This window comes from Oryx dammah, unplaced genomic scaffold, assembly GCF_014754425.2.
Source record: "Oryx dammah isolate SB20612 unplaced genomic scaffold, SCBI_Odam_1.1 HiC_scaffold_22, whole genome shotgun sequence".
Classification (NCBI taxonomy): Eukaryota; Metazoa; Chordata; class Mammalia; order Artiodactyla; family Bovidae; genus Oryx; species Oryx dammah.
This window is the reverse complement of record NW_024070206.1, coordinates 46,184,149-46,256,237: the sequence shown is the minus strand read 5'-3', so window position 1 is coordinate 46,256,237 and position 72,089 is coordinate 46,184,149.

Below are 72,089 nucleotides of genomic sequence, written 5' to 3'. Positions count from 1 at the left end.
ATCACCTCCACTAGTTTCTTTCATAGTAATGCTACCTAAGGCCCACTTGATGTCACACTCCAAGATATTTGGCTCTAGGTGAGTGACCACATTACTGTGGTTATCTGAGCAATTAAGATCTTTTTTGTATACTTCTTCTATTGTATTCTTGCCACTTCCTCTTAATCTCTTCTTCTTCTGTTAGGTCCTTGCCATTTTTGTCCTTTATAGAGTCCATCTTTTCATGAGCTGCTCCCCTGGTATCTCCAATTTTCTTAAAGAGATCTTTAGCCTTTCCCATTGTTTTTCTCTATTTTTTTGAATTGTTCACTTAAGAAAACTTTCTTTTTGCTCCTTGTTATTCTCTGGAACTCTGCATTCAGTTGGGTATATCTTTCCCTTTCTCCTTTGCCTTTCACTTTTCTTCTATCAGCTCTATGTAAGGCCTCCTCAGAAAACCATTTTTTTTTTTTTAGGATGGTTTTGTTCACTACCTCTTGTACAATATTATGAACCTCCATCTATAGTTCATCAGGCACTCTAAGAGATCAAATCCCTTGAATCTGTCACCTCTTCTTTATAATCATAATGGATTTAAGCATACTTAAATGCTTCCCTTGTGGTGCAGACAGTAAAGAATCTGCCCGCACTTGGGAAGTCCTGTGTTCAACCCCTGGGTTGGGAAGATCCCCTGGAGTAGGGATGGCAACCCATGCCAGTATTCTTTTTTGGAGAATTCCATGAACAGAAGATCTGGCAGGCTAAAGTCCCTGGGATTGCAGAGTCAGACACAACTGAGTGACTAACACTCCTACTCCTAAGTGGTCTACTGATTTTCCCTACTTTCTCCAATTTAAGCCTGAAATTTGCAATAAGGAGCTTATGATCTGAGCCACAGTCAGCTCCAAGTCTTGTTTTCACTGATTGTATAGAGCTTCTCCATCTTCAGCTGCAAAAAATATAGTCAATCTGATTTCAGTATTGACCATATGGTGATGTCCATGTGTAGAGTCCTCTCTTGTGTTGTTGGAAGACAGTATTTGCTATGACCAGTGTGTTCTCTTGGCAAAACTCTGTTAGTCTTTGTCCTGCTTCATTTTGTATTCTAAGGCCAAAACTTGCCTGTTCATACAGGTATCTCTTGACTTCCTACTTTTGCATTCCATTCCCCTATGATGAAAAGGATATGTTTTTTTGATGTTAGTTCTAGAAGGTCTTGTAGGTTAGTTAGTTCTAGAAGGTCTTGTAGGTCTTCATAGAACTGTTCAACTTTGTTCTCTTCAGCATTTGTGGTTGGAGCATAGACTTGGATTACCATGATTTTGAATAGTTTGCCTTGGAAAAGAATGGAGATCATTCTGTCATTTTTGAGATTGAACCCAAGTACTCCATTTAAGGCTCTTTTGGTGACTCCTCCATTTCTTCTAAGGGATTCCTGCCCACAGTAGTTGATATAATGGTCATCTGTGTTAAATTCACCCATTTCTATCCACTTTAGTTCATTGATTCCTAAAATGCTGATGTTCACTCTTGCATTCTCCTATTTGATCACATCCAAATTTACTTGATTCATGGACCTATCATTATAGGTTATGGCATCAGACTTTTTTTCATCATCACCCATATCCAGAAATGAACATAGTTTTCACTTTGGCCCAGCCTCTTCATTCTTTCAGGCTTCCTGGTGGCTCAGATGGTAAAGAATCTTCCTGCAATGTGGAAGACCTGCGTTTGATACATAGGTCAGGAAGACCCCCTGGAAAAGGGAACAGGAAGGCACTCCAGTAATCTTTTCTGGAGATTCCAAGGAAAGAACAGTCTGGTGGGCTACTTCATTCCTTCTGGAGCTATTTTTATGCTCTTCGCCAGTAGCATATTAGACTCTTACTGATCTGGGTGTTTCGTTTTAAAGTGTTTTATCTTTTTGCCTTTTCAAATTGCTTAAAATGTTCTTGAAGCAAGGAAACCAAGGCAAGAATCAGTTCATTTCACTTCAGTTGCTCAGTCGTGTCTGATTCTTTGTGACCCCATGGACTGCAGCACACCAGGCCTCCCTGTCCAATGCCAGCTCCCAGAATTTACTCAAACTTATGTCCATTGAGTAGGTGATGTCATTCAACCACCACATCCTGTGTTGTCCCCTTGTCCTCCCGCCTTCAATCTTTCACAGCATCAGGATCGTTTCAAATGAGTCACTTCAAAGTTTCATCATCAGTCTTTCCAATGAATATTCAGGACTGATTTCCTTTGGTTGGAACCCTTGCAGTCCAAGGGATTCTCAAGAGTCTTCTCCAACACCACAGTTCAAAAGCATCAATTTTTCGGTGAGGATACATTACACTATATATAATATAAATATAGACTGCATAAATATATTATATCAGATCAGTTCAGTTCAGTTCAGTTGCTCAGTTGTGCCCTACTCTTTGCAACCCCAAGAATAGCAGCACGCCAGGCCTCCCTGTTCACCACCAACTCCCGGAGTTCACTCAGACTCACATCCATCAAGTCAGTGATGCCATCCAGCCACCTCATCCTCTGTTGTCCCCTACTTCTCGTGCCCCCAACCCCTCCCAGCATCAAAGTCTTTTCCAATGAGTCAATTTACTAGAGCTTCAGCTTTAACATCATTCCTTCCAAAGAAATCCCAGGTTTGATCTCCTTCAGAATGGATTGGTTGGATCTCCTTGTAGTCCAAGGGACTCTCAAGAGTCTTCTCTGACACCACAGTTCAAAAGCATCAATTCTTTGGCACTCAGCCTTCTTCACAGTCCAACTCTCACATCCATACGTGACTACTGGAAAAACCATAGCCTTGACTAGACGGACCTTAGTTGGCAAAGTAATGTCTCTGCTTTTGAATATGCTATCTAGGTTGGTCATAACTTTTCTTCCAAGGAGTAAGCGTCTTTTAATTTCATGGCTACAATCACCATCTGCAGTGATGTTGGAGCCCCAAAAAATAAAGTCTGACACTGTTTCCACTGTTTCCCCATCTATTTCCCATGAAGCGATGGGACCAGATGTCATGATCTTCGTTTTCTGAATGTTGAGCTTTAAGCCAACTTTTCACTCTCCTTTTTTACTTTCATCAAGAGGCTTTTTAGTTCCTCTTCACTTTCTGCCATAAGGGTGGTGTCATCTGCATATCTGAGGTTATTGATATTTCTCCCACCAATCTTGATTCCAGCTTGTGTTTCTTCCAATCCAGCATTTCTCAAATATAACTTTGCACTTATTATTTATGTCAAGTAAAATTAAAGTGTATAACCATATAAACACAATTTATCATTTAATAAAAATGATTAATAAAAATTTATCATTTAATAAAAATAAAAAACTGTCAATATTCAAGTTTTCAAACTGAAAAATAAAAACATGTATATTTTATGCCACATTGTCTTAATAAATTATTTTATTACCTTGTCCTTTTAATTGCAAAGAAATATGTCCTGTGTTTTGGGAGTTTGTAATCCTTTATTGAGCATTTCCAGATTTTTATGGTTTTTGACATTAGTTAAAACATAAGTGAGTTTCTCAAATAATGTATTGACTCTTTTTTTTCTTTTCCTAGTCTTCAACCTTTACACATTAAGTGTAGTTAAATAGAATGTAGTGATTCTCCTTATTGGAAAATTTACCTGAACAACTAGCCATCTTCACTGGATGTTTACATATATCCCTTCTGCCCTTGATTTAGATATAAAAACATCTAAATATGATTGCATTTAAATTATTCTTTCTTTGTCAGTGTGCCATGATATATTGTTGCATCAGAAATTATTTAAATTAAAAATGCCTTTTGTCTAATTGTGTCTGGCGCAGATGCTCTTAATGTCCTTAAAACTGAACAAAGCAAAAAAAAAAAAAAAAAGTGAAAGCCAATTAGAGCAAAGAAAAAGAATTTTTAATACATTATAGCTTAACATATATATTAGCAATAAATCTTTTGCCAGGTGAGTGAGAATTGGAAAACTAGATTATTAAGATAGATAAGCAGTTTGAGACATACATTCCTGAAATAACATGTCTATGTCTGTGGGTAAGAAGATATGAAGAAAATCCACATCTCATCAATGTGCTGTCCCTAGTGCAGAAAGACAAGGTTTGTGTCAAACAGAACTAAAAAGTTGTAGCTATTATCTATGGTACTTCTAAGTGTCCATTGTGCTGCTTTATGCTTTCTGTCACAGTTTTCTATCCATTCAGAGGGTAAAATTCCTTGAAAACCAGCACAGGTACCAGTGTAAGAAAGGAGGGTGAAATGTTAATATATCATCCCAGGAAGTACACAGTCCCATAAATAGAGTGTTAAAGAACATGAAGGAATATAAGGTGTCTGATTTTTGTGCATATAGGAGATAGAAGTCTTTAAATAATTATTAAAAAAAAAAAAAATAAAAAATAAAAAAAAAAAAATAAATAAATAATTATTGATTCCATGTCACAAAGTATGGAAGCAAAATTATGATAATATCTATCATCTCAGTAGAACCAAAGTTGGTGAATATTTGTCACCACTTGAAAACTTGGTGAGCAGTTTTACACATCAACAGTTGTACCAGATGTGAATTTAAAAAGGGACTCAGAATCAAATTGCCAATGAGCCATCAGAGGTTGAATTGGCAAAACTGAACTTATGTTTTTACCTATCAGCAGTAAGATGGTGCCCTTATTCCTCTACAAGAGGAGTGTCATAGATACCCACCTAAAACAGGAGGTTTAAATAAGATCCAGAGTCTTAGGATATTATGAAAAAAAAAAAAAAAAGATCATTCACCATACAAGGAAGAAGGAAGGTCTCAAACTGAAGGGGGGAACACAGAAACAATAGATGAATTCCAACATCAACATGACCAAGATGTTACATAAAAAAAAAAAGATTTTACAGTAGTCATAATAGAAATATTTCAATAAGCAATTATGGACATCCTTGAAAAAAGTGAACAAAGTTGAAATCTGCAGCAAAGAAATATATGTAGAGGAATTCAACAAAAATTTGAACTTAAAAATGTAATAGCTGAGGTACAAAGTCAGTAGATAGGCTCAACAGGAGAATGGAAACTAGAGGGAATAATGAATGAACTGAAAGATAGAAAAATAGAAATTACCTTATCTTAATAACAATAAAAATTGATTGATTAAAAACATAGACTAAGTCTCATAGACTTGTTGAATTATTGCAAAAGATATAACACTCTGGTTAGAAGTGTTTCAGAAGATGTGATAAGGTGGAACTTAAAAGGTACATAGGAAAAATAATGGCTGAAAAATTTCCATTTTTGGTAAGAGATATAAAGGTGCAGATTCAAGAAGATAAGCAAACACAAATGAAATAAAATCAAAGAAAGTAGAGACAAAATACATCATAATTAAACTCCTGAAAGCTAAAGACAAAGGAAACAATACTTGAAAGCAGACAGGTAAAAAAATAATACCATACTGATAGTAGAAAAAAATAATTCAACTATTCAGTTCAGTTCAGTCACTCATTCGTGTCTGACTCTTTGTGACCACATGGGCTATCAGGCTTCTCTGTCCATCACCAACTTCCAGAGTTTGCGAGTTAGTGATGCCATCCAACAATCTCATCCTTGGTAATCCCGTTCTTCTCCTGCCTTCACTCTTTCCCAGCATCAGGGTCTTTCCCAGTGAATCAGTTCTTCAAATGAGGTGGCCAGAGTATCAGAGCTTCAACTTCATCATCAGTCCTTCCAGGAAATATTCAGGACTGATTTCCTTTTGTATTGACTGGTTCTAACTCCTTTCAGTCCAAGCGACTCTCAACAGTCTTCTCCAACACTACAGTTCAAAAGCATCAATTCAAATATACTGGATTTTAAAATGAGAAACTATGAAGTCTTGAAGGAAGTGGCACAATATTTTTCCATTTGAGGAAGGGGGAATACTATTAATTCATAAGCTTATAAAAAATGTTTTCCAGAATCAAGGGGCAATCAAGACACACTCAGATATTTACACTTAAAATATGCACTCAGATAAGGAAGAACTTGTAGCCAGATTTGCTGTAGAAAAAAAATGAGCAAAGAAAATTCTCTTCATAGGAAAAGAGTCATAGAAGAAGGATTATTGGTACATGCAAAAGGAAGAAAATACTGTAAGCAAAACTCTAGGTAGTATCATTGATTTTTCCTCTTGAGTATTGCAAATTATGTTGGATTGTTGAAGCAAAACATATAACAATGTCTGATGTGGTTCTAAAAGTATGTAGGGAAACATCAGAAAATTATGTTATAAACAAGGAAAGGTAGAGAGATGTAATAGGATGTAAGATTTCTATATTTCACTTAAACTGGTAAAATTATGATACTAGTAGACTGTAGTAAGCTGCATTTTACAGTAGCTCCTCGAACAACTTGGGTTTGAAATACATGGTTCTACATATATCAGGATTCTTTCACTAAATATGTAGTATAGTAATACATGCTCCATGATTGGTTGAATCCATGGAGGCAGAAGTAAGGATACAGAGGACTGACTGGAAAGTTATATGTGGATTTCAAAGTGCACAGACTGCACTAACTGCAGGTTAAACTGCAGTAACCACAGGTTAGTGTTTAGCACCACTATCCTCCATGTTGTTCAAGTGTCAACCATAAAAGTAACCAAGAAAATTCAGTAAAAAGGTATATAAATATATATAGATATATCAGAAAGAAATTCTAAATTTTTTCAAGTTGTCTACAGGAAGGTAGGAAAAAATGAAACAGAAAAACATAAACTGTAAAAAAAAAAAAAAAAGAAAGAAAGAAAGCAGCAAAATTAAGCCGTGTCAATAATTATATTAAATGTAACTGGTCTAAATATTCCAATTGAAAGGCAGAGATTTGGCACACTGGATCAAACGAAATGATCTGACTGTATATTTTTTATAGTAAAATCACTTAAAATATAAGAATACAGATCTTCCACTTACAATGGAGTTGTACATTCCAACAAACCCATTGTAAATTGAAAATATCATAAATTGAAATAGATTTAACACCTATACCTTATAGCTTAGCTAGCCTACCTTAAATGTGTTCAGAACACTTGCATTAGCCTATCATCAGTTCAATTCAGTTGCTCAGTCGTGTCTGACTCTTTGCAACCCTATGTACTGCAACAAGCCAGGTGTCCCTGTCCATCACCAACTCCTGGAGCTAGCTCATCATTCATCGAGTTGGTGATGCCATCCACTCATCTCATCCTCTGTCATCCCCTTCTCCTCCTGCCTTCAAAAAACCCATCAGGGTCTTTTCCAGTGAGTAAGTTCTTCGCACCAGGTAGCTAAAGTATTGGAGTTTCAGCTTCAGCATCAGTCCTTCCAATGAATATTCAGGGCTGATTTCCTTTAGGATTGACTGGTTTGATCTCCTTGCAGTCCAAGGGACTCTCAAGAGTCTTCTCCAACATCACAGTTAAAAAGCATCAATTCTTCAGTGCTCAGCTTTCCTTACTGTCCAACTCTCACATCCATACATGACTACTGGAAAAATCATAGATTAGACTAGATGGACCTTTGTTGGCATAGTAATATCTCTAGTTTTTAATATGCTATTTAGGTTTGTCATAGCTTTTCTTCCAAGAAGCAAGTGTCTTTTAATTTTGTGGCTTCTGCACCATCTTCAGGAGCCCAAGTAAAGAAAGTCTGTCACTGTTTCCGTGATAGCCTGTGATAGTCAAAAGCATGTAAGTCAAAGCCTATTTTAAACTAAAGTTTTGAATACTTCATGTGATTTATTGAATACTGTACTGAAAAAAAAAAAAAAAGACTGGTGTATGAGTACAGACTGCTTGTAAGTGTGTTGGTTGTTTACCCTCATGATAGTGTGACTACCTGGGAGCTAAGGCTTGATGCCACTGTCTATCTTTTGGAGAGAGTATCATACCACATATCACAAGCCCAGGAAGAAATCAAAGTACAAAATTTGAAATGTGGTTCATAGGGTAAACTTGAAAAATTGCCCAAGTTAAATCATCATAAACTGGGAACCATCTGTATATGAAGACTGAAAGTAAAAGACCTATCATTAAATCATTAACTAAAGGAAAGTTGGAGTGACTATATTATCCTTAGATATATTAGACTTCAAGGAAAGAGAGAAACATTTTATAATGATAAAAATGTCAGCCAATGAAAGAATTAATTTCTAAAATATGCAAGCAGCTCATAAAACTCAATACTAGAAAAACAAATAACCCAATCCAAAAGTGGGAAAAGACCTAAACAGACATGTCTCCAAAGAAGACATACAGATAACTACAAACACATGAAAAGATGCTCATTATCAGAGAAATGAAAATCAAAACTTCAGTGAGTTATCACCTCACACCAGTCAGAATGACCATCAAGAAGTCTACAAACAATAAATGCTGGAGAGGCAGTGAAGAAAAGGAAACCCTCTTGCATTGCTGATGGGGATGTAAATTGATTCAGCCACTATGGAAGATGGTATGGAGATACCTTTAAAAACTTGGAATAAAACCACCATATGACCCAGCAATTCCACTCCTACGCATATACCCTGAGGAAACCAAAATTAAAAAAAAAAAAAAAAAAACATGTAACCTAGTGTTTATTGCAGTACTATTTACAGTAGATAGAACATGGAAGCAAACTAGATGTCTCTTTCCAGGTGAATGTATAAAGAAAGTGTAGCATATAAATACCTGAATGGTCTAGTGGTTTTCCCTACTTTCTTCAATTTTAAGTCTCAATTTGGCAATAAGGAGTTCATGATCTGAGCCACAGTCAGCTCCCGGTCTTGTTTTTGCTGACTGTATAGAGCTTCTCCATCTTTGGCTGCACAGAATACAATCAATCTGATTTTGGTGTTGACCATCTGGTGATGTCCATGTGTAGAGTCTTCTCTTATGTTGTTGGAAGAGGGTGTTTGCTATGACCAGTGAGTTCTCTTGGCAAAACTCTATTAGCCTTTGCCCGCTTCATTCCATATTCCAAGGCCAAATTTGCCTGTTACTCCAGGTGTTTCTTGACTTCCTACTTTTGCATTCCAGTCCCCTATAATGAAAAGGACATCTTTTTTAGGTGTTAATTCTAAAAGGTCTTGTAGGTCTTCATAGAACCATTCAACTTCAGCTTCTTCAGCATTACTGGTTGGGGCATAGACTTGGATTACTGTGATACTGAATGGTTTGCCTTGGAAACGAACAGAGATCATACTGTCGTTTTTGAGATTGCATCCAAGTACTGCATTTCAGACTCTTTTGTTGACCATGACGGTTACTCCATTTCTTCTAAGGGATTCCTGCTCACAGTAGTAGATATAATGGTCATCTGAATTAAATTCATCCATTCCAGTCCATCTTAGTTCGCTGATTCCTAGAATGTCGACGTTCACCCTTGCCATCTCTTGTTTGACCACTTCCAATTTGCCTTGATTCGTGGACTTAACATTCCAGATTCCTATGCAATATTGCTCTCCTTACAGCATCGGGCCTTGCTTCTATCACCAGTCACATCCACAATTGGGTTTTTTTGTTTTTTTTTTTTTTGATTTGGTTCCATTCCTTCATTCTTTCTGGAGTTATTTCTCCACTGATCTCCAGTAGCTTATTAGGTGCCTACTGACCTGGGGAGTTCCTCTTTCAGTATCCTATCATTTTGCCTTTTCATACTGTTCATGGGGTTCTCCAGGCAAGAATACTGAATTGGTTTGCCATTCCCTTCTCCAGTGTACCACATTCTGTCAGAACTCTACACCATGACCCACCCATCTTGGGTGGCCCCACCGGCATGGCTTAGTTTCACTGAGTTAGACAAGACTGTGGTTCTAGTGTGATTAGATTGACTACTTTTCTGTGAGTATGGTTTCAGTGTGTCTGCCTTCTGATGCCCTCTTGCAACACCTACCATCTTACTTGGGTTTCTCTTACCTTGGACGTGAGTATCTCTTCATGGCTGCTCCAGCAAAGCATAGCCACTGCTCCTTACCTTGGATGAGTGGTATCTCCTCACTGCCGCCTCTCCTGACCTTGAACGTGGAGTAGCTCCTCTAGGCCCTCCTGTGCCCATGCAACCACCACTCCTTGGACTTGGGGTTGCTCTTCTCGGCCGCCACCCTTGACTTCGGATGTGGGGTAGCCCCTCACGGCTTTTCTTAAATTGAAGAAAGTAGGGAAAACCACTGGACATTTCAGGTATACTCAGTAGTCATAGTCACTCAGTTCTGTCCAACTCTTGTGACCCCATGGAATGTAGCCGACAAAGTTCCTATGTCCATGGGATTCTCCAGGCAAGAATACTAGAGTGAGTTGCCATTATCTTCTCCAAAGTTGATCAGCTTAACTCAGGTTTAAATTCCTTATGAGTTTACCAATGGCATTTTTTTTTGATGCTGATCACCACAATTCTTTCTCTTATGATTATACAGTGAAAGTGAGAAATGCATTTAAGGGACTAGATCTGATAGATAGAGTGCCTGGTGAACTATGGACTGAGGTTCATGACATTGTACAGGAGACAGGAATCAAGACCATCCTCATGGAAAAGAAATGCAAAAAAGCAAAATGGCTGTCTGAGGATGCCTTACAAATAGCTGTGAAAAGAAGAGAAGCAAAAAGCAAAGGAGAAAAGGAAAGATATAAGCATCTGAAAGCAGAGTTCCAAAGAATAGCAAGAAGAGATAAGAAAACCTTCCTCAGTGACCAACGCAAAGAAATAGAGGAAAATAACAGAATGGGAAAGACTAGAGATCTCTTCAAGAAAATTAGAGATACCAAGGGAACATTTCATGCAAAGATGGGCTCGATAAAGGACAGAAATGGTATGGACCTAACAGAAGCAGAAGATATTAAGAAGACGTGGCAAGAATACACAGAAGAACTGTACTAAAAAGATCTTCATGACCCAGATAATCAGGATGGTGTGATCACTCATCTAGAGCCAGACATCTTGGAATGTGAAGTCAAGTGGGCCTTAGAAAGCGTCACTATGAACAAAGCTAGTGGAGGTAATGGAATTCCAGTTGAGCTGTTTCAAATCCTGAAAGATGATGCTGTGAAAGTGTTGCACTCAATATGCCAGCAAATTTGGAAAACTCAGCAGTGGCCACAGGACTGGAAAAGGTCAGTTTTCATTCCAATTCCAAAGAAAAGCAATGCCAAAGAATGCTCAAACTACCACACAATTGCACTCATCTCACTTGCTAGTAAAGTAATGCTCAAAATTCTTCAAGCTAGGCTTCAGCAGTACATGAACCATGAACTTCCAGATGTTCAAGGTGGTTTTAGAAAAGGCAGAGGAACCAGAGATCAAATTGCCAACCTCTGCTGGATCATGGAAAAAGGAAGAGAGCTCCAGAAAAACATCTATTTCTGTTTTATTGACTATGCCAAAGCCTTTGACTGTGTGGATCACAATACACTGTGGAAAATTGTGAAAGAGATGGGAATACCAGACCATCTGACCTGCCTCTTGAGAAATCTGTATGCAGGTCAGGCAGCAACAGTTAGAACTGGACATGGAAAAACAGACTGGTTCCAAATAGGAAAAGGAGTACATCAAGGCTGTGGATTGTCACCCTGCTTATTTCACTTATGTGTAGAGTAGATAATGAGAAATGCTGGGCTGGAAGAAGCACAAGCTGGAATCAAGATTGCCAGGAGAAATATCAATAACCTCAGATATGAAGATGACACCACCCTTATGGCAGAAAGTGAAGAGGAACTAAAAAGCCTCCTGATGAAAGTGAAAGTGGAGAGTGAAAGAGTTGGCTTAAAGCTCAACATTCAGAAAACGAAGATCATGGCATCTGGTCCCATCACTTCATGGGAAATAGATGGAGAAACAGTGGAAATAGTGTCAGACTTTATTTTGGGGTCTCCAAAATCACTGCAGATGGTGACTGCAGCCATGAAATTAAAAGATGCTTACTCCTTGGAAGGAAAGTTATGACCAACCTAGATAGTATATTCAAAAGCAGAGACATTACTTTGCCAACAAACGTCCTTCTAGTCAAGGCTATGGTTTTTCCTGTGGTCATGTATGGATGTGAGAGTTGGACTGTGAAGAAAGCTGAGGACTGAAGCACTGATGCTTTTGAACTGTGGTGTTGGAGAAGACTCTTGAGAGTCCCTTGGACTGCAAGGAGATCCAACCAGTCCATTCTAAAGGAGCTCAGTCCTGGGTGTTCATTGGAAAGAATGATGCTGAAGCCAAAACTCCAGTACTTTGGCCACCTCATGCGAAGAGTTGACTCACTGGAAAAGACTCTGATGATGGGAGGGATTGAGGGCAGGAGGAGAAGGGGATGACAGAGGATGAGATGGCTGGATGGAATCACCCACTCGATGGACATGAGTCTGAGTGAACTCCGAGAGTTGGTGATGGATTGGGGGACCTGGCATGCTGCAATTCATGGAGTCACAAAGAGTCGGACATGACTCAGTGACTGAACTGGACTGAGCATATAAATACTGTGGAATACTACTCTGCCATAAAAAGGAACACATTTGAGTCAGTTCTAATTAGGTGGATGAACCTAGAGCCTATTATACAGAGTGAAGTAAGTCAGAAAAAGAAATATAAATGTTGTATTCTGATGCATGCATATGGAATCTAGAAAGATGGTACTGATGAATTAGTTTTTGGGGCAGCAATGAAGAAACACACTTAGAGAACAGGTCTCTGGATATGGCGAGAGGGTGAGATGTATGGAAAGAGTAACAAAGAAATTTATAATACCATATGTAAAATAGACAGCCAATAGTAATTTTCTATATGACTCAGGGAACTCAAACAGGGGCTCTGTGACAATCTAGAAGAGTGGGATGAGGAGGGAGATGGGAGGGAGGCTTGGGAGGGATGAGACATGGGTGTGCTGATTCTTGTTTATGTATAGCAGAAAACCACAAAATTTTGTAAAGAATTACCCTTCACTTAAAAAAATAAAGTCCAAAAAAAAAAAAAAAACAAATAAACAAATAAATTTAGATTACATTTGTTTTAAAAAATATCAGTCAATGCATATAACATAGCATTTCTAAATGTTTATTTAAGAATTAACAGATATAAGCATTTAACAATATATGTGAAACTAAAACTGAGAGCTCTGAAAGGGGAAATAGAAATAAAAAATAAAAACATGAAAATACATATACATATGTATAAAAAATGCAATTTCTTTTTCTCAAGAAAAATTGAAAGAACAACTATATGAAAAATCCACAAGAATACAGAAGAAAATAACATTAACTCCTTGTATTAAATTGGCATAAGCAGAGCACTCCACCAAACAAATTCAGAATAATTATTGTGTGGTGCCCAAAAACATATATCAAGATAGATTATATCATAGGGGCATTAAATCAAGTTCAAAAAATTAAAAAAAAATTTTTTAAGTTAATTTTGAAAATATTTAAAGGTAAAATGTTTGAATCAATGGATAAACCTAACATGGTTTTAAGTGGAAGATTAGATATTATGAAGACAAAAATTATTTCCAATTATTTAAAAGTGAATGGAAGTTGTAACCAAAATTTTATCAGCTGTTTGTATATTTTGCTTTGTAAGAACTTGTATGCATGACTCTGAATTTCATCTAAAAAAGAAGTATGATTGTCATTCTTAGTTTTTTTAAATAAAATGGACTTTCAGTCAAAAGAACTGGATTCTAATTCTGATAGTACAATTCATTTCCAGTAATTTTGAGACACTAAACCTTTGCCACCTCATGTGAAGAGTTGACTCATTGGAAAAGACTCTGATGCTGGGAGGGATTGGGGACAGGAGGAGAAAGGGATGAAAGAGGATGAGATGGCTGGATGACATCATTGACTTGATGGACGTGAATCTGAGTGAACTCTGGGAGTTGGTGATGGACAGGGAGGCCTGGCGTGCTGCGATTCATGGGGTCGCAAAGAGTCGGACACGACTGAGCGACTGAAATGAAATGAACTGAACTGAACTGAAACATTTCTAAGTTTATTTTATATAACATATACATATAATTGCCATAACTGCTTATAATTTAGTGCTATTTTGACTATTGAACATCCAAATAAAGCATTTAGTACAATACACAATATCTGACATAGTTAGTACTCAATAAACAGTAGAGTTTATTCATGGATATTTTTAAAGCTGGGTAACAACCACTGAATTTCATCAGAAATCCTTCAACTTTTGGAAATGTGTGTCATGGACTTTTCAGTACTCAAATATAAATCATATAATGAAGTGACCTCACATTTTTGATTCAGAGTATAATGCCCCTGTACTATTTAGATACATATTTTAACAAAAATATCCTTCAGCATATTTTTTAAAATTCCCTACCAAATCTGTATTTAGACAGCCCTGTGCCTGTGAATGTGTATGTATTTTCAAGTGAATGTATTTTACAGAAAATATGAATATAGCTAGAGGGGGCAATACATTTCACATCATGATTTTTTTAAAATTGTCTTGAGTGACACATTTATTGAGTGCAGGCTGAGCTGAACTGTTTCATACAAGAGGTACTTAAAAATCTTAGAACTTATTCTTAGATAACATACTGTTAGGAGGTAATCGGGTAAGATTTTTCCTTGATGATAGGGAATAGGGCTAATACCAGGCCTGGAGATCTGAGTTTAAGGAAACAAAACTTGGACAAGAGAGGAAATAACTTCTCAGTTTAGCAGAACTCAGAAGTGGAGAGACATGGAGAATATTCAATGTTTACCAAGGGAATTCCCTGGTGGTCCAGTAGTTATAGTTAAGCCTTGGTCTTTAAATTTTGTGGACTCGGATTCAATGGGACTAGAGAAAAAGCAGAACAAGGGTGAATCAGGAAATCAACCTGGTGAATGTGTGGCCAGATCTATGTTGTAGCATTTAGTTATTCCCCTCTGTTGGTTCAAATTCTTCTGCAAAGTTTTACTGTTTCAATCAGTTCTCAGTTGAGTCATAGGGAATCAGAAATGGTTATAATATACATCCTCTGTTGGGTCTCAAGTCTATCATCTTCTTTTGGAAAATGATTTTTCCTGCTCTAAACAAGTAGTTTCAACTGATAGTATGAATGTCCTTGACTCACTCTAACTGTGCGTACAGTTGATTGATGAAGGCACGTATACCCCAGGTTGCTTTAGTTCTCTATCCCTGCCCACACATGATAGATAAAGTGAGAGACAAATAAATCAAGGTGAGATAGCCAGAACTTGTCTGCAAGTTATTTGAACTTCAGCCCCAAATCCTTCTGATACTAGTCAATAATGGGATGGAATAAAAACTGTCAGTGGCAAAGTTATGTGGCATAACCAAAAGAGATGAAGCTCACAACCCTTCAGAGAAATGAGAGAGTCTATAATATAGGCTTTTCCATACCAACTTGTTAGACCCAAATGAGGAATTGGATAACCCGCAAGCTCTCTCCCTTATTTTGACCTTTTATTTAACCAGAATTATGAATTCCCTGGTCCATCAGGTTGAATTCCATTAAATTTACTTTCAGCGGGCAATAGATACAAAATGATGTACTCTGGTCATACACAGATGACCCTGCTTGAGGGCTGACATATTTACCAGGGGAAAACATCAATAAACAATAGGTGCCTTGTCTTTAGGATAGAATATTATATACTAACAATGAACAATAAAAAGACACAAATACTTCCCTGTATGGTTTTTATTGCTCCTTTTTTGAGTTTTATGGGAGATGAATTCTCATTCTTCCTGGTTCTGATATCACTGACTGGTAGACATGTCACTGGATTTTCCAACAGCTGTCAAGTTCTAGAAAAGTATTCACAACTGAACTTTCTATATTATTGAAGTTAAAAGAGATTGAGAAATGATCAAATCAATGTCCTGTCTAGTATTGTGAATGCACTTATATCACTTTGTTTTGTACTATTTAATGCCAAAAACACTACAGTGAGATGTGGTGGGGATATAGCATACTGGAAAATTCACCTGTATATCTAATAATCTCTGGAGATTAATACTCTTTTTCTGTAGAAGTGGTGGCTCTGGATTCAGTTTTTTTGTTTTGTTTTGTGTTTTTTGCTTTATATACACTGCAAACTGCTTAAGTCATAGTTCCACTTAATACTGTCATATATATATATATATAAACTTTATTCTTATTTAAATGCTTAAAAATACAGTTTCATAGAATTATGTGAAATAATACACTGTATAAATGGAGAAACTTAGATATAACTAGCTATGGGCTGAGTGGATTGGAACTCAGGTATTTTATTCTTTGATCTTTTCTGAAAACTCTTAGTGCCTCTCAAAAAATATAAACCTAAGATTCTCATTTGTTTCAAATTTACAGAAAAACATATGCATCTACTCTTATGTCCTTCTAGATCTGTTCATTCATTCTTGGAATAGAGTTATTCCCCTCTACCCATTAACTACTTGCTAGTCGTGTCCATGGGGTCGCAAAGAGTAGGACACGACTGAGCAACTTCACTTTTTCACTAATCTAGGAATTGGTACAGGCAAAGTTATGAGTAGTAGTGTGAACAATGACATTTCTCTTGATTCATTTAGGAGACACCAATTTGTGCATAGACATCTCCGTCACAACCAAGAAGAAGGCTATTAACATTTTTGGCAAAATATAACCTCCCATTTAGGAGAAATCGTCTTAAGACACAATAAAAATTTCTACGGAAAACTTCTAAAAGTTGTAATTACTGATCATGTGCATGCATGCTTAGTCACTCAGTCATTTCTGACTCTTTGTGACCCCTGACTGAAGCCCACTAGGCTTCTCTGTCCTTGGGATTTTCCAGGCAAGAACACTGGAGTAGGTTGCCATTTCCTTCTCCAAAGTACTGATCACACACTACCAATCCATAAGATGAACGGCAGAGAGGCCAACTGGTAGAAGTCAGTATGGGAGAAAGAGAATGAAGGGAAAACTGGAAGATAGAATCTAAAAAAAAAAATCCCAATTATCTAAGGAAAAAAAGAGAGAAGGCTTTTCAGACTGTATTCAACAGCAATAATCAGAATTCACAAAGCAGAGGCAATGCTGGTGGTTATTAAAATGCTTCTTTAGAATGTGCTCTGAAATGGACTCTATCTATTTTCTGATTCAGTAAATTGTTTATGGTTTTGCCACTCAGTTGTATGTTTGACCAATGGCACCCTGAGAAAACTGGGCTCCGTTGCTGAAGCCCCAGGATTTGTGATTCTTGCTTTGACTCCTTTCTGTGACACATTTAACCCTTCTATTCTTTTCCTCACCTTCCTTAACATGGATCCAATTAAGGGAAATTTTTTCCTTAATACAAAAAAAAATTGGGCTTGATCTATAGCCTGGATTCTCTCTAAATGCTGGTGGCATTTCACTAGGATGAAAAATAGAAACTTATCCTAACATAGGTGTTGGTAGAATTAATTAATGTTTATGAAGCACCTCAGATTCTTGGATGAAAGGGCCCTGAAGAATTCTCTCATTTGAATGTGATATTATTGCATCATCTGATCCTGTGGTGAAGCAGGAAGATAAAAATAGGCTCAAACGTAGTGACAAGCTGTAACTCTGAGAGGGCAGTGTACACTCTGTTCAGGGTCTGGGTAAAATACTTTTTAAGTGTTTTCAGAGAAAATTGACTATATACATATTTTTTGGATTGTGCAGTTTTCTGTCACAAGAGAAACTTCCAACTTCATGCCTTTCTTTCTTGAGTGAAGACCTTATATCCCAGTGGGAACAGAGCCTCACTGTGTAGTGTCATGACGCTGCACTTGGTAACTAAACTCTGAGTGTGAGGAATTTTAAGCACTTTGAAGAGAGGTGACTTTTGAGAAGTACATATTTAATCAAAATGTGGAAAAGGGAGACTTATTATTTTTCTTCGTTTAGTCAGTGTTATACCTTGCTGCATTTGAAAAATATTGTCCCTGATGAAGAAGGAACATGGCTTCCTTCCAGATGAGAACTTTAGGTCTAACAGCAGGACAGACTGTGAGCTCGCAGACAAAAGAGGACTATTCATGCTTGTTCTCTATTTGGGCCCGTTCCATCCTTGCCAGACATGATTGTGTCCTTGGATCTCTATTTGAAGAACTCGCAGTTGGCATTCTGTTATTGAGTGTCTGGAGAAGTTTGGTTATCTCTCCACAAGGAATCCTAGGGCTGGACTCATGACCTTGTCACAAAGACTAAACCTTGTGCTTCCCCTGAAAGAAAATAAACAGATGTGACTCCCCTGGTTAAATGGGGTGTAAAACAGCACTTAGGCTTGTCACTGTTCCTCCCAGTATTCATCAGCATCTCACTACTAAATACTGTGCTCCCAACTCGAGCAGCTGCTGTCAAGGTAGGAGGTGACAGACTCTTGGATGGCAAGACGTGTTTTTAGATGTGGAGCAGTCAAGGTGCCGACATGAGGAGCCCGTAGGGGGATCTAGCCCTGGAGCTTTTATTTGAGGCTAATGAATAAAAAGGAAGGGCCCATCTATGCAGACTGCATCCACGAATGAGACTAGCAGTGAGATTAGCCCAAAATCAGTATTTTCTTAAGACACCTGGCTAACTTGCTTGCTTTTCATATACCTAAATGTTTGCAATGAATCATACTTAAGAATGCCTAAATGGGGATCACTGGATATTTGGATAGTAATACCACCAAAATGACAATAAGCAGAATGGGGTGTCTGATCTCATGCAGTCTTATCCCTTTGACTGACTTCCTGCAAGTTTCAGAATAGATTTAGGAGGGTTATTCACTGACCCTGCTTTGGGCATAAGCCTTACTGTGCCCAAGGAAACACTGCCCTAATACCCTAGAGGCACTCACAGACTCAGAGAAGGGAAACAGTGCTTTAATTTCAATCCTTTAGGAGTTTGGGATTATGTTGATCAACTGAAAATAAAAGCCAGGTTACCTGCAGAATATCATCAATGAGAGCAAACACTTCTCAAAATTCCTTCACTTTCATGTTTTGAATTAAGAATTCTATTTCCATTTGCTGAATTTACCAGAAAATTTAGATTTCTGTTGCAGTATGTGCTGCATAATAATAAGAGTAAAATGCTAACTAATGATAACATTTATTCAGTAGTTAAAATGTCAAACTGAAATTCCTAGATTCTCTGTCATTATCCTACTCATGTTTAACCTTTTACCAATAATAGATCAATCCTTCAAAATCTCTACTCTGGTCATTTAGAAGTAGAGAAGAAGAGAATAAGTATAGAATATTTTCCCTGAAATGTAGGAGCTTACAGTGTGCCTGGGCAGAAATTACTCAATAATACTAGAGAATAAGAATGAAAGGAAAATGAAACAATATAAGTAATTGTGATTCTGGGCCACCATTTCAGTTCAGTTCAGTTGCTCAGTCGTGTCCGACTCTTTGCCACCCCATGAACTGCAGGACATCAGGCCTCCTGCTCCATCACCAACTCCAAGAGTCCACCCAAACTCATGTACATTGAATCGGTGATGCCATCTAGCCATCTCATCCTCTGTTGTCCCCTTCTCCTCCTGCCCCCAATCCCTCCCAGCATCAGGGTCGTTTTCAATGAGTCAACTCTTTGCATGAAGTGGCCAAAGTATTGTAGTTTCAGCCTCAGCATCAGTACTTCCAATGAACACCCAGGACTGGTCTCCTTTAGAATGGACTGGTTGGATCTCCTTGCAGTCCAAAGGACTCTCAAGAGTCTTCTTCAGCACCACAGTTCAAAAGCATCAATTCCTCAGTGCTCAGCTTTCTTCACAGTCCAACTCTCACATCCATACATGATCACAGGAAAAACCATAGCCTTGACTATATGGACCTTTGTTAGCAAAGTAATGTCTCTGCTTTTGAATATGCTAAGTTGGTCATAACTTTCCTTCCAAAGAGTAAGCATCTTTTAATTTCATGGCTGCAGTCACCATCTGCAGTGATTTTGGAGCCAAAAATAAATAAATAAAGTCTGACACTGTTTCCACTGTTTCCCCATCTATTTCCCATGAAGTGATGGGACCAGATGCCATGATCTTAGTTTTCTGAATGTTGAGCTTTAAGCCAACTTTTTCACTCTCCTCTTTTTTCTGGGCCATAAAGCATAGCAATTCATAATTTGGATCTTAAAGGACAGTTACCCACATAGAAATAAAGGATTACCACTTGCTAGGCATATATGCTTATGCCATGTATCTTTATGTATTCATCACATCTCTAGAGTAAACAAAGCAGCATCTATAATCACAGGGTTATTGTGAGGATTAGTTGGATCAATGTAGAACAGTGTTTAACCAAGTTTCTGACATGTAGTAGATATTAAACATCTATTAAATGCCCTTGACATTAATATTATTGCTATTATTTCTCCTTAGATAGATTGTAGATATCATGGTCTGGTGATATTTAGGATAAAACAATGCTTCAAAATCCTACTGATTGTATCTATGTTGTTTACAACTCAGGTTCAGTTAATAATAACAAATCACCTTTGATCATTCTCTCTACATCAATCTGCATATCTAATCCTAATCATGTCAATTCCTATTCATATAAATTTCTATTTTAAACACAGATTCTAAAAGACTCACATAGACACTCCATATACTAGGTGGTGAAATGTGGTAATTTCACTTTGTTTAGCTTATATCTATTGTCTACTTTACCTACAATGAACATGCATTTGCATGTATTGCTTATACAAAGCAAAAACAGGACAAATATTTTTGAATTGTTTTCCTCCTTCCAATTTTACTGTTAATGACTTGGTTCATTTTTTAAAAATTATATTTTCAGCCACAGTGTTGTAGCAGCTCCTTTGAGCTGCTGAAATAACTTAGGTGAAAGTGAAGAGAAAATTGCTGAGTCATGTCCAACTCTTTGCATCCCCATGTACTATACATTCTGGAATTCTCCAGGCCAGAATAACAGAGTGGGTACCCGTTCCCTTCTTCAGGGAATCTTTCCAACCCAGGGTTTGAACCAAGGTGTCCCACATTGCAGGTGGATTTTTTATCAGCTGAACCACCAGAAAAACCCAATAACTTGGGGGGAATTCCCAATTGCAGCTCTCAGTGACTTTATAGTACTGGAGAACATGGGCTGTGGGTTTCCATTTTGTATAACCTTTCATACAACTCTAGCACAGGATATTATAACTGTCTGTCTTTCTGCCTGTCTCTTCTCTATGAATGAAATAAATGAAAGAAAGTGGAAAATGTTTTGCCATCGATTTACAACATTTTCCCAAAAGACTATAGATAGCAGGACATATCTAAATCCATGGCTTTAAATTTAAATTGAATTTCATTTTTGAAGTTTCCACTTTTTTACCTTGAAATTTCCACCCAACAGAAGTTGGGTGGTAATAACTCATTTTTTCTATGTTTAAATTCATTTGAAATGAAATGAAAGAGTTCAAAAGAATTATATCTCATTCATTTTGAAGAAGGAAATGATCGAGATTTTACTACTTTTTTCCTTATATAAACTGCCTGTTGTACTGTAGAATGTCAGTGCCTGGCATGCCTTCCTGCCAAAATGCAGAACAGATGCAGGAGGGCACCTTGGGAACCATATATTATAAAGTATGGCTGAAGAACTATTTTCACACCTCTCCCAGCCCTGTCTTCACCTGTTTATGCAGGAAACAGACCTGTAGATTTTAGTTCATCTGGTTCCATGCCAGTGGAGTCCCAAAGGCTCTAAACAACTGCTTTTTCATTTCAAGTTCTATTCTTTTCCTCCCAGTTTTTGGCTGACAGTTGCTCAGGTTTGTCTGCTGGCAAGATTTCAGAGGTTTCTTTGCTACAAGTTGCCTCGGTTTAAGAAGAAGTTGGAAATAGAATGTATTTCTAGGAATGAAAATCAGAAATAAGGGTGGCATTATTTTAATGATGGGGGAGACTTCTATGTAGGCATCTTCAGAAAGATGAGCAGATATTTTTGTTCATTGTTCTTCTTGGTCCCCAATATTTCTATGAGTCTGTGAATGAAGGGAGAGAGACCCTAAACTTATAAGCTGTAGGCATATGTTCATACCCATCAATTAACAAAACTACACAGTGTAACAACATCTAAACAATGTCCTGCAACTAAATTTTTGTGTGATGTGCTCAGTCAGGTAATCAAGTGCCTTAACAACCTCAGGTCATATGTGTTGTTATAACATTAATTGCATTAAAGTATAATAACTAAGACAGTATTAGCCATAAACTTCTAAGAGATAGAAAACTCAAATATGATGCTTTATGGATCAGAAAGGATAGAGCCTAATCATAAGCTGTAAATAAAATGCAGGCCAAAATTCAACATTATGTTCCCTACATTTTAATTGACATGGGGAACACTGCAGATGCTTTTCCTGAAGTGGGGGAGGAGGGCAATTAGTGCCATAAGGCCTCTATTATTTCATTTTTGAAATTTTATTCCAGAGATGCTTATACAGGTGGTGTGGACTTGACTGGGTGGTGGTGGTGGTGGAGAGAAGTCCATATTCACTTTAGAGACTGCCTTTGCATGAAAAGGATCTGAATGATGAGACATCTGTATTTTCTTTACTTCCATCCCATTGGAGTTAGAATACCTTTGAGCAAACACTACCAACAACACTGCTTCCATATACTTCTAAATAAAATTCTAGGTGTGACTCTGAACTATGTGTTTATTTACGTTCAAGCTTTAAGGACAATGGCATTGGTGAATGCTGGAAAAGAGAGGACAAGATGTCCCATAACAGACTTAATTTTTACCTTTTTTTGACAATGTTCATTCATGTATGGAGTACAAATTGACAAAGTATCAGTATCTTTGGTTGTTGCTCGGTTGCCCATTCATGTCCGACTCTTCGCAACCTTGTGGACTGCAGCACACCAGGCTTCCCTGTCGCTTACCATCTCCTAAGGTTTGCCCAAGTTCATGTCGATTACTTCAGTGATGCTATCCAGCCAGCCATCTCATCCTCTGATGCCCTCTTCTTCTGCCCTCTATCTTTCCCAGCATGAGGGACTTTTCCAATGAGTCAGCTGTTCACATCAGATGATGAAAATATTAGAGCTTCAGCTTCAGCATCAGTCGTTACAATGAGTATTCAGGGTTGATTTCCCTGAAGATTGACTGATTTGATCTCCTTGCTGTCCAGGGGAATTTCAGGAGTCTTCTCAAGCACCACAGTTCAAAGGCACCACTTCTTTGGCATTCTGCCTTCTTTACTGTCCTGCTCTCACAACTGTACATGACCATTGGAAATACTATAGCCTTGACTATGGACCTTTGTTGGCAGAGTAATGTCTCTGTTTTTCAACACACTGTCTAGGTTTTAGTCATAGCTTTCCTGCCAATAAGAAACCATCTTCTGATTTCATAGCTGCAGTCACCATCTACAGTGATTTTAGAGACCAAGAAGGGGAAATTTGTCACTACTTCCACATTTCCCACTTCTATTTGTCATGAAGTAATGGAGCTGAAGGCCATGATCTTACTTCTTTTAATATTTAGTTTTAAGCTGGCTCATTCACTCTCCTCCTTCACCCTCATCAAGAGGCTCTTTAGTTCCTCTTTGCTTTCTGCTGTTAAAGTGGTATCATCTGCATATCTGAGGTTGTTAATGTTTCTCCCACCTATCTAGATTCCAGCTTGTAACTCATCCAGCCTAGCATTTCTCATTATGTGTTCAGCATATAGATTAAACAAACAGGGTGACAACAGGCAGCCCATTGTGCTCCTTTCTCGAATTTGAACCAGTTATTCCATACAGGGTTCTAACTATTGCTTCTTGACCGACATACAAGTTTCTCAAAAGACAGGTAGGATGGTCTGGTATTCCCTTCTCTTTAAGAGCTTTCCACAGTTTGTTATGATCCACACAGTGAAAGGATTTAACATAGTTGATAAAACAGTGGTAGATGTTTTTCTGGAATTCCTTTACTTTTTCTATGATCTAGTGAATATCGGCAATTTGATCTCTGGTTCCTCTTCCTTTTCTAAACTCAGCTTGGACATCTGGAAGTTCTTGGTTTGTATAAAGCTGAAGCCTAGCATGTAAGATTTTAAGCCTGACCTTACTAGCATGGGAGATAAGTGCCATTATCTGATGGTTAGCACATTCTTTGGTACTACCTTTCTTGGGAACTGGGATGAGGAATGAACTTTTCCAGTCTTGTGGCCACTGCTGGGTCTTCCAGATTTGCTGACTTATTGAATGCAACACCTTGATGACATCATCCTTTAGGGTTTTGAATAGTTCTACTGGAATTCCATCGCATCCGCTAGCTTTATTAACAGCAGTGTTTCCTAAAGGCTACCTGTCTGGCTCTGGGTGACTGACCACACCATTGTAGAAATCCAGTTCATTAAGATCTTTTTGTACAGTTCTTCTGTGTATTCTTTCTATCTCTTCTTGATCTCTTCAGCATCTACTATGTCTCTAACATTTCTGTCCTTCATTGTGACCATCTTTGGACAAAATGTTCCCTTGATATTTCCAGTTCTCCTGCAGAGATCTCTTGTCTTCCTCCTTTTATTCAGTAGCTTACAAGAATAAAATCACAGACCTTCATAGGACCCAAGGTTAAGATGATAAGCCATCTTGATATGTTATTTTGCCCTTCTTCTCTTTATCACATGGATACCTGACTGAAGGAAAGTGCCTTGGGAAGTATAATAGTAGTGATATTGTCACTGCTAACAGTATTAGGAACTACTTCCATCAATCTGAAGGAGGGTGGGTTTAAAGGTTTGCCATATTACCCAAAACATTGGAGGTAATCCTTTAGCATGGAGGAAATGTCCTCTAGCAATAGATAATGTTTAGAACTGGCTATCCTTAAAATTTGTAAGGCCTCCCCTGACAGCCATTTTGCTTTTTTGCATTTCTTTTCCATGGGGATTGTCTTGATCCCTGTCTCCTGTACAATGTCACGAACCTCATTCCATACTTCATCAAGAACTCTATCTATCAGATCTAGGCCATTAAATCTATTCTCACTTCCACTGTATAATCATAAGGGATTTGATTAAGGTCATACCTGAATGGTCTAGCGGTTTTCCCTACTTTCTTCAATGTGAGTCTGAATTTGGCAATAAAGGAAGAGAAGTGAAAGCAAAGGAGAAAATGAAAGATATAAGCATCTGAATGCAGAGTTCCAGGGACTAGCAAGAAGAGATAAGAAAGCCTTCTTCAGCAATCAATGCAAAGAAATAGAGGAAAACAACAGAATGGGAAATACTAGAGATCTCTTCAAGAAAATTAGAGATACCAAGGGAACATTTCATGCAAAGATGGGCTCAATAAAGGACAGAAATGGTCTGGACCTAACAGAAGCAGAAGATATTAAGAAGAGGTGGCAAGAATACACAGAAGAACTGTACAAAAAAGATCTTCATGACCCAGATAATCATGATGGTGTGATCACTAATCTAGGGCCAGACATCCTGGAATGTGAAGTCAAGTGGGCTACGAACAAAGCTAGTGGAGGTGATGGAATTCCAGTTGAGCTGTTTCAAATCCTGAAAGATGATGCTGTGAAAGTGCTGCACTCAATATGCCAACAAATTTGGAATACTCAGCAGTGGCCCCAGGACTGGGAAAGATCAGTTTTCAATCCAATTCCAAAGAAAAGCAATGCCAAAGAATGATCAAACTACTGCACAATTGCACTTCATCTCACATGCTAGTAAAGTAATGCTCAAAATTCTCCAAGCCAGGCTTCAGCAATACGTGAACCGTGAACTCCCTGATGTTCAAGCTGGTTTTAGAAAAGGCAGAGGAACCAGAGATCAAATTGCCAACATCTGCTGGATCATGGAAAAAGCCAGAGAGTTCCAGAAAAAGAAAAAAAAAATCTATTTCTGCTTTATTGACTATGCCAAAGCCTTTGACTGTGTGGATCACAATAAACTGTGGAAAATTCTGAAAGAGATGGGAATACCAGACCACCTGACCTGCCTCTTGAGAAATCTGTATGCAGGTCAGGAAGCAGCAGTTAGAACTGGACATGGAACAACAGAATGGTTCCAAATAGGAAAAGGAGTACGTCAAGGCTGTATATTGTCACCCTGCTTCTTTAACTTCTATGCAGAGTACATCATGAGAAACGATGGGCTGGAAGAAGCACAAGCTGGAATCAAGATTGCAGGGAGAAATATCAATAACCTCAGATATGCAGATGACACCACCCTTATGGCAGAAAGTGAAGAGGAACTAAAAAGCCTCTTGATGAAAGTGAAAGTGGAGAGTGAAAAAGTTGGCCTAAACCTCAACATTCAGAAAACAAAGATCATAGCATCCAGTCCCATCACTTCATGGGAAATCAGTGGAAACAGTGTCAGACTTTATTTTTTTGGGCTCCAAAATCACTGCAGATGGTGATTGCAGCCATGAAATTAAAAGACACTCCTTGGAAGGAAAGTTATGACCAACCAGATAGCATATTCAAAAGCAGAGACATTACTTTGCCAACAAAGGTCCGTCTAGTCAAGTCTATGGTTTTTCCTGTGGTCATGTATGGATGTGAGAGTTGGACTGTGAAGAAGGCTGAGCACTGAAGAGTTGATGCTTTTGAACTGTGGTGTTGGAGAAGACTCTTGAAAGTCTCTTGGACTGCAAGGAGATCCAACCAATCCATTCTGAAGGAGATCAGCCCTGGGATTTCTTTCGAAGGAATGATGCTAAAGCTGAAACTCCAGAACTTTGGCCACCTCATGCGAAGAGTTGACTCGTTGGAAAAGACTCTGATGCTGGGAGGGATTGGGGGCAGCAGGAGAAGGGGATGACAGAGGATGAGATCGCTGGATGGCATCACTGACTCTGTGGATATGAGTCTGAGTGAACTCTGGGAGATGGTGATGGACAGGGAGGCCTGGCGTGCTGTGATTCATAGGGTCACAAAGAGTTGGACACGACTGAGCGACTGAACTGAACTGACTGATCCTTAAAATGTGTAGAAGGAAATGGCAATCCATTCCTTTGCCTGGAGGGGTCCCATGGACAGAGGATCTTGATGGGCTACTCTATAGGTTTGCAAAGAATCAGACATGACTTAAGTGACTTAGCATGGCACAGCCCATCCTTAAAATGTGTCTTCAAAATGTGTTGGGTACCTAGGGACAGATCATTACATCAGTCACTGGAAGGATACCAAGCAGTCTAGACTAGACTAGAGATTAACAAACTTTTTTTTTTTTTCCCACTGTTAAGAGTCAGATAGTAATTTTTTAAAATTTTTTAGGCTTTGCTGGCTACTCTGCAGCCTCTGGGATACCTAATAAACTCTGCTGTCTTAGCAGAAAAGCAATCATATACAATACATAACAAATACCTGGTTCTACTTTTCAATAGAGCTTTATTTATAAAACTAAATGGCCAACAGGATTGGTATGTGGTCTTTATTTTGCTCATTCCTGACTTAGATTTTTGCTTATAGTAAGTTCATAGTCCTATTGGGCAGATATGGAGGCATGTAAAGAGACTAAGATAATAACCTAAAAAAAAAAAAATCAGCAGTGTAGCTAATAAGATATACAAAAGTTCAGTGGAGCAAGCAATACTTGAGAATAATAATTATATTTTACCTGAGCCTTGGATAAGATCACGGATGCTCTTTTACATTCTGTAATCCTAAAACACATCATCATTAATAGGTTCTTCTGTGTTAAGCAGATTTCCACCCCTGGTAAGTGTGTCTCACAAGGGTACATTTTTATTTAAAAAGGTGGGCAGAAAAGGTCTAGAAGAGAGGAACAGAAAATCAACGATTTCTGAAATTTAACTGGATGATTAAACAGACTTGAAAATACCATAATATGAAGTTTGTGTAATTGCCATTTTCTCTATTTTGCCCATCTCAGGGCAGGCCTATGAGCCTTAGAGTTTGATGATTGTTTCATTTAAGAAAACCATGTAGGATGATTCTTGGAAATATGTAGGCTTTCTGTTTTTATTTCGAGTGAATATGGAGCTCTTTTCAGACCAAAAATCAAACCTTAACTCCCAGCAAATATTGTGGCCAGCACATTTATTTTTGATAAAAATAAATGTCAATTTAATTGCAAATGAGGCACTCTCCTTAGACTCATGGCAAATTGCAATCCTGGCCCTCAGTGCTGAAAGTTTGGGTTTTTTGTGCTAGATTTTCCTGACCTGGTTTAGAAAATAATGTCCTGAGTTTCACCCAGCAATATTTAAAAAGGCATTCTGTGCAGATGGTTTTATGGAGATGTGAATGAAAATGAGTTGAAGATGTCTCAAAGCAGCTGTAGTCTCTCATTCAGAGCAACCAAAGACATCAGAGACACTGCATGAAAACAGAGGACTTGGCCATCTTCCTTATCAGGACTAAACTTCCTATCAATGAAAAAAGCTTCTTCTTCTTCTGTTTTTTGTTTTTTGTTTTTTTTGGTTTGTGTGTTTGTTTGTTTTTTTCTTAATGTGATCAAGATGGGTCCCTTAGGGTCAAAGATGAAGTACATTAGAGGAGAGATTAAAATCTACCTTCTGCTCATCTGTATTTAACCTAACCACAAAAGATTAAGAAGATTTTAGACTCTGGTGAGCTGACTCATTCCTATTCTCTCTCTCCATGAACACTAAATTTATCATTTAAATGTTAAAAAGGGAAACCAGATGCTATAGTTATTAACTTTTGGAATCAACTATAATCTTCCTATTAAATTCTTCCATCCAGGTATGGGCAATTATTTGCTTGATCTAAAGGTGCAGAAAATGCAGGCACACAGAGTTTCAGAAAGTCCAGTTTAATAAGACAGGTGGGTAACTAATAATGTGGAAAATTACCTGCAGATTGAGGATATTGGGAATGACTAATGGCCAAAACTAAGCGAGTAAATTAGTTGCAAAATGATACCATTTGCAGTAGTGGTGTGAATGGGGGACGGAAAAGCACAGTGGCATGTGGCAGTGAGCAGAGCTGAGCAGAGTTTGAATGTGGCCCAGACTCAGGAAAGCATGCCATCCACTTATGCCTCCCCCTACTTCCACCCCTGCCCTGTGACTGCTTAAGCCTCCCATTATTTATTTATTTTTGTTCATCTGTGCTGTGAGAGTAAGGTTTAACTGTGCCGGCTGTGAAGTCTAGTTAGCTTTATGAAGTCTAACACAAAGTCATCACCAAGGTCAATACCATCACTTACAAAGCTTGCATTTACTTCATCACACCCAGTAGACTCTAGACAGTCAAATTTCATCAAACTGTGTAGCAAAGGGCACAGGGTAGGCTTTGGGACAATCAAAACTTAAGGTTGATTATTATTAATAAGAAATAGGTTGGTATTATCCTCCAAGACAAGTTTGTTGAACAAATATAACAAAATGTTTTTGCTTAAAGATATTTTAAAATGACAAGGAGTGTCATATAATTGGTAGTGTCATTTTATGTGTTGCTATTTCTCATCTCCTCATAGAATTTTAGATAAATTGATGGTATTCCTTCAATTCTATAATGCCTTAAGATAGAAAATATACATATCTTATTGGCATTACATCTGTTTTAGAGTAGACTTACTGAGCTACCCATTTTTCCTTTTTCCAGATCCTCTTGGATAGCTCATCCAGTACTAGCAATTCAAAGTATGTAAAAGATAGCATCTCAGTTCATTGTCTAAAGCTACCTGAATGACAACTGAGGAAACTTTCAGTTCAGTTCAGTTCAGTTCAGTTCAGATGCTCAGTCATGTCCGACTCTTTGTGACCCCATGAATCGCAGCACACCAAGCCTCCTTGTCCATCACCAACTCCCGGAGTTCACTCAAACTCACACCCATCGAGTTGGTGATGCCATCCAGCCATCTCATCCTCTGTTGTCCCCTTTTCCTCCTGCCCCCAATCCCTCCCAGCATCAGAGTCTTTTCCAATGAGTCAACTCTTCTCATGAGGTGGCCAAAGTACTGGAGTTTCAGCTTTAGCATCATTTCTTCCAAAGAAATCCCAGGGTTGATCTCCTTTAGTCAATTAAATGTTGTTACTGTCTGTTCTAGAAATTGTAGAAATTGTATACATATAATAAGGTCCCCTCTAATGTTCTTCCTGCTGTTCTCTAAGATCTAATGTTCTTCCTGATGAAGTGATAACAATTTGAAAGTGTTACTCATTCAGTCATGTCCAACTCTTTGACACCCCCTGGACTGTAGCCCGCTAGTTTCCTCTGTCCATTGAATTATCCAGGCAAGAATACTGGAGTGGGTAACCATTTCCTTCTTCAGAGGATCTTTCTGATCCAGGGTTCAAACCTGGGCATCCTGCAATGCAGGCAAATTCTTTACCATCTGAGCTCCCAGGCAAGCCATTTTAGGATGAATAGAAATTACTTGTTCAACTACAAGGGACCTGGCACAATAGACCTGACAGAAGGGAACTGACATGATTAAGCACGGTCCCTGCAAAGATTATATAGAAAAGGAGAGAGAAAAGCTGACCAAAGGAAGAGTGGAGGCCCTGGACACCCATGGGAAGCAAAGAGGCTGATAACAACAATAATAGTTTCTTTTTTTTTCTTTTTTTCCCCTTTTTGTATCATATCCCTACTCTAAGACAGTTCTCAATCAATTATGTCTTAAATGATATTTTCAGTGGACCTGTTGTGGATACTTTACATAAAAAATATAGACCCCTCACATAAAAGTTGCTTTTCTGTCAAAGTTGATGATATTACATACATTCACATATACACTAAGAGAATATGAAAAAAAATCTCACATGATCAGGCTTTCTAGGGAGAGAAAGGAGGCTCCCAAGAAGATATGAAAATTGATTGAGAGATCAAAAAAGGAGACTGATTAAGGTTTTCACATTCTTTAGGAGATATATCTGGGGTGAGGCCTTGCATGCTTGTGCAGATGACTACCTGCCTTCAACTTCCCATCTGTGCCAAAGAAGGGCATACCTGAGCTTTGATATCAGCTTGCCCAAATGTAGGTCATAAGCAGAAAAAGGAAAGGTGAGGCTTCATAGCTGTCAGCAGGCAGACATCAAAAAGTAGAGTCTGACTCTGTATTATAGAGACATAACTGCCTAGAACGAAGTGTCAAAGGTAGGAGGGTGGTGGCTAAAGATGTCCAGCTCAACGAGGAGAAGCATGTTGCCACTGATATTGTATAAGTTTGTTGGTGCATGGTGATAATAAAAGGCATGTCAAATTTTAACCAAGCTTTTATTATTAAAAAAAAAATAATTCTGGGGAAAGAATACCACCTCTTGTCTGTGTATGTCCTAAAACATCCTTTCCTCACAACTCTGTATATTTGTAGTTAGAGGAAAACAGAGTCTCTGTCTTTTATCTTATAAAAATATTTTTGCATTGTGTCCAAGGTTCGACCCATAGAATAGACCCCTAAGGTTGTTTGTCTCTGTAAAGGGATGTGGCATAAGTTTGGGTTAGCTTCGGCAATAGTTGTTGCAGATTCCTACAAAAGCAGTCATCTTTTATTCATGCAAAAATATTATCCCTCACTTCCAGAGTCTAGTAGAACTTTGTTCTTATCTAATGAATATTGTGACATTTTGATTATATTATAGTTATTCTTGTGCTTTTAAATTTTTCTGTAAACCTTTATTTAGGGGTAATTTTAGATTTTTTTTTTTTTTTTTTGTGGCACTAATGGTAAAGAATCATCTGCCAATGCAGGAGATGCAAGAGACATGGGTTCAATCCCTAGGACGGGAAGATTCCCCTGGAGTAGGAAATGACACCCTTTAGGGTTATTGGCTGGAAAATTCCATGGGCAGGGAAGCCTGGTGGGCTATAGTTTATGGGGCTGCAAAGAGTCGGGCACAACTGAACACATACACACACACATACATTCGATTTCTAGAAGAGTTTGCAAAGGTAGTACAGAAGTTCCTATATAACACTCACCCAGTTTCCACTGATGTAAATATTTGACATTATCATGGCTTTTGTCAAAACAAGATAACCATTATTGGTACATTAAACTTCTGACTTTATTTGACTTCACCAGATTTTTCACTAATGACTTTTAACTTTTGTGTGTGTGTTTCCAGGATCAAATCCAAAATAACACATTGCATTTATTTATCATTAGCTCTTTAAGTCTACTCTGGTCTGTGAAAGTGTCTCAATCTTAATTCATTTTTCATTATATTGAAAATTTGAGGATAACTGGTCAGATGTTTTATAGACTATCCTTAAATTTGGGTATGTTGTTCTCATGGTTAACTTGAAGATATGAATTTTGAGGAGGAATAAAGTGAAGGTGAAGTGCCCTTTTCATCGTATCGTGCCAGGGAATGCTAGCTTTAATTCGTCTCTTCTGCAAGACTATGCAAAAGCTCTTTGAGGTGAGGAAAAACTTTTTCACTTTTGTATCCTTCCATCTTGGTTAATGGGCTTCCCTGGTGATGCTAGTGGTAAAAAAAAAAAAAACCACTGCCAACAAGAAGATGAAAGAGAGCAGGTTTTGATCCTTGGGTTGATAAGATCCCCTGGAGGAGGGCATGGCAACACACTCCAGTATTCTTGCCTGGAGAATCCCATGAGCAGAGGAGTCTAGCAGGCTACAGTACTTAGAGTTGCAGAGAGTCAGACATGACTTAGTGACTTAGAATGCACACAATATGTGTGTTCTGAATTAATTTTTAAAAAGGAATAAATGAATAAATTCTCACAATATTTCTTATCTGGAGAAAAGGATAGGGAGTGTAAATTTTTAAAATCAGAATCAGGAAAAAAGAGAAAGAACTTATCTTGTGGTCCAGTGGTTAAAAATATGGCTTGCAATGCAGGGACATAGATTCAATCCCTGGTCGAGGAAGTATGATTCCACACGCTGCAGAACAACTAAGCCTGAGCAGCACAAATACTGAGCCTGTGAGCTTCTCTCAACCAAGACCCAATGCAACCAAATTAAAAAATAAATAAGAAAAAGGAAGCCAACACCATAAAGTTGGTAATTAGTCCAGTTAGTACAAAAAAAAATGTTTTTGTGACTTTCATATGTGTACCAAAATCATTGACTCTAACTGCTTTCTAATGGTATGTGACATGCCTAATTCCTCATATCCCAGAGTTTGCTCCAAGAATGGAATTTATTAGTTTCCTGCTCAGCAAATACTCCAAAATTCAGAGAAATAAATCTTCAGTACAATCTTTAAAGTTAGGGAACCTAATATGTTATCTGATGTGGTATACTGCTCAGATATACTCAGTTAAAACTGGCTTTAAGATATAACATTAATGAGGGATTTAAAGATTTCTATTGGTCCAGGGAGAGTAGATATTTGTGACCCCTGAATCTTTTAACTTCTTCTGAGGGTTAGGTGTTTCACCTGCTTGCATATTGCTTACCCAGGCTCATCTCCTAAATGATTCAGAATTCAGGGGTTCAGCAGACATTTTTAGTCCTTAGCATAGCAATTTTCCCTGCCAACCAGACTTTTATATATGAATATTCTCTGAATCTATTTGACATGAACCAGAAAACTAAGATAAAACCCTCTCATTCAAGAAGCAGACACACGGACCAGGAATGCTGCCGTGAACGTGCATTTCTTGAAATACTTGCTGTAATTCCCTGAAGTCCTATAACCTTCCCTGACATCAGTAAAAATTATTAGTTTTGTTCTGTGCTGTCATGTATCATGGTTACCTCTAATTGAAATGGAGGTGTTCCGAATAGCACAATCAGTTAAGAATCTTGCCAAGTGCCTCATTTGGATAATTTATAGTAGGATTCGAGGCTGATGAGTTCAGAGCCCATGAGTCCCCAGAGTCCTTAATCTCTGATCATATTTTGTGGTGGGACAATGCTTGATGAAAGTGGAGTTTGAGGATAACTGCTCCCTGCAAATGTATTTATCAAATACCAATGTTCTTAGCAAAGTGATTTGAGATGGGGATTACCTATCACTGGAAATGAACCACAAGGAGTATCTTAATTTGAAGAAAGTATAGGCTTGATACTTTTTAAAAAATTCTTGATATTGAATAAAATGTACCATTGCTCTCAAGTTTAAATGACTTTTTTCATTAGAGACAAGTAGAAAGCTGGAATAGCTAAGAAATAAATGAAGGAATTAATATCTTTGGAAAGATTCTGTTAAAAAAATGGCGATGATAAGGGTAGAGAAAAAAAAGAAAAAGAAGTCACTCAGGATCAGTTCAGGGACATATTCCAGTACCGTGTTACATGGATTACACCAGGAGTCTTCAAAGCAGGGTACACCAAGATGAGGCAATTTGCAACAAAATCCATTAGGGTGTGATAGTAAGTTATTAAAACTTGATAGTTCACTTTTCATCTTACCCTATATTGAGGGAATATGTTTTATAATATATATATACCATTTTATAATAAAATGCATATAAATAAGTACAAAGATAAATGATTGGGAGTACATATTACAATTTTTAAAATTTGAGATAGAAGTGTGATGACATTTTGGGGAATGCTGTCAGACCATTCTGACATGACTTGTGATAGTGTGAGTGAGGCTGTTCTTTAAAATGGAAATATCTTTCTAAATATTCATCTTTTCTTTCACTTATCAAGGAGTGTTTACTCTACATGTGGGCTTCCCAGGTGGCACTAGTGCTAAAGAACCAGTTTGCCAATGCAGGATACAGAAGAGAAGAGGGGTTCGATTCCAGGGTCAGGAAGATTCCCTGGTGGAGGGCACAGCAGCCCACTACAGTATTTTTGCCTGGAGAATCCTACAGACAGAGGAGTGGTCCATAGGGTCACAAAAGTCAGATATGACTGAAGTGATTTAGCATGCAGCACACACTATACATGGCTATACCTGAAAATAATCTAAATCTGTGTGGTTAGCTTGTATTATTTTTTGAACCGAGCTTCATACGTGTACTAAATTTTGAAAAGCACCAATACAATAACATTATATTTTTATTTCAAGATTTAGTGCACAGCAGTGCTTACTCTCATTGTAGTGCTCTGGTTTAATTCAAAGTTAAAGGCTTTTTTCCTATTACTTTTTAAATTTTATGAATGATGAGCATTAACACACTTTTATTAGTTCCCATATAATCAATAACTTCTCCATTTGACCTTTGACACTTTCCATTGTTTGAAACTTGAGATATTTTTATCAGAAGGTAATGAAGTGTTAGAGACATATATAAAAAATTGGTTTGCAATGTATGTCACTATTAGTGTTTAGATAGTATGACTTTATTCATTCGTTTAACACACATTTATTGCATATCCAGTGTGTGCCCTAAATGTGCCAAGATATGATAATTAACTTCCTTCAGAATACGGGCTGGTAAGGGAGAAATAAGCCTTTGCTTTCATCATCTGTGACAAGTGCTATGAAGTAGAGATACGGAGAAGAAAAGCTGATTTAGAGGTCAAGGAAGGTTTTCTAACAGAAATTCTTACACTCAGGTAATGAAGATGATGATGATCAGTATGATGATTTACGATAATGGTGACTATGATGATACTATGCAAATAGGTATCGAATACTTATGAGTATTAAACATTCTGAGTACTTTCTGCGAATTAATCCATTTAATCCTCATAGTAAACTCTAAGAATTGGTTAGTGTTGTTATCCTCATACTTCAAGTGAGGAGATTAGAGAAAAAAAGTGTAATAATGTATCCATAGTCAAATAGCTATCATATGGTGAAAGTAAAATTTGTATATTATCTACCTGATTACAAACAACTTTTTTAACCAGGAAGGCAGCTGTATTGCCAAATAGAACTAAAGAATAATAGGATTTTTATTCATATTTTGAAGATGATGGAAAGCCATTAAAGGATTTTAAGTATATGTAGTGTATGTTTGTCCCTATGAAGATAACTGGTGTTCAGATTATTTTGACCTCCCTACTGGGAATGGATAGCCACAGTCCACATGTGGAGATGGACCAATATCAACCAGGTTATTGTAATAGTCCTTACAAATATGCTTTGGTGACATAGTTTGGCAATGATGGAGATAAAGAGAAGAAAATCTACTTGGATATGCTTTTCAACACTTAAAGCCAACTGGATCAGTGATGTGTTAGATATGAGGAAAGAGGAAAATGGAGTGAAGAAAAAATCTTAAGCTTTCTGCTTTCTGTAACTGGATGGACCAAATTGTCATTGCCAAGTTCAAAATCACTGACAAAGTAATAAACCAAAGGCAATTGTGAAAGACCAAAATAGAGTGACACTAAACTGAGCTTTAAGAATGCCAACTTCCTGGCTGGGAAATGGATAAAAATCTTACAAGAGGGGCTAGGAAGCAATAATTAGGAAGGTTGTGAGAAAATCAGGGAGTGTAACGATGGAAGCTAAGGGAAAAAAATCGTTTTACGAAGGAAGGAATGGTAAATGGTCTATCAAATGAATGGTATTCAAAAGTCAAGAAAAAGGGCAAATGAATCTGAATTTAGTGTCAACATAAAACTTTCAGTCTTACCAATGTGTCAAATTATTTAAACTTTGACTCAAGCACTGATAGTGCACACTTCATACTCTGAAGCTTTTGGTTTATTTACTTGTAAATGAGGAAAAATCTAAGAGATAAGGAAAATTACAATATTCTCTGAAGTTCTTCCTAGATTTAAAATTCTACAATAACAGCTAAACTAATTACAGAAAAAAGTACAGCTATCAAGAGAAGATTGGTATTCACTGAAAAGATTTCTTTGTAACAGCTCTACTAGTAACCATTTTCCAAAATAACTCTGATTATATCCAAGCACAGGTAATAAAAATGGCTGAGTGTTCCAATTGGTAAACTATGAAATTAATTAACCACTAATATTTGCAGAGATAGCCTTCCATTCCGTGATTAATAAATCCTGGATTAAACAGTCCTGGAAAAGGAGAAGCTATTTATTTTAATTGGAATCAGTTGGAAAACTGAACCTACAGATGAGGCCTTTACTAATAATGCAGCTATTATGGGAGTTTTGTGGAAACAGAAATTATGGGGATGGGAAGAAGGACAAAGAAAAGAATGGTATTGTAAATTGTATCAGTTTTTTTCCAAAGTAATAAGAATTCTCAGACATTTTACTTAATTTAGAGTAGTTTATCATTTCAAATGAGATACATTTATTTTGTTTTTAAACTATACACTATATTAGGAGATGAGGGGCAATAAAATAAGAGACTTACAAAATATATAGTAGTAAGTCACAGCTTGGGTGTCCCAGGTGGCACAGTGGTAAAGAATCCATCTGCCAATGAAAGAGACATAAAAGATGCAGGTTTGATCCCTGGGTTGGGAAGAACCCCTGGAAGAGGGCAGGGCAACCCACTCTTGTATTTTTGCCTGGAAAATCTCATGGACAGAGGAACCTGGTGGGCTACAGTCCATAGGATTGCAAATAGTTGGACACGACTGAAGTGACTTAGCAAGCAAGTCACAGCTTGCCCATAACCTGTAAAATAGGGCTATTTATAGTAAACAGTGGGATCATAAACATTTTCAAGGATGCATTCATTTATACAGATTTTTTTTTAATATGGTTTTTTTGTCAGGATTTTTGGGGGCTCTAGGTTCTTCCTTCTAGAACTTGCATTTCAGTTGAAGAAACAGTCAAGAATATCAACTTTGTGAACATGGAGTTAGGACAGCCCTAGACAAGAGTGTTCATCTAGATAAATCAGAAGCATCTTCCCAGAGGAAGTAATATGTAAGCTGGGTCTCAGACATGAATAGCCAAGAAGCAGTATGTGTGAGGGGATAGAAGGGTAGTCACTGGAACTGTGTCTTGGTCTTCTTGGAATGCTATAACAAAAGACCATAGACTAGGCAGCTTATAAACAGAAATTTATTTTTCACAGTTCTGAAAGCCAGATATCTGAGGACAGGGTGCTAGTATGGTCAAGTTCTGGTGAGCACCGTCTTTCAGGTGTAGACTGCCAATTTCTTATTATATTTTCACAGGGTAGAAAGCAGAGACCGGGGAAGCTAACACTTTCATGACTCTTATAAGGGCACTCATCATCATGAAGGTTCCACTCATGACCTCATCAAATCATAATACCCTCAAAGGTACCACAACATAGTACCAATATGTAGGGGGGTAGGATTTCAATGTGAATTTCAGGGGACATAAGCATTCAGTCCTTAACATACAGCAAACAAAGAAGGAGGAGAACATAGAAGACCATGTAAGGCTTGAAGGATATTCAAGTGTATAGATTCCGTTGAAAGGTGAAATACACACACACACACACACACACACACATATGTATATATATACATATGAGATTAGATTTTAGAAAAGAAGATATATTCATAAAATAAAAAAAGTAATAATTGACTCAATGGTGGTAGATTTGAGGTTTTCCAGAGAAAGTTTTTAGAAAGGGAGAGGAAAAACCCTGAGGAATATATCACACATCCATAAGCAGATGAATATAGAAAATAAAGGAAACTGAAAAGTAGAATCAGAGAAATAGAGGGGAAGAAATAAGTACAGTTTATAGACATAGATTCCAAAGGTATAAAAGTCTTTCAAGAAAAAGGTAATTTTTTTTTATTTCAAATAGTATCATGAAGACAATAAAGATACATTTATTGGATTTACCAGATACAAAACTATTAAAACAGTTTATGAAATCAATTGTCATAGTCGTGGAGTTAAGTGCCATATTTTGCTGAGACATGTGTGGGTTAACTGGCAAAGATTAAGGGCAGCTGTGTCATAAAACTTGTCTGTGTTTGGTTATTAGATTCATTTAAGTGCTAAGAGTGTAACCAAGCAGGATCCCATGGAGCCTTCCTAGAAGAGACCACCTGCTTCTACACACCCTCAGTCTGCCTTCTGTCAGAAAAAGTGAGGAAATACAGAAGGGAAAATACTCAAGCAAGACAAAATAACAGTTTAGTCATTAAACAAAGTCAAGGAACTTTATTTCCTCCTCAGCTCAGTTCAGTTCAGTTGCTCATTCATGTCTGACTCTTTGTGACCCCATGGACTGCAACACATCAGGCCTCCCTGTCCATTACCAACTCCCAGAGCTTTCTCAAACTCATGCCCATTGAGTTGGTGATGCCATCCAACCATCTCATCCTCTGTTGTCCCATTCTCCTTCTGCCTTCAATCTTTCCCAGCATCAGGGTCTTTTCAAAGAAGTCAGTTCTTTGCATCAGGTGGCCAAAATACTGGAGCTTCAGCTTTAGCATCAGTCCTTCCATTGAATACTTCAGACTGATTTCATTAGGATTGACCGGTTTGATCTTCTTGCAGTCCAAGGGACTCTCAAGAGTCTTCTCCAACACCATAGTTCAAAAGCATCAATTCTTCAGTGTCCAGCTTTCTTTATAGTCCAACTCTAACATCCATACATGACTACCAGAAAAAAAAAAAAAAGAAAAAAGAAATTTCCTCAAGCTCTCTAGATAACATTCTGAGCCAAGTCCTTTGAGCTGTTTTGCAGATACTGAAATTCCCACAGGTGAAGAAGTTAACTGTATGCTGCTCACCAGCACATACACTCCAGATCAACTGGAACCAGATGGCTGATGATGTTCAGTCTCAATTACCTTACCACCACCAATCAGTAGAATGTCCATAAGCTAATCACACACCCAACAATGCTCCTTCCTCAGTCTCTCTTTGAAACCTTTCCCTGAAAGTCTTGGGTCTTTTAAACACTAGTCGCCTGCACTCTTTGCTTGGTGTTCTGCAATAAACACTGCATTTTCCTTCACCACAACCATCCACGGGTAGATTGACTTTACTGTGCAAAGGCAAGTGCACCCAACCTTGGTTCTTAAAAATAGTAGGTGTCTATAGATAAGAAACTAAGGAGTATATTTGATTGAAGTTCAGGGAAAATTTCTTTTCTCTCTCCAGAACAATGAGAGATGCATATTTGAATAAATTATATTTTAATAACTGACTGACAAATATAAAAGCAGTATTATTGCATGCTTCATTTGGTTAGAAAGTGATAATTTCTTTGAACTGCCTAACTAACTCATTTTCATAGGGAACTCATCTTAAGGAACCATAGAGTATCAGGAACAAATTAAAAGGCAAACAAAAAGGTAAACATATACATGGCAGATGAAATGTTTACATAAACAAATACACACTAGATCCATATTCCTATACATTTCTGTGCAGAGGTGTAAATGATGAACATATGGACAAGATGACCAAATTTCCAAAGATAGCACACTGTTGTCCCTAACTTCAAGAAAACCAATCTATTCAGTGTGGAAAATCCATTAGTCTGGGTGTCTGGTATCTTATGAACACAGAAAGAGCAGTCTGACAAATTTGGACTTTTTACTTTGCAGGTAACAGGGTTGTTGTCCTGTAGACTCAGATGAATATAGTCTTTTTATTAAAACAAGGTTTCTCCTCAACCTCCATCTCATAAATCTCCACATTTTTATTTTTCTCATGTGAAAACCTTCATAAAGAACAAATTTATCAGCTACTCAAGTAAGGATCGTGGAAGCCATAGGGAAAGAAATGTCTTTTTTGTTGTTGTTGTTATAAGTACCCTTTTGAATTCACAACAGTATGTGAGCATGCTCACAATATTTCAATATAATATTAGAGTTTGAAAGAGAAAAGGCAGTGATCATCCTGAGAGAAATGCTATTGAGAATAACTGGAAAAAAGTCTTCTTCATGGTGAGATTCACAAAGTAATTCCATGGCAGAAAAGTCAAGGTAAATGTTTACTTCAAGTTTCTTAGAACCTGCAGGAGGCTAAAACCTTCAGCGTTTCTATTTTAATATTTATCTCATGCTTTTGTAAATTAGTTTCATGACCATCATTTCCTAAAAGGTCACTATTTGAGAAAATTGCCGCATGGGGACCATAGTCTGAAGCTGACATTGAATATATATATATAATTTTTTCCCAATGAGGAGAAAAACATCCCCATTGGCTTTTTGACATAGATGGAAGCTGGTTTTCTGTATATGTCCCGGTTTTCACACCCAGAAGTTGGGTCATTCATATCACATGGGAAATACACAATATTTAGCTACTTAGTTTTTGAAGAAAATAGAAAGTAACCCCTGTGATGAAAACATCAGAATGGAGGAGCAGGGGCTAATACCCTGAAGAAGTAAACTTAACTATTGCAAAGTATTATTGATTTTTTAGGATCCAATGCCACAAAACTCTGAGTGTTCAATTTCTGCCTTCAGGAAGGAGTAGGAGGAAACCGTGTGATGTAAAACAAATTATTTTTGCTTTCTCCCCCTTTTGCCAACATGCTCATCTTCATGAACATTATCCGAATCTATTATAACAGAATCTGTACATAAGTATTTAGGTGCTGCTTCTTTTGAATTTACTCAAGAGTACAAAGTTGTCGATCATTTATCAATGTAGACTTCAAATAATTAACTTATTTTGTATAAAATAAAATGTCTCTGGTGTGTATGAGCATAGGTAGAAGTTGCTTTTCATCTTTCTTAAACCAATGCAGTTAGATGTCAGCCAGCTTTTGGAAAGGAATACATGAAGCAGGAAAGAACGGTGAAGTTGTCTGTAGCTTCTTTGCAAGAAACCAGCAGAGATTATGGAGAAAAACCACAGAGGCAGCTATAAGGCAGCAACCAAAAATCTTCAGAGCAAATTTTGATACATCATTTATCTGGATTACTGTTGGTTACATCATAGTTTTGAGGTAAAAGTTTAAGATTAAGTTTAAGTTTAAGATTGCAGATTAGATAAAACTAGTATTTGAATTGCGCCTTCATCAACTTAATGTTAGTGTAATCTTGAGCAAGTTACTTTATCTCCATGAACCACAGTTTTCTTATCAATAAAATTGAGATGATAATATCTATCTTATTGAGTTGCTAAGGTCAAATAAAATAAAGCTTGTGAAAATCCTTTATAAAGTATAAGAAGTTATACAAATTTAGAAATATTACATGTTGAAAAATCTTCACATATATATAAAGATTTTCCCACATTATAATATATATATATATATATATATATATATATATATATATATATATATGAAAGTGAAAGTGAAAGTCTCTCAATCGTGTCTGACTCTTTGCAACCCCATGGACTATACGGTCCAAGGAATTCTCCAGGCCAGAATACTGGAGTGGGTAACCTTGCCCTTCTCCAGGGGATCTTCCCAACCCAGGGATGGAACCCAGGTCTCCCACATTTCAGGTGTATTCTTTACCAGCTGAGCCATAAGGGAAGAACATATATATATATTTGATGATTTGAGATATATATATATATATATATATATATGATTTGATTCCTAAACTACCTTATTGACAGAACATCAGTGTCTCCCTCTTGACTACTGAGCAACATTCAGAGTGATAATTGTCCTAAAAAGGGGCTATGTTCAGTTTTCACTTTATAATTGGAAAAGAGTTGGGATCTGTTCAGTCCACTACTGCCAGAATTTCTTGCTGTGACATGGTATTGCTGTTAAAAATTGATCACACACAATATGCCTGCTTGTGCTAGACTACTGCATGACGTTGCAGGGAGGACAGTCCTACTCACACTAAATGCAACAAAATGCTCTGCATGGGCTACAATTAGACAGTTCTCATTTTTATTTTAGATAGTTCACATTTTCATTTCTGTATCTTCTAGGACATAACTAGACCCAAAAGACCCAGTTCACTTCAGGTTTATTATCAACCATATTACAGACTGAGAATTGTCATCCTTTTCTCCTACACTCCCTATACTTTGATACACTCTGTTATCCTATGGGATGTTAACTTGAATGAATTTGAATTTGGGATAATTTACTTCTCTAATAATATCTTCTACACTTCCCTAGTAGTCTGGTGGTTAAGAATCAGCCTGCCAATGCATGGGACATTGGTTCCATTCCAGGTCCTAGAAGATCCCACAACTGAGTCCAGTTGCCACAACTACTGAAACCTGTGCACCTAAAGCCCATGCTCTGCAACAAGAGAAGCCACCACAATGAAAAGCCTGTGCTCTGGAAGGAAGAGTAGTCCCCACTGCTGCAACTAGAGAAAACCTATGCATAGCAGTGAAGACCCAATGCAATCAAAAATTAATTAATTAAGAAAATAATGTCTTCCAAAGTCACTTTGTTACTGAATCCAAGCTCATACTGCTAAAAGAATGACGGCCCAATAAATTGAGAGACAAGTTGTTAGGGCAAGGAATACCAACTTTATTCAGAAAGCCAGAGAACTGAGAAGATTGTCAACTAGTATTCCAAAGAACCATCTATCCAGAGATAGAATTTAGGCCTCTTTATACTAAAAGGGGAGGTGATATGGCTAGATGTTAACACTTCTTCCTGCCGGAATCCTTTGTCCTTGCAGCTGTCCATATAGGTCTGGTAATAATGTTTTTATAAATCTCGAAAAAGCCAGAAGTTATTCTTTATTCATAACTTTTAAACCTCTCTATGAATAGACAATTGTTTAAAGGGTGGAACCTTGAGAATGGACTACATTGTATACTGCAGGCTATAGTCAACATTCTTTTACAAAGATACAGAGCCAGCATGACTAAGCACAAGCAACAGCGTACAAAGGTAGAGCTAAAGGAATAGAATCAATGTGGGGTCAGGTTTGTTCTGCTACAATTTCAATCAGTTCCATGCCTACCTTTCAGGAGAGCCACTTTTAGCCATCCCCAGAAGATCTTCTTTCATTCAAGAAAATAAAACAATGACTGAATACAACAAAACTCTTTAAGTTTACCCTTTTAGTGGGGTACATAGTTAACAAAGGTTGCTATACCTCAAGAATTTTGAAGATTCTATACATTAATTGGGCAATACAAGATGGTATAACAAACCCCTAAATTTTAGCATCTTAAAACAATATACACTTATTTCTTTCTCATGTAACTATTCAATGTGGCTTCATTATGCAATAAATTAGGCAGGAGAAAATACATTGGCTATTTAACTTGTTTCAGAAGTGATGTCACTTATGTTCATACTTTATTGGTGAAGAATACTCAAACCCTCCTCAAACCAGGGAGTGGAAGTGAGGGAATTGGGAAATAAAATCCTTGGATAGATAACTACTAAGTAGCAACAATATAACAGCAAACAAAGGAAGCATGAGACTTGTAGACAGTGAATTATCTCTGCAACATGATGTTTATGCTGCTATACTCTGAGCTCTTTAATTTTTTCCAGAGTAAAACTAATATCCATCCTTGTAACTCATATGCCCTCCCTCTTTGATGTTCTAAGAGAGGAATCCGGAGAAGGCGATGGCACCCCACTCCAGTACTCTTGCCTGGAAAATCCCATGGATGGAGGAGCCTGGTAGGCTGCAGTCCATGGAGTCGCTGAGTCAGACACCACTGAGCGACTTCACTTTCACTTTTCACTTTCATGCATCGGAGAACGAAATGGCAACTCACTCCAGTGTTCTTGCCTGGAGAATCCCAGGGACGGGGGAACCTGGTGGGCTCCCATCTCTGGGTCACACAGAGTCGAACACGACTGAAGCGACTTAGCAGCAGCAGCAGCAACAAGAGAGGACTTAAGCCCCAGATTCCAAATTTGGTTTATAGATGTTATCTACAATTGTACTTTAAAGGTGACCCAGCCTCGTTCAAGATCCTAAGGGAACTTTGGCATTTGAACTTTTAATTTTAGGCTACATAACCTATGAAATGATTTACTAAAAGGCTGAGAATCTGAGAGAATCTAAGCAACATCAATCCCACCAACAATTCCAATTTTCTAATTTTGTGAGAAATATTGAAAAGTGTTACAGTTACTATCAACGAGTTTTTAAAAATTACTATTGGAATAATCAATTAGTTTGAGTTTGAGAGATTGTAGGCTTTAGGTGATCATTGTATCACTATGAATAAAGTTGTGTACATGATCTGAAATCTAGTCCCAATTTTTCTCCTAACTTACTTTCTGATAGAAAGGCAAACAGTACACATGTAAGACTTTAGTGGATTCAATGATAACAAAGTACATTTTTGCTTATGTTTTTGCTTTATGCTTTTTGCCTTATCCTGAGTTGGGAAGATTCTCTGGAGAAAGGATATCTACCCACTCCAGTATTATCGGGTTGTCCTTGTGGCTCAGCTGGTAAAAAATCCTTCTTCAATGCAGAGACCTAGGTTTGATTCCTGGGTGAGGAAGATCCCCTGGAGAAGGGAAAGGTTACCAACTCCAGTATTCTGGCCTGGAGAATCCCATGGACTGTATAGTTCATGGGGTCACAATAAGTCAGACATGACTGAGCCACTTTCACTTTAGCATTTTGCCTGATAATTGTGTAATTTTTATTTTGTTAAATAAATGGGCACAATCTTTCTAAATTCATCTGATACCATTAACCTTCTTTTCTTTCTTTTCATATTCCATAGCCTTTCCAGGCTACCAGGCTCTGTGCTATGTGTTCCCTCTACTCGATCTACTGGGTCTTCCCTTTTCCTGCCTCTTGGTTTAGACAACTCTTTTCATTCTTTATGAGACTGAAAACTCATCTCCCTGATCCCAGTACACAAAGTCACATTCACCCAAACTCATGATATCTCTAGAACCTTTCCATCAATAGCAACCTATCTGAAATTACTAATGTAGGGTGACTCTCTGGTTTTATTTTCACATATTTAGTTGGAGAAGGAAATGGCAGCCTACTCCAGTGTTCTTGCCTGGAGAATCCCAGGGACGGGGGAGCCTGGTGGGCTGCTGTCTATGGGGTCGCACAGAGTTGGACACGACTGAAGTGATGCAGCAGCAGCAGCAGCAGTTGCTCCAGAAGCAGAGCTTTCTGCTTTCTTTTTTTTAATTTTTTTTCTGTGATACAATTTAATCAAGTATTCAAAGATTTTGACATTTTGACAACTTTCCAAAATCAATTTCTAAATTAACCCTTTTTGTTCTCAAACAGATTTTCAAAGCTCCCAGAAAGCTCTTGGAAAAATCTAAATGATTTTTTCCCTTACATTAAAAAAAAAAAAAAAAGGAGATTCTAAGCTAATTTGGTTTATTTGATATGCCAAGTTACATAAAAAGGCATTATCACATACGAAGGGGTGCCTTAACCTACCCCAGGTTATATTGACATGGGTAAACATTATTAATATAAGTATTAAAATTTTTTTTTTTACTTTTTATTTTACTTTACAATACTGTATTGGTTTTGCCATACATCAACATATCATGTAAGAAACAAATCACCAGCCTAGCTTTGATGCAGGATACAGGATGCTTGGGGCTGGTGCACTGGGATGACCCAGAGAGATGGTATGGGGAGGGAGAGGGGTTCAGATTGGGAACTCATGCTTTCCTTTTTTTAAATTACAAACTGATTCCTGTTTTAAAAGCAGAAACTTTTTCTCAGTACCTTTAGGAACACTTTTGGCTCTTCTTCCCTCCTCACCAGACTAACTGGCAACTAAATTTTAGGAGTTCCCCAAATGACCTGGCTAGGTGGCAGGGTGGAGTGTTTATGTGAGAGGAATCTTATTTGTCCTTTTTTTATGAAACTAAATGAAGCTTGAGCGTTATGACTACTCCATGTCTTTGTATCCAATTCTGCATTCTTTGTATTAAAAGAGGACGGTCTAATTGTGCAAGATTTAGGCCTCACAAAACCTGAATCTACTCCCAACAATATCCTTAGAAAGGCCATAGAAATAAGCATTATATTTTACACTAATTAATCCATCTGTACAAGCTTCACATTAGGGGAAATAATGACAATTTTCCCTGATATCTGTGTCATTGGAGGGATGCTTGACACTACTACTGAGATATTTATCCCAAAGGAAAGAAGCCTGTGTGACCATAGTGGCTTGTGTTTAAATGACTGATGGACTCCCATGCAAAAATGAGGTGCAATATATTTTGAAAACTACAAAGGAAGAAATTATAGAAGGAAACAAGGAAGAAAGCGGGATTATTGGGGACCAGATATGTGACAGGCATTTTGCATTACTTCTTACAGACCAGGAAATATAGGATAGATACTTTACTTACATCTCTTTACAGGATAAAAAATAACTTCATAAGAATTGAGTTTCCTTCCCAAAGTCACTACTAGATATAGTAAGGGGGCAAACAGACACATTTGTTCCTTATGACTCTAAATCTTTACAGGTGCAATAAATAGTGGAATGTGTCTCTGTTACTACAACGTGCCTAAGAACAGGACTGTTATTAGTGTGAATATTATATTATATTTATTTTAATAGCATTTCTTATATTTATATGAATTGTGCATTTTAGATATATTATTGAAATATCCTGTATTGAGCACAGCAACCACACAAATAGGCAAATGAGATAGAAACAAATAAGTAGATGTATATACATAAATTATCTTTTGTAGGGGAGACATGGAGAAAAAAATCTGCACACAACAATGCCACCTGTGGCCTTAAGAGAACTATTCTGAAAAAAGATAGAGGAAATAAGACTGGATTGTAGAATGTGGATGGGGATGGCAGGGGGGGGGGAGTCTTATGGCTAGAGAAGAGAAATCTGCTTTGGAAAGAGGGATAGAGGGAGCAATATAAAAAACAAACGCACAATGGAAAGAATCAAAATAAAATAGACTGAAGCTCTTCCATTATTTTGAGTCCCATAAGGAGCCTGCAAAACAACAACTTGCTGTCAGAATGAAACTCTGAGTGTTCCCATCAGAACTAACTTACATTAAATAGGAGCAGCTCTCAGCGTATTATGCTGCTGTCATTTCTTGGTAAATCCGTGTCATTAGCATTGATTTCTCAAGGAGAGATTAAAAGAGGTTTAGTTAGGAGAGTAAGGCAGGAGTGGATATTATCCAAGCCAGTGCAGCTCTGGGTCTCAGAGATGACATTTTCCTCTCTGCTTCATTAACTTGCAAAGCTTGTCGAGCTTTGGCTGTTTCTAATTAATTCTTTTACTGGCTTTTTTGAGTTTCTATCATCACTGGCAAACCATATAAAATGAAGGAATTTCTCTAAGGTTTTACCCTTTTAATTATTATTTTTATTGCTTAAATGAAGCTCCAGAATTGCAAATGTTGACATTTTGGTTTATTCTAGTCATTAGAGTTTTCAAAGTTGGCAGGAGGCGGGTGGAGAATAAAAAAAGGAAGAGGAGGAGGGGAAGCATGAGGAAGAGAGATGGTGTTGAGCAGAGGAAATGAGGTGAGGTTGGGTCTCAATCATGGAGACAAACACTGAGAAGGGAAAAACAAACACGTGTGTCTAATGTGACCTCCATGATGATTTTGCTCTTGAGGAAAAGAACAGGAAATGAAATATCATCAGGGGTAATTCCAAGTGGTCTTTTATACAACCCAGTGTCAGTTACACAGGACTTGCTGCTGCCTGTGTGCTTGCTTTACTGTAAGCAAGTAATTCCTAGCAAATATGGTGCACAGTTTTTGTGTGTGTTTATTTGTTTGTTTCCGTCTGAGTATTAGAAATACAGAGCATCACTTTTGGGGAAAACAAACTTCAATCAAAACAAATTAGTTAACAGGTATGCTTTGGGCTTTGAGGTGGCTCAGCAGTAAAGAATCCACCTGCCAGTGCAGGAGATGCAGATTCATCCCTAGGTCAGGAAGATCTCCTGGAGGAGGAAATGGCAACCAGTATGTCTGCCTGGGAAAGTGTCATGGACAGAAGAGCTTGCAGGCTACAGTCTGTGGGGTCGCAAAAGAGTCAGACACAACTTAGCAACTAGCCAACAACAACAAATTTGCTTTGATGACTCAGAGAGCATTTTCTCAGAAAAGCCAGCTCTGGTGGGCCTAAGAAGTCAGTTTTAACCAGTATTAATTGAATATCTATGTAAGAAATACTACGCTCAACATGTGTACAAATTTTGGATGATATGTGTAGGTACACTGTTATAAGAAATCTCTAGTGTAATCTGCCTTTTAGTATTTTAGGTTGAGTTTGTAATATAAGACTCATTCAAATAAAAATGAAACACACACTACCAATAGTTTCTTTTCCATATATTGAAAAGAAGTTTGATTTACAAGTGCATTTTTGAAGTTGGGAGGCATTTTTCCCAGAGAAATGTGTTTTAGATATGGTGTTTTACTTCCTAAGCTACTCACAAAAGCCTATTTAAGTCATAATGTAGCTGAACTACAGTAATGTCCTAATAACAGTATGGAAACTAAATACAAAGCATAGCAATGTTCCTATGGGGTAATGCATTCAGAATTTAAATTTGCATCTCCAGGATCACGTCTCTGCTGCTATGTAAGTAGGGGAATTATCTTAGCTCCAAGTCCTCAGGATCCCTTTCATTTGCACTCAGTGATTCAGCAGGGCAGGGCCTGCAGACATGTAGCAGTAGGTGCTGAGGCTTAAAGGGGAGGTGTCACAGCAGGATGGTGAGGATTCTTGAGAAACTGAGGCTACCAGTCTATATTCATCCCTGAGGGGATGGCTCCCTCTGGCTGCCTGATTCCTGGCTGTCAAGTTTTCATTTATGTCCTCCAAGAAAAGGATGAGGTTTTTTCCTGGCTGTTCCCCAGGATTGGTCTCACATTTTTCTCTCCTTTTATCACATCCTGGAAGGGACTGCATACTTCTTTTGATAATTTTTAAAGATTTGATTATTTATTTTTAACTCCTTATGTGAAGGCAAAGAAGATGTCCAACAAAAGATTCTACTTCTCTATACCCATCTTCTCTCCCCTCAGTGTCCTTTTCCATGTTGTATTTTACACTCTAGAGACAAAGCCAATATCTCTACATAATAATTTCCATTTCAAAGAACAAGAGCAGTCACATCATCCCAATCCAGGAGAGGAGAGAATCGAGAAGATAACTCATTAATATAAAAATTTGTTTCTTTGGTTTGTTTGTTTAGTCCCTAAATTGTATCCGACTCTTTAGGACCCCATGGACTGTAGCCTTCCAGGCTCCTATATCCATGGGATTCTCCAGGCAAGAATACTGGAGTGGGTTGCTGTTTCTTCCTCTAGGGGATCTTCCTGACCCAGGGATCAAACTCACTTCCTCTGTGTATCCTGCATTCCATGCAGATTCTTCATTGCTGAGCCATTGGGGAAGCCCAATATAAAAGTAACTCATCTGTATTGATCATATGTGTGTATTCAGTTGCTTCAATTGTGTCCGATTCTTTGAGACCCCATGGACTGTAGCCCACCAGGCGCCACGGAATTTTCCAGGCAAGAATACTGGAGTGGATTGCCTTTTCCTACTCCAGATTACTGATCATATACTATGTGACAATTAGAGTTTTAGGTAATTTGCAAGTATTAATTTGGCCTTCCCAGGTGGCTCAGCAGTAAAGAACCTGCCCGCCAATACAAGAGAGAAGGTTTGACCCCTGATCTGGGAATATACCTTGAAAAAGGAAATGGCAACCCGCTCCACTATTCTTACCTAAAAAATGCCATGGACAGAGGAGACTGGTGGGTTGCAGTCCATGGGGTCACAAACAGTCAGACATGACTTAGTGACAAGACAACAACATGTATTAATTAATTTAATCTTCCTAAATTATAAGGACAATTAATATCCCTTGTGTAGAAGATGAGAAAACTGAGGGCACTACCTGAGATCTCAGAGCTTCATAGGCAATTAAGTGATGACAGTTTCTTCAAAGGGATGAGGCCCAGGAATGCTGCTGAGAAGTTAGTGTTGAGACCAGAACACATTTGCTAACAAAGGTCTTCAGTTCAGTTCAGTTCAGTCGCTCAGTCGTGTCCGACTCTTTGCGACCCCATGAATCACAGCACGCCAGGCCTTCCTGTTCATCACCATCTCCCGGAGTTCACTCAGACTCACGTCCATCGAGTCCATGATGCCGTCCAGCCATCTCATCCTCGGTCGTCCCCTTCTCCTCCTGCCCCCAATCCCTCCCAGCCTCAGACTCTTTTCCAACGAGTCAACTCTTTGCATGAAGTGGCCAAAGTACTGGAGTTTCAGCTTTAGCATCATTCCTTCCAAAGAAATCCCAGGGTTGATCTCCTTCAGATTGGACTGGTTGGATTTCCCTGCAGTCCAAGGGACTCTCAAGAGTCTTCTCTGACACCACAGTTCAAAAGCATCAATTCTTTGGCGCTCAGCCTTCTTCACAGTCCAACTCTCACATCCATACATGACCACAGGAAAAACCATAGCCTTGACTAGATAGATTTTAGTCGGCAAAGTAATGTCTCTGCTTTTGAATATACTGTCTAGGTTGGTCAAAACTTTTCTTCCAAGGAGTAAGCATCTTTTAATTTCATGGCTGCAATCACCATCTACAGTGATTTTGGAGCCCAGAAAAATAAAGTCTGACACTGTTTCCACTGTTTCCCCATCTATTTCCCATGAAGTGATGGGACTGGATGCCATGATCTTCATTTTCTGAATGCTGAGCTTTAAGCCAACTTTTTCACTCTCCTCTTTCACTTTCATCAAGAGGCTTTTTAGCTCCTCTTCACTTTCTGCCATAAGGGTGATGTCATCTGCATATCTGAGGTTATTGATATTTCTCCCAGCAATCTTGATTCCAGCTTCTGTTTCTTCCAGTCCAGTTTTTCTCATGATGTAATTTGCATATAAGTTAAATAAGCAGAGTGACAATATACAGCCTTGAAATACTCCTTTTCCTATTTGGAACCTGGATTCCTGACCTGCATACAGATTTCTCAAGAGGCAGGTCAGGTGGTCTGGTATTCCCATCTCTTTCAGAATTTTCCACAGTTTATTGTGATCCACACAGTCAAAGGCTTTGGCATATTCAATAAAGCAGAAATAGATGTTTTTCTGGAACTCTCTTGCTTTTTCCATGATCCAGCACATGTTGGCAATTTGATCTCTGGTTCCTCTGCCTTTTCGAAAAGGACCTTGAACATCAGGGAGTTCACAGTTCACGAATTGCTAAAGCCTGGCTTGGAGAATTTTGAGCATTACTTTACTAGCATGTGAGATGAGTGCAATTGTGCAGTAGTTTGAGCATTCTTTGGCATTGCCTTTCTTTGGAATTGGAATGAAAACAGATCATATCCAATCCTGTGGCCACTGCTGAGTTTTCCACATTTGCTGGCATATTGAGTGCAGCACTTTCACAGCATCATCTTTCAGGATTTGAAACAGCTCAACTGGAATTCCATCACCTCCACTAGCTTTGTTTGTACTGATGCTTTCTAAGGCCCACTTGACTTCACTTTCCAAGATGTCTGGCTCTAGATTAGTGATCACATCATTATGATTATCTGGGTCATGAAGATTTTTTTGTACAGTTCCATGTATTCTTGCCACCTCTTCTTAATATCTTCTGCTTCTGTTAGGTCCATACCATTTCTGTCCTTCATCGAGCCCATCTTTGCATGAAATATTACCTTGGTATCTCTAATTTTCTTGAAGTGACCTCTAGTCTTTCCCATTCTGTTGTTTTCCTCTTTCTTTGCATTGATTGCTGAAGAAGGCTTTCTTATCTCTTCTTGCTATTCTTTGGAACTCTGAATTCAGATGCTTATATCTTTCCTTTTCTCCTTTGCTTTTTGCCTCTCTTCTTTTCACAGCTATTTGTAAGGCCTCCCCAGACAGCCATTTTGCTTTTTTTGCTTTTCTTTTCCATGGGGATGGTCTTGATCCCTGTCTCCTGTCCAATGTCATGAACCTCATTCCATAGTTCATCAGGCACTCTACCTATCAGATCTAGGCCCTTAAATCTATTTCTCACTTCCAATGTATAATCATAAGAGCTTTGATTTAGGTCATATCTGAATGGTCTAGTGGTTTTCCCTACTTTCTTCAATTTGAGTCTGAATTTGGCAATAAGGAGTTCATGATCTGAGCCACAGTCAGCTCCTGGTCTTGTTTTTGTTGACTGTATAGAGCTTCTCCATCTTTGGCTGCATAGAATATAATCAATCTGATTTTGGTGTTGACCATCTGGTGATGTCCATGTGTAGAGTCTTCTCTTGTGTTATTGGAAGAGGGTCTTTCCTATGACCAGTGCATTTTCTTGGCAAAACTCTGTTAGTCTTTGCCCTGCTTCATTCCATATTCCAAAGCCAAATTTTTCTGTTACTCCAGGTGTTTCTTGACTTCCTACTTTTGCATTCCAGTCCCCTACCATGAAAAGGATATCTTTTTTGGGTGTTAGTTCTAAAAGGTCTTGTAGGTCTTCATAGAACCGTTCAACTTCAGCTTCTTCAGCATTACTGGTTGGGGCATAGACTTAGAGAACTGTGATATTGAATGGTTTGCCTTGGAGATGAACAGAGATCATTCTGTCGTTTTTGAGATTGCATCCAAGTACTGCATTTTGGACTCTTTTGTTGACCATGATGGCTACTCCATTTCTTCTGAGGGATTCCTGCCCACAGTAGTAGATATAGTAGTCCTCTGAGTTAAATTCACCCATTACAGTCCATTTTAGTCTGCTGATTCCTAGAACGTCGACGTTCACCCTTGCCATCTCTTGTTTGACCACTTCCAATTTGCCTTGATTCATGGACCTGACATTCCAGGTTCCTATGCAATATTGTTCTTTACAGCATCGGACCTTGCTTCTGTCAACAGTCACATCCACAACAGAGTACTGTTTTTGCTTTGGCTCCATCCCTTCATTCTTTCTGGAGTTATTTCTCCACTGATCTCCAGTAGCATATTGAGCACCTAATGACCTGGGGAGTTCCTCTTTCAGTATCCTATCATTTTGCCATTTCATACTGTTCATGGGGTTCTCAAGGCAAGAATACTGAAGTGGCTTGCCATTCCCTTATCCAGTGGACAACGTTCTGTCAGACCTCTCCACCATGACGCGCCCGTCTTGGGTTACCCCGCAGGCATGGCTTGGTTTCATTGAGTTAGACAAGGCTGTGGTCCTAGTGTGATTAGATTGACTAGTTTTCTGTGAGTATGGTTTCAGTGTGTCTGCCCTCTGATGCCCTCTTGCAACACCTACTATCTTACTTTGGTTTCTCTTACCTTGGGCATGGGGTATCTCTTCAGGGCTGCTCCAGCAAAGCACAGCTGCTGCTTTTTACCTTGGATGAGGGGTATCTCCTTACTGCCACGGTTCCTGACCTTCAACGTGGGATAGCCCTCCTGTGCCTGTGCAGCCACTGCTCCTCCGGATGCTCCTCCCGGCCGCCAGCCCTGGCCTCGGGCGTGAGTGGCTCCTCCCAGCTGCTGCCCTTGGCCTTGGGCTTGGGGCTGTTCCTCAGGGCCACCGCCCCTGGCCTCGGGTGCGAGGTGGCTTCTCCCGGCCACCCCTGATCTCCGATGCGGGGTGTCTGCTCCCTGCCGCCACTGACCTCGGAGGCGGGGTAGCTCCTCCCGGCTGCCGCTCCTGATCTCCGACGCAGGGTAGCTCCTCTCGGCCGTTCCTGCGCCCGTCGCAGCCTGGCAGTCTAGGCTGCTGCCCCTGACCTCCGACCTGGGGTAGCTACTCTCAGCCGCGCTTAGTGCGCCGGCTCTCGAGGCCGCCTAAAGGTCTTGTTAAGAGGATATTACTTCCCTTTTTTTCCCAGTTGGTTCATCTCCTTCAAGTCTGAACTGATTCTAAATCTAGCAAGATGAGGTGGAGAAATGAATTTTCAAATTTAAAGTCTAGTGTATAAGAAATAACTTTTTCTTATTTCTCGGTCATTCAGCTTTATTTCTAAATATGGCTTGCCATTCTACCAGGTGTTCAAACCTTTAGTTTAGTTGTTCTTGGCATTTTCTTAAGGTAATACAGAATTCTAGGATTTTATGTATGGGTTGAAGGTTTGGGAATATCTGAAACCCCATCATCCATCTCTATAGGTTACTTCTAAGGCATCCACAGTTCCCAGGCACATGACCTCTTCAAGTTCTCAGGCTCTATCTCACCTCAGATCCATGCTTGGGACTTGGAAATTTTGATTAAATCTGAGAACTCCGTGCTTAGAACTCGGAAACTCTGCTGACTTTCCAACTGGGTTATCTTGCCATTAACTAGCCATACTGCAGTGGTTTAAGGACCAGACCTTCCTTGTTGTGGGATTTCCAGAACTTTGTTTCTCCACTTTCCAAATCAGCTCAGGAAAATATGCTATTATAGCGAAGGATGCAAGTGAATTCTGTTTTCACATTTCTTCTAAGGGCTTCTTTCATGTCGTTCACTTGATCTTTGAGAACATTCTACCTGCTCTGAAAGATTTAACCTTTTAAGAATTTAGAAATATCTGTATGCTACTCCATCCTTCCACCATTAGGATGATAATAGCAGAATCAGAGATGTAGTTCAGTGAAAGGAAGGAGAAAGCAGGCAAAAAGGAAGACAAAAGGCAGTGTTTTCTTAATATTTAAAATGTTTTCCAATCACAGCAAGAATTAGGAGGGATTCTCAGGCAAAGATAAAAAGGCAAAGAAAAGAAAGATGGAAGAGAAGCCAGTCTCTGCGGCAACAGCAGTGGGTGATGTGGATTTCTGCAGCCACGGTATTTATCAGGGAAGCATGGACAACCCCCAGCTTTAGTGAAGAATGGCTGGAATAGAGAGGTTGATGGTGGAATTATTTAGGAAGGACATGGGTTTTCCCCTGGATTTTAAAAGATGAATAGGATTTGAAAATGCAGAAACAGAAAAGGAAACATTTAAAACAGTTGACTAGCTAGTAAAATTCGGCATGTCATTTGAGTAGGGTTAAGTATAGCCCAGAGACTCAAACTAGCATTGGACAAGCATGAAGCTCAGACTTATGTATCAATATTGTCCTTCAGTTCAGTTCAGTTGCTCAGTCGTGTCCGACTCTTTGTGACCCCATGGACTGCAGCACACCAGACCTCTCTGTCCATGACCAACTCTGGAGCTCACTCAGACTCATGTGCATGGAGTTGGTGATGCCATCCAATCATCTCATCCTCTGTCATCCCCTTCTCCTGCCTTCAACATCAGGGTCTTCAACCTGTTCCCAGTATTAGGATCTTTTCCCAGAGTCAGTTATGTGCATCAGGTGGCCAAAGTATTGGAGTTTCAATTTTAGCATCAGTCTTTCCAATGAATACTCAAGATTGATCTCCTTTAGGACTGACTGGTTTGATCTCCTTGCAGTCCAAGGGACTCTCAAGTCTTCTCCAACACCACAGTGCAAAATCATCAATTCCTCAGTGCTCAGCTTTCTTTACAGTCCAACTCTCACATCCATACATGGCTACTAGAAAAAACATAACTTTGACTAGACTGACATTTGTAGGCAAAGTAGTGCCTCTAATTTTTAATATGCTGTCTAGGTTGTCCTTGTTCTGCCAAAAACCTCACCTTGTACGTGCCAGGTTTCTCCTGTAGAACAAAGGAGTTTCTTCTTGGACCCATTTGCTTCCTTCTACTTCTGCCCTTTTATGTGTGACACTGAAAATTGTGATCCACTATCCAGATATTGGGCATGGAATTTGTTAGTCTGCTTACCTGGGAATTATGAAATAAGCACATGCGTGTGATTCCTTCTTTCAAAGAATTTACAATCTCAAGATAAAAATTACCATTAAAACTGAACATTCAAGTAAGGAGAATATTGTTTTCTTCTCTTTTCTAGTCAGATTTGAAGTGTCATTCTGGCTTTCTTTGATTCCTGGCGTAAGCCACAAAACATACTTTACAAACTGCACCTTTCTTGTTGTTCATCTTTCGTATCTTTGTGAAATTAGTCCCAGTGAGACCATGGCCATGAGTACAAGTAGGTAGATGACCCAGTGTGGAGCTGGTACAGCCTGTTCAGCTGTGCTAATGAACAGATTCTCTAAGTACAGAGCTGTTGGCATAGAGTGCTTGTTGTGTTTCTACACAGCACAAATTAATTTTCCAGGGTTACAGAATGGTCCAACTCTAAAATGTTTACTTTCATTTCTCTCCAATGCTGGGCTCCATTGTTTACCTCCCTCTTAATAAAACCCAAGAGTTCCAGGCTTCAAACCACATCTGTCCTTTTCTTTGAAATTTCATAGTTTACTCCAAATATCTACAACTTTACAAAGAGACTTCTCCTCTGTTTTTTTTTGGTTTTTTTTTTTAAGAAGTAAACAAAATGTGAAAAATTTGGCAAGATGGGAGAATTTTTTGGCATCACTCAAAATTATTTCTTTCCAATATCTTGAGATTTGCTTTAATTATTTTTCATCAGTTCAGTTTTATTTTTATGTATTTATTTTTGCCTCCACTGAGAAACAGAGAAGAATTAGAAAAGATGACTCTGTTTGCACTTGGATTTGCCCTTTCATAACCATCAGGTGTTCTGGCAATGGATGATGCCGTGTTTGAAGGAACACTGTAAAGTAGTCATCTGGAAGAAAATAAACTGGAGATTTAAAAAAAAAAAAAAAAGTGAAAGTCTGGTTTTGTGCCATGTGGCTTTTTGAGTCAAACACCTTTGATTTTCATGAAGGTTATAATGAACAAATACAGAAATGATCCACTGCTGATGAGTGTAGAGTTTTGGAGAAGAGAAGCAGGGAGGTGACAGGGAGCAGAGAATTCGCTGGTGAGAAAAACTTCCAGGCAGGTGGCTAAATCTTGACAAACTGCCAAAGCATTTTAACAGCAGCCACCATTGCTCAAGGCACTCTTCCATGCTTTTAATTTATCTCCAAACCACAATACCTTGAGTAAAAGATGCTGCCAGCAACTGCAATCAACAGAGGGTTGTATAAATGACAGAAAGAAAGTGGGTGTCTGAGCAGATGAGGCAAGAGGCTAGCCTTCTGATGATGGAGAAGCCGCAAGGAACAAGGTGAAGGGGGTGGCTGCATGAATTTGAGTGTCTCAGGAAAACATGAGATATGCTTTTTGATCTTCATAAGGACACAGAAGTGAAATCTTACTAATCTCAGGAACAGGGACCATGCTTGTTAGTTCACTGGTATAAGTCCCTTGTCTGGTATATAATTATAACTATTACATATTGATTGAAAAATGTGGAATAGAATTTATTTGGAGTAAGAAGGACTAGGAGGGCATAGTAAGTTGAATTAACCTGGGTGATAAGCTGTAGGCAGTTCCAGTTTGTCTTGAAAGGTGGAGAACTTGGACTTGAAGCCTGACTTTTAGTTCCACCTCTGCCCTCTGCTCCTTTTGGCCATGGGACTTTGCATAGCCAGGTGGACTTTTCAGCCTTTAATATGATAATCTGTTAAACAAACAAAAATAACAATGTAAAGAACGATTAGGTCATGTTTAGCATAACTTCTAGGTCTGATATTCTATTTCATTATTTTTTTTAGTAGAGGCTTTCAAAATGGCAGATGTCAGGGGAATGAAGACAGGAGGAAATGTGCTAAAAATATGATTAAAAATAACATATAAATGCAATCACTGCAATTGGAAATGCCAGCATCAAAGAGGTACCTGTCCACAGGGGGAAGTGAACTATTATAAAACATATCCCTGATTCTCCATTAACATTCACAGGATTGAGAATTTATTTTTAAAGTCAAGCACTATATGATTTTGCCTGTAAATATGTAATGCCGAAATAAGAGCCTTGAGCAGGAGCAATTTTGAGAAAGCACACTATCTTTAGCTAAGTTTAGTTAGGACTTACATTTTTAGTTGTTGGTTCCTTTAGCATCTGGAAGATCATGTGTCAGGAATAACATTCCCCAAGTCTCCCCAGACTTATGTGCACCAGACACATATCCTCATTGACTAAGGAAAAATATTAATACATAAAATGGAAGAGATTCCTTCAAAATGAAATAATATATTTTAGAAGACTAAGAGATTGCAGAGAAGATCAAATATATAGCCACTCAGGTGATGTACCTGTGGGTTTTTCAGGAAAGTGTCTAACCCTAGAATATAATTTTCCTTCTCAAAACTCCCCAGTATCACATTCCAACAGCTTATATTCATGATAGAATGCAAAAAAAAAAAAAAAAAGCCAATATTATTTGAGGATAATTTGAAGAAGGGTGGTGAACCAGTAGGGGCTGCCATGGGTACATACATTTAATATTGCAGCATCATTCACCATAATTTTGTCACAAATTGATTCTAAAATAAAAGGTCAAACAGCAGTTTGTCAGGCAATATATTTTATTTTACTTTTTAAAAATTTTACTTGAAAGGATTTACATAAAACCCTAGCAGGAAATAGAGAGCAATAGCATGTTGTACTTTAAAAAGCAGCATTCATGGACTTAAGAGATTTAAATTCTAGACTTTTAATCTTGGAAAACTCAGTATCTCTGAGCTTCTTATTTTTGTTTGCTGTCTTGATGTGTAAAATATAGGGAGATAATGACAAAGATCTCTGTGGACCTTTTCGATTCAAAATTTTTCAACTGCCAATAATTAAGAATTAAATTGTATAGTGTAACATCTTAGATTCAAAAAAGGTATCATCACAGGTGCACAGGATGGCTAAACACAATGAAGCATTTAATTTGAGACTGTAGGTTACATAGGTAGGATTGAGTCAACCTAGGAAGAACCCTGACCAGCGTGGGAATTCTGACTTGGTGCACTTAATTTCATGCTCAGTCAATTAGCATACATGTGACTTGTTGGGGAAGATGAACCTAAAGACTAAAGAAAGTGTTGATTAGAAGAATCGTCACATGGTTTAAACAACGTGTTTATCTCGTTCCCTGAGATAGGACTCATAATTTTTACCTTACAGATCAAAAACTATAACACAATGAATTAAAGGATTTTTACCATATCTCAAGGACATATGGTAAATATCATAATCAGGATTTGAATTCAAATCTCACAATTCATTTAAACTTAAAGGAGCCTTAAAAGTTGTTTAAGAATTCAAGTATAGTGCTACTTTGAGAAAACATAGTTCAAGAATCTTTTGCTTGAAAAATAAAGACAGATTCAGGAGAGATATTTTGTGACTATATAGCTACAATTTCCCTTTAAAAAACATATTTTTCTTTGCTTAACATAACCTCAATAGGATATACTGTAGACAAACAATAATACTTTCAAAATTTGTCTTCCTTGACCTCATTCCCTCCTTGTAACTAATTTTAAATGATGTCTTGCATGTATCCTAATCTATCTCCAGTTTTTAAGTCCCTGTTTATGCCTTTATGTGTAACTGGAATAGAACCTTGTTAATAGATGAACTGGATGTCAGAAGCTATGCTTCCGTATTTGTCCATAAGGTGGAGCTGGAATAAGATATTACTAAAAAAAAAAAAAAAACTTTTTAAGAATATTGACATCAATACAGTTGTGTTTAAGGTATGCACCGTTTTGAAGCTTACATACTCATATTTATTTAAACAAATATTCCTTACATGATTTCCAAGCTATTTCAGTGCTCATTTAAAGAGAATATAAGAGAATGTTTACTTTCAAAATATTTAAAGTTTAATTTGGGAACTATTTCTGATTAGAAATTATAAGTAACAAGATATAAAAATGAGTTGCAGTAGTTTTTTAAGTGGCCAAATGTCAGTTCTCTTAGAATTTGGTAGCTTTTGTGGCTGTTTGTCCAATAGAATGCAATGGAAGTGACTCTGCTAAAATAGTTTACCTGCATGGATTTTAAGAGATAAGAAGTTTACATTTCCTTTGTAAATACTTGAATTTGGAAACCAGCCATCTTTCTATAAGAGGTTCCTAAAAGTCTCACTGATAGGCTCAAGTAGAATGAACTAAGGTTCCCAGCTCAAAAGTAAAACTGACAACCAGAATCAGCTTGCCAGCCATATGAGTGAGTCATCTTGTAAATGGATATTCCAGCCCCAGTCAAGTTCATTGAACTGATACTAGTGCAGCACAGATAAGCCACTATAACCAAGCCTTGCTGAAATTACAGCTCTCTGAGAAAAGAAAATATTATTTGAAATATTAATTCATTAAATTTGGAGGTGGCTTATTAGGTAGCAATAGCTAAGCATGGCACCATATTTTGTTTTGTTATTATTTCTACATTCTTTTCTCCCTCTAAGTTCATTTCAACTTCTCTCAAACTTAACTCCTCAGAGAGATCTTCTCTGTCAATCCTACCTAAAGCCACACACTGCTACCTAGCTACTTCCTATAACTTTGTTTTATTTTTTATCACAGGAAAAATTTGTTACCATAATTATTGTGTGAGTCTATTACTCCCTGCTTCACTAGAATATAAGATCTACAAGAAGAGGGACTTTCTTTTCATTTATTGTTGTATCCACTTTCTAGATTATGATGGCATATAGCCAATGCTTAATAACTATTTGTAAGTATATGTTTGATAAGTGAGATGCATATTGCCAGGCTGGTTCAGAGATTAAAGAAATCATAGTGGATTCTTAGGCTAAATAACAAGGAGGGATTTGCTTACAAGCTGGACTAGAAGAAGAAAAGGACTTAGAGACTGGTGATGGGAAGTAGAGGATAAGAAGAGAATTTTTGTTAAGAGAGAAAAGAATAATAGACCAAACAGAAAAATTTCATGTTACAGTCTAAGACAGTGGGTAAACTACTTGAATGGAAAAATGATGTGTGTCATGTAGAACAATATTTTTCTTTTATACTGAAAACTACTCTCTTCTGTAGACAGTTACCTTCCCTGCAGGGGAGCCATCCTTCAAGATGGACCATCTTGTGATATTTGTGCTTTTTGCAATCCCACACACTGATGGAGCTGACGTGTATAACTCATAGGGTACTGTAGAAATGATAATGCATGACTTCTGAGACTAGGTCACAATGGTGCTGTGGGTTCTTTCTTTGCTTTCTTAATCACTCATTCCTAGAAAATTTAACTACCATATTGTACCTCTCCTCTTTGAAGAAGCTTTCTTGACAATAGCTTATATTGCTATTGCATATCCTCTAGCCCTTTTCAAGCTTCCAGATGACTGCAGCCCCAGATGACATCTTGGCAGCAAGATCATGAGAAGGTCTGGAGCTAAGCAAAACCAGCCAGATAAGTTGTTTCCAAACCCTTACCTACAGATTGTGAGATAACAAATTCTTAGCATTGTTTTTGGCTAAGCCCTTGGTTTATTGTTTACAAAATAATAGATATGATCTTTACACCTGGATTTCCTAACACTCTCTTCTGATCCCTTTCCTCATTCTTTGGATGCTTCTTGGTTCCTTTTGTGTATATTTTTTCTCTCTCTGCATTTTAAAGTTGCTGTTTCCCAGGTAATCTTCTTTGATCTTTTCTCTTTTCCATTTATAAAATATCTTAGAAAAATTGTTTCCATTCCCATGACTTCACTTACCACCATTATGCTAATACTCTCAGATCTGTGTTTCCATCCCACATGTATACTCTGAATTATAGATCATACATCCAATTTCCCTCAAAATATTTCCACTTGACATATAATTTTAGACTTGACCTCAAATACATGTTATTCTCAGCATGCACCTTCCTCACCAAACTTGATTATCATCTAGTATTCTTTGACTAAGTGGTGACTTTGTCACTCATCCTATCATGAAAATTAGAAATTGGAAATTAATCTCAGCACATGTAATAGATGCCAAGTTTTTTTGGTATTTTTTTGTTTAAGAGATATTATGAACCTATTCCAAGTTTCCATTCTGAAAATTACTAAATTATTTCAAACTTTTATATTTCTAGTCTGAATTATTGAACTATCATATCAAGTGGGTTCCCTGACTCTTGTTTCATTTTTGTCCAGTTCAGACTCTATTCTGCTTCTAGACTAATTGTACTGAAAGGAGAATGCAATCATATCACTAACACCCTAAAAATGTTCAGGACCTAGCCATCTTCCAGTCTGAGTCAATTATTTACTACTCTAAGTTATCCCCAAATTTAGTGGCTTAAACCAACAAAGCCATTTATTTTGTTCAAAAAGTATAACTTGTGTAGAGTTGGGCAAGGACAAATCTTTGCTGTTCATTCAGTATGAGCTGAGGCAGCTCAAAGGTTGAGATCTAGAACCATCTGAGGGCAGACTCCCTTACACATCTATTGGTCAATTCTGGTGGTTGGCTAGGAAGACTCACACAATTGGAGCAGACAGTGAAAATATTTACTCATAGACTTTCCAAGTTTATACTTGGCTTTCTGACAGCATAGTGGAAAGATTGCAAGGGGTAAGAGGGAGCCAAATGGAACCGATGAACTTTTTTGATGTAGCCTCAAGTCATGTGAGATCACTCTGTTTACACTATGTGGGTTAGTTACATGTCCTCCTAGATTCAAGGAGTGGGAAATGGACTCTCTTTCTTAATGGGAGAAAAACAAGTTTCTGGAAGAGTATCTGGAGTCAGAAATACCACTGGTGCTGTTTTTTAAGAAGCTAATCTTACACACAATTTCATTGGTTGATAATTTGGCATTGTAATCTGTATTTTAATTCTGTTGAATTAATTATAATTTCCAAAATAGTTAAAATATTTAGTATATTTTCCTCCTCACATGTTCATCTCTGTAGATGGAATATAAACCGGTTACCAGTCTCTGATGTCCTATTCTTTCAAGATTCAATTGGCTGACATCTTATCTTAAATCCTCTTCTTAAAGCCCTAGCCCCCATTAGGCTCCTTCATCAGGAATATTTTAACACTATTTTAAATCTTATATTCTATTTGTTTGCCCTGACGTTTGTACTTTCTGGAGTTGGACACGACTGAGCGACTGAACTGAACTGAGTACTAATCTGTCCTTTACACTGGACTCTAAGCAACTTGGAGCAACTGGTAGGGATGCAATATGTGCTTAAATGTTTAAATAATGTTGGCTATTAGGATGTTGGGGTCCCATTGCCAAGGACCTTGAATGTCAGGCTGGATGTCAGACTATATCTTGATTTTCACTAGTTAATGACATTTACTTTGATAGCATTAAACAAAGAAAGAATATAGAACTATATATATAACAGAATAATACATAGTAAGCTGAGGGTGGGAGGCAAAGTGTTCTCTGATGATTCATCAAAAAAACAATTGGAACTGTCTTGCTTAGATTTTAGATGAAAGGTGAGGAAAAGACTCAAGCATTAAAATCTGCTGCAGTTCAGTGATACTAAGTCCAGTTCAGTGATACTGCTAAGCATTCTGTCTGCATGGCTTTTGTTCCATTGCAGAGCCTTAATTGTTAAAATTGGCAGTCTCTGACCTGATTTTCTGGAAGTTGATGAGTCACCACATAGAGACTTAGAGGCTTTAGTAGTTTGGGTCATTTATAATGCGTAGTGCTTAAAGCTTAAATTAGCATGGCTTTTGCAGATCCTTTAACATGCATAATCTGACCCAATATTGAGATGGTCTTTAGAAAGATAGAGAGTTAAGGTGGGAAATATATATATGAAGTGATTTTAGAAGATTTCCTAAGTGTTAACAGACTAATTTGAAGGATCTTCACTGAATTCTGATCAACCTCTCCAAATTTCTCTGTCACATCTGGAATTGACCATATGGCTACTTCATTTTACTATTTCCCAAGAATAACTAAACAATGGGGATGTCAGATTTAGGCTCAAAAAATGATTTTAAATGTTTAAAAAAGATAAGAACAGTGAGATAAGATTTGAGAAAAAATGAGCAGATTTGACTCACATTCCCTATCAAACAATTACTAAAAAAATATCAACATATGATTTTGTGTATGTAGAGAAGTTATAGTTTTATTCCAAATAGCTCTTTGGCATTCATAGATAATATATTGATAATGAAAATTAATATTTAATTAGAACCTATTATGGATTAGATAAAACAGATATTAAACAATAAACCTGGTTATTACCCTTAGGATACTAAAATATGATTTGAAAGATGATATATCAGAAATAAGAATCCAAAGCAGTGCCTGATAAATGTGCACAGCAATACCATTGTGATACTAAACTGAAAAACATTTTGAGGAAAGGAGAATCGAGGCCACTTCAAGCCAGATGCTTACATATACATGTCATCTAACAATTATAATAGTGCTCTAAGGTTCTTGTTGTTTTAAGATATTACCCTGTTTTCAGATGAAGTAAAGGAAGTCATGCATTTGAACAGAGTTCAAATTGAAACATCTTTTTTTTTTTTTAATATTTCCCTTTCCAGTTTGTCATCTTGTCTCTCATGTATTTTTTAATGGCAGTGCAATTGGCATAGAAGATGAATATCTGGTAATTTCATAGAACCAATTTCTAAACAAACTGGAATTAAGCTGACTTCACATCAGGTGTAAGGAATTCACTTGTCCTTGAAAGATGGGTAAGTCTTTCAGGGTGAAAAATCAGACTGTTTACTTGGGGAAAAGGCATAATTTAACAAACGGAAATTAGAAAGAAATGTAGATTGCAAGAAAGGTGGTCAATGAAAATCCCCTTATCTTGGTTAAGGATCAAACAAATAGATTATCTAGTGATTGTAGAAAGACAAATAGTTAAAAATAGAGGTGCTGCCCATGAGGCCAAACCAAGCTGATACCTAGCCAAGGAGTTAGGACTTTAAAAATGTACACTTTTTTTTTTTTTTTTTTTTTTTGCCCTTACAAGACAACTAACTTTTTTTGTTGTTGTTGGTTTGTTTGATAAAGGTTATCTGGTGGTATATAGTCTGTTTCATCTGTAGTATATATATTGATTGAAGGTACATGAACTGGAGAACATATACTACATTTATACATTTCAAAAAATTAAAAAGATTATTGGAGGAAGCAAGATGAAAAGCAAGTAAAGATACAAAAAGTGGGACTGAGTGGCCTCATTTCCACTTCCCATCAGAACTAAACCGTGTTTGAATGGAACTTTTCCCCAGCTATGCTTCTGATTCATGTTTGGAAGGGATTGCATTGAAGAAAAACATCTAAGCCAAAGGTAACTCACTGTAATATAGAATGAGGTGGCAGAGTTTCCATTCCAGTTGCATCCTCTTGTTGAGTCACTCAGTTGTGTCTGAGCCTTTGCTACCCCATGGACTGCAGCACACCAGGCTTCCCTGTCTTTCACCATCTCCCCGGAGCTTGCTCAAACTCATGTCCATTGAGTTGGTAATGCCATCCAGCCATCTCATTCTATGTTGTCCCCTTCCCCTCCTGCCCTCAATCTTTCCAAGCATCAGCGTCTTTTCTAATGAGTCAGCTCTTGCCATCAGGTGGCCAAAGTATTGGAGCTTCAGTTTCAGCATCAGTATTTCGAATAAATATTCAGGATTGAACTCTATTAGGATTTATTGGTTTGAACTTACTGTCCAAGGGACTCTCAAGAGTCTTCTCCAACACCACAGTTCAAAAGCATCAGTTCTTTGGTAATCAGCCTTCTTTATGGTCTAACTCTCACATCCATCCATTACAGAAATACCATAGCTTTGACTATATGGACCTTTGTCGACAAAGTAATGTCTTTGCTTTTTAATACACTTGTAGGTTTGTCAGCTTTCCATCCAAGGAGCAAGCATCTTTTAATTTCATGGCCACAATCACCATCTGCAGTGATTGTGCAGCCCACGAAAATAAAGTCTCTCACTGTTTCCATTGTTTCTCTATTTCCCATGAAGTGATGGGACTAGATGCCATGATCTTCATTTTCTGAATGTTGAGTTTTAAGCCAACTCCTCAACTCTCCTCTTTCACTTTTATCAAGAGGCTCTTTTGTTCCTCTTCACTTTCTGCCCTAAGGATGGTGTCATCTACATATCTGAAGTTACTAATAGTAACTAACTACTGATAGTCCTTCACTATCTCCTGAAGTTTTCTCAGACTCATGTCCCTTGAATCAGTGATGCCATTCAATCATTTCAAAGGGGCCCAACAAGTCCTATACTCCTAAGAGAAGTTAAAGCCAAATAAGCCAAGTACATAGGGCTTTGCTCAAATTTAGAAGTGTTAAATAAGTAGTAAATTCTCATTAAGAAAGACAGCGAGGGAAGAGAGGGGTAAGGGGGATAATGTGGAGCATTAAATCAATGTAGGTGCCATTCAAAAGTTACAAAGGTAGAGAAGAAAGGACTAAGGAAGCAGCTGGTCTGGGATCAACAATAGCATTTAGGATTTTCTCCCAGGAGGTGGCAATGCTGTTGGAAAATAATTTCCACAGTGAGTGCTTTATTGACTTCAATGATCATCCCTGCCCTCACTTTTAGGGGCAACTGGCTTGTGCAGTACAAGCAGAAGACCTTGCAGAGGTCTAGTGTTCCATTCCAGCAGTTCTGTAGTCTCTGAGCCTTTCCCTGTCACCACCCCTTTGAGGTAAGTAAAAACTCAGTCAGGAATAGATGGAACAGATAGATAGTATGGAGAGCTAGTTTTCATTTTCTGAACTTTGCTTTTTCTTCTCTGTTTATCTTTCTCCCCAAAGCCAGCAGTATGATGCCACTGAACCCAGCTTGGGATGATTAGGTCAAGATTAAATTAGAGCAGAAGGATTCACCCTGATTACTCTCTTTTCCTACATCAGTATTGATGATTTATTTTGCATATGTCTGATCTCTGGATTGGGAAGATCCCTGGATGGGAAAATGGCAACCTACTTCAGTATGTTTGCCTGAAAATCCCATGGACAGAGGGGCCCAGTGGGCTACAGTCCATGGTGTCTCAAAGAGTTGGACAAAACTGAAGCAACTTAGCACACACAAACACACACATATGTCTGACTCTGGATGTCTAGATGGGCAGACAAGCCTGGGATTTTGAATTGAAGGTTTTCTGTGGATCTTTTTATTTTAAAGATATACTGCTTAAGTCAGTAGTGACAATGTCAGTTTAGAACAAAGAGAGATTTTCTTTTAATTACTGATTTGGCTATCTTTATTTGAAACCTTTAGTAGCTCTCATGAAAAATGGAAACAGAATGCAAATGTTCTGTTTGATAATCCTGACCTAGAAACACCCTTCATGTCAGATGCCCTGCATTCTAGAGGATTGAGAGAATCTCTTAAATACTTTGGAAATTTCTAGATGTCACTAACATTAAAAGTTGATTAAAAGACTAAAAAGTTAGGGTTAAAAGTTGTCTGAATCAGGGCCTGGAGGTTGACTGACAACTACCTAGGCACTCCCTTCTTTGCACTGCTTTGTGATCTTTTCCAGGGTCTGAAACTTGATGAGACCACCTGCATAACAGGGGTCCTTTCATGGATGGCACTCTCTGTCTTTTATTTCACTCTACCTTTCATTTTCTCTTTCTCTCTCTGGTGTTTTTTTTTTTTTTTTTTTTTTGTTAATATAGTAATTTTACTGTGGAAAAGCCTGGGCAATATCATAGATACCCAATCTTTAAAAATAAGGATTAATGTGCATATGGTATTAATGTGCATTTATTTAGCAAACATATTTGATATTAGGAAATGAAATACTATAGTCCAAAAATCACTGAATTCACATGGTTAGGCCTTAATTCTCTAACCTCCATGGATAAAGGCATGTGTGACAATTTCCTTCTGACACTCAGCTTCCTCACCTGTAAGTAAGGGCCACTCTCAAACTTTGTCAAAAGAAACTTCAAATTAATTGATATATATATATGAAAGTGCTTAAAATGTCTCCCTAGGTGAAATGAAGGACCATTATATTTGGTAAAGCTACTTTAGTTGATTCTTAGATAAAAGTAAATATCTTTTAACTTTCTTCTTAATGTGAATGTCATTTTTCATTTTAATATTTTGCATGTAAACCCAGACTCATATTAAGCAAAGTCTAGTATTTCCAAAAATAAGTTGTTTGGTTCCACTGATGTTTAGAAAATTGGGCTTAATAGTAAGCTTTTGCCCATCTCATCTGAGGCATTGACAGAGGAATCAACAAATACTTTGATTGTTCATGTAAATAAAGTGTTTTCCTGACCTTTTGATCATAGAAGAGTCAGGGATTAGAAAGATGATTAGGAAAAGGAAAAAGGTTTATTGTACTAATTACCTCAAAGTAGGCTGAATCTATTCCTGTCTGATCAAACATGGGTTTCATCCCTGGGCTGGGAAGATCCCTTGGAGAAGGAAATGGCTACCCACTCCAGTATTCTTGCCTAGAGAAATCAAACTGGTGAGACTACTGGTGTGCAAAAATGTGCCCTCCCAACATTAATGCATTTCTTTTTTCTGTCACTATAGATTAGTATGCATTTTCTAGAGTTTTACAGAAACATAATACCATATGAATTTTTTTTCATTTTTTTGTCTTGGCTTCTCTCATTCAACACTTTCACTTTAAGTTACATTTAAGCTGTTATGTATAGTGGGAGTTTGCTTTGATTTCTGATTAGATTTAGATGGATATTCCAAAATTTGTTTATTCATTCACCTCTTGAAAGACATTTGAGTTGTTTCCAGTTCTCTGCTATTACAAATAAAGCCTTAGTGAGTATTCAGTTGTAAGTGCTTTTTGTTTGTTTTTGTGTGTGTGTGTGAATATATGCTTTATTTTCTTTGGTTTAATATCTATGAATGGAATCATTGGATCATATGGTAGGTAAATATTTAAGTTTTTAAGAGTCTGTCAAAATGTTTTATCAAAGTGAATATAACACATTTTCACCAGCAGTGTCTGGGAGCTTCAAATACTCCACATCATTGTCAAATTTTAAGTGATCACCTTTCTAAATGTTTGCCATTCTAATAGGTGTGTAGCAGTATCCCATTATAGTTTTAATTTGCATTCCCCAATGACTAATAATATTAATCATATTTTTCTGTGCTTATTTGCTACAAATATATATGTTGTTTGGTAAAATATTGATATTGATCTTTTGTCATTTAAAAGTGTATTGTTTACTTGAGCTTTGAAAGTAATATATACATATTTAATATAGATTCTTTACATATTATGATCTTTGAGGCTGTGAGTGGTCTTTTCATTTTGTTCTTTTATGAGTTATTTATTTTTATTGACACATAGTTGAATTACAGTGTTTTACTAATCACTGCTGTACAGCAAATTGACTCAGTTATACATACACACACACACACACACATATATACATACATTATTTTTCATAATATTTCCCGTTATGGTTTATAACAGGATATTGAATATAGTTCTTTATGCTGCATTGTAAGACTCTGTTGTTTATCCATTCTAAATATGTGCTCTCTTTGGCACATATTCTATATATACCAGTTTGTATCTGCTAATCTTAAACTCCCAGTCCATTCCTCTCCTACCTCGCTCACCACTTGGCAAACACCAGTCTATTCACTATGTCAGTGCTTCTGTTTCTGTTTCATAGAAGGTTCATTTCTGTCATATTTTAGATTCTACATATAAGAATGGCATTGCATGGTATTTGTCTTTCACTTTCTGACTTATGTTACTTAGTATGATAATCTCTAGTTGCATTCATGTTGCATCCATGTCTTTTCATTTTTTAATAGTAGTAGTTTTTGAAAACACACAGTTAATATTTTGTGTGTGGTGTGACTTATAAAGTTTATAATTGGTTTGCATATAGATATTCAGTTATTCCAGGGCTTCCTGGTAGCTCAGACAGTTAAAACTCTGCCTGCAATGTAGGGGACATGGGTTTGAACCCTGGGCTGGGAAGATCCCTTGGAGAAGGAAATGGCTACCCACTTCAGTCCAGTATTCTTGCTTGGAGAAATCCACAGAGAGAGGAAACTGGTGGGCTATAGTCCATGCGGTTGCAAAGAGTTGGACATAACTAAGTGACTAAGCACACACGCTTTAAATTATTGTCCACCATTTGCTAATCTTGCGTTTTTAAATAGGTAAAATAGTTTCAGTTTTACCAAATAAAAATTGTCAAGTTTCATTACCATGATATTTTAATGGTAGTGTATAGAATACTCTTACAACTGTTTTCTGAAGTTTTCAGTTAGAGATATATAACAGGTATACAAAAACTGTCTATTCTAGTATATTTTAAAGCTAATAACTGTTAATTTCAACCAAAGGAAAATTCTGGTGTGCTTCCAGAGACAAGAATTTTAATTTTTAAGTATTATATATATTTATTATACTAAAAATTCAGCACACTACTGTGTACAACAATATACCGGCACCACTGCTTTCAAACTGTCAGAATTTTGTGATATTCGTGCCTGAGGTCTGAGTGTCCTTCTTTTTCCTCAGGGCCACAGTGTCAGTTTCAATTCTAAAATACTTCATTCTATGTCTAGCAGTTGCCTAAATTATAATTTTCTAGTTTGGGTTTTCATATCTGCAAGAGTTACATAGTAAACAACATATGCAAATCTTAAGAAAATCATCTATAAGAGACAATATAAAACTTTATTAGAGATTGCATGATGATTATATTAAAAGTATTTTTTTTTCTGTTTTCTAGAAGAATTCAATATGGTTAACTGAATAAACTTTGACACTTTAGGAAAGGAAGTGATATTTTCCTACTTGTATATAACATTTTGTATTTTATAAACCATTTACACATTTTAATCCAATTCAACAACATTACTATATATCATCCTACTTAATTTACCCCAAACCTCAGAGTGAGACATAAATGATCATTGAGTGATTGAGTGAAGTTGCTCAGTCGTGTCCAACTCTTTGCGACCCATGGACTGTAGCCCACCAAGCTCCTCTGTCCATGGGATTCTCCAGGCAAGAATAATAATTCAATATTTAACTACATTTTTAAATATGAAGAATAAAATCTAGTATTACTTGTGGAATCAAAAAGTCAGAAGCAACTTAGGTGCCCATCACTAAGGGAATGAAAAAGTAAAAGGGTGTATGCAAAGAAAGACCGTAAACTAGAGCAGTAGTTGTTAACCTTGACTAAAAATCAGGGGGATTTCAGAGAGTCAATGAAATTAAACTGGGAAAAATTATATTTTCAAATTCACAAATATCTGATTTTAGTATTTCATTTAATTGAGAATGAAGGCAGCAAATCACAGTTCTGTTAGCAGTATCTTGACTTTATCACTCACCAACATATCAACAAAACAGTCCGAAATGCAATACTTGGATGCAATCTCAAAAATGACAGAATGATCTCAGTTCATTTCCAAGGCAAACCATTCAGTATCACAGTAATCCAAATCTATGCCCCAAACAGTAATGCTGAAGAAGCTGAAAGGTTCTATGAAGACCTACAAGACCTTTTAGAATTAACACCCCCAAAAGATGTCCTTTTCATTATAAGAGACTGGAATGCAAAAGTAGGAAGTCAAGAAACACCTGGAGTAACAGGCAAATTTGGCCTTGGAGTCCAAAATGAAGTTAGGCAAATGCTAATAGAGTTTTGCCAAGAGAACTCACTAGTCATAACAAACACCCTCTTCCAACAATGCAAAAGAAGACTCTACACATGGACATCACCAGATAGTCAACACAGAATTCAGATTGATTATATTCTTTGCAGCCAAAGATGGAGAAGCTTTATACAGTCAGCAAAGATAAGGCTGGGAGCTGACTGTGGCTCAGATCATGAACTCCTTATTGCTAAACTCAGACTTAAATTGAAAAAAGTAGGGAAAA